The 66,481-nt window shown below is 36.3% G+C and overlaps 12 protein-coding genes across 16 annotated transcripts; 9 read left to right on the top strand and 3 right to left on the bottom strand.

Moving 5' to 3' along the window:
* Positions 1–338: 338 nt before the first annotated feature.
* On the top strand, positions 339–3,611 carry LOC18022852 (probable lysophospholipase BODYGUARD 2). The gene is made up of 4 exons (XM_006405233.2): positions 339–948; positions 1,393–1,727; positions 2,257–2,456; positions 3,073–3,611. Exons 1-4 carry the CDS (start codon positions 390–392, stop codon positions 3,407–3,409), a joined length of 1,431 nt encoding a protein of 476 aa, XP_006405296.1. The 5' UTR covers positions 339–389; the 3' UTR covers positions 3,410–3,611.
* Positions 3,612–15,032: 11,421 nt separating this feature from the next.
* On the bottom strand, positions 15,033–16,571 carry LOC18022850 (scarecrow-like protein 23). Its single transcript, XM_006405231.2, has one exon. The coding sequence runs from the start codon at positions 16,408–16,410 to the stop codon at positions 15,169–15,171; it is 1,242 nt and encodes a 413-aa protein (XP_006405294.1). The 5' UTR covers positions 16,411–16,571; the 3' UTR covers positions 15,033–15,168.
* Positions 16,572–16,871: 300 nt separating this feature from the next.
* Positions 16,872–20,693, top strand: LOC18022849 (small G protein signaling modulator 2). The gene is made up of 5 exons (XM_006405230.2): positions 16,872–17,260; positions 18,280–18,415; positions 18,546–18,595; positions 19,032–19,085; positions 19,309–20,693. Exons 1-5 carry the CDS (start codon positions 16,977–16,979, stop codon positions 20,495–20,497), a joined length of 1,713 nt encoding a protein of 570 aa, XP_006405293.1. The 5' UTR covers positions 16,872–16,976; the 3' UTR covers positions 20,498–20,693.
* Positions 20,694–25,510: 4,817 nt separating this feature from the next.
* Positions 25,511–29,238, top strand: LOC18022848 (protein HLB1). The gene is made up of 14 exons (XM_006405229.2): positions 25,511–26,028; positions 26,193–26,312; positions 26,574–26,643; positions 26,946–27,059; positions 27,195–27,278; positions 27,398–27,448; positions 27,615–27,644; positions 27,755–27,817; positions 27,909–27,974; positions 28,063–28,191; positions 28,314–28,349; positions 28,443–28,562; positions 28,723–28,914; positions 29,010–29,238. The coding sequence occupies exons 1-14, from the start codon at positions 25,544–25,546 to the stop codon at positions 29,118–29,120; spliced, it is 1,671 nt and encodes a 556-aa protein (XP_006405292.1). The 5' UTR covers positions 25,511–25,543; the 3' UTR covers positions 29,121–29,238.
* A 206-nt stretch (positions 29,239–29,444) lies between these two features.
* Positions 29,445–30,888, top strand: LOC18022800. 2 transcript variants are annotated; one of them, XM_006405228.2, is made up of 6 exons: positions 29,445–29,614; positions 29,716–29,937; positions 30,040–30,119; positions 30,309–30,384; positions 30,465–30,572; positions 30,718–30,888. In XM_006405228.2, the coding sequence occupies exons 1-6, from the start codon at positions 29,501–29,503 to the stop codon at positions 30,736–30,738; spliced, it is 621 nt and encodes a 206-aa protein (XP_006405291.1). In that variant the 5' UTR covers positions 29,445–29,500; the 3' UTR covers positions 30,739–30,888. The 2 variants fall into 2 exon arrangements, with proteins under 2 accessions (XP_006405291.1, XP_024014678.1); XM_024158910.1 differs by having other exon boundaries at positions 30,658–30,799.
* A 25-nt stretch (positions 30,889–30,913) lies between these two features.
* On the top strand, positions 30,914–33,373 carry LOC18022799 (UPF0160 protein MYG1, mitochondrial). Of its 2 annotated transcripts, XM_024158909.1 has the most exons (8): positions 30,914–31,047; positions 31,170–31,405; positions 31,648–31,794; positions 31,896–31,994; positions 32,149–32,340; positions 32,457–32,576; positions 32,675–32,746; positions 32,950–33,373. In XM_024158909.1, the coding sequence occupies exons 2-8, from the start codon at positions 31,226–31,228 to the stop codon at positions 33,172–33,174; spliced, it is 1,035 nt and encodes a 344-aa protein (XP_024014677.1). In that variant the 5' UTR covers positions 30,914–31,047; positions 31,170–31,225; the 3' UTR covers positions 33,175–33,373. The 2 variants fall into 2 exon arrangements, with proteins under 2 accessions (XP_024014677.1, XP_006405290.1); XM_006405227.2 differs by lacking the exon at positions 30,914–31,047 and having other exon boundaries at positions 31,095–31,405.
* A 305-nt stretch (positions 33,374–33,678) lies between these two features.
* On the top strand, positions 33,679–35,043 carry LOC112088530. Its single transcript, XM_024158902.1, has 2 exons — positions 33,679–34,422; positions 34,514–35,043. The coding sequence occupies exons 1-2, from the start codon at positions 33,762–33,764 to the stop codon at positions 34,987–34,989; spliced, it is 1,137 nt and encodes a 378-aa protein (XP_024014670.1). The 5' UTR covers positions 33,679–33,761; the 3' UTR covers positions 34,990–35,043.
* A 456-nt stretch (positions 35,044–35,499) lies between these two features.
* On the top strand, positions 35,500–38,779 carry LOC18022797 (serine/threonine-protein kinase WNK8). 2 transcript variants are annotated; one of them, XM_006405225.2, is made up of 7 exons: positions 35,500–36,061; positions 36,546–36,583; positions 36,670–36,897; positions 36,990–37,210; positions 37,282–37,439; positions 37,520–37,913; positions 37,998–38,572. In XM_006405225.2, exons 1-7 carry the CDS (start codon positions 35,972–35,974, stop codon positions 38,570–38,572), a joined length of 1,704 nt encoding a protein of 567 aa, XP_006405288.1. In that variant the 5' UTR covers positions 35,500–35,971. The 2 variants fall into 2 exon arrangements, with proteins under 2 accessions (XP_006405288.1, XP_024014569.1); XM_024158801.1 differs by having other exon boundaries at positions 35,964–36,061; positions 36,546–36,588; positions 37,998–38,779.
* Positions 38,780–39,317: 538 nt separating this feature from the next.
* Positions 39,318–40,818, top strand: LOC18022796 (ORM1-like protein 3). Its single transcript, XM_006405224.2, has 3 exons — positions 39,318–39,590; positions 39,710–39,858; positions 40,299–40,818. The coding sequence occupies exons 1-3, from the start codon at positions 39,414–39,416 to the stop codon at positions 40,435–40,437; spliced, it is 465 nt and encodes a 154-aa protein (XP_006405287.1). The 5' UTR covers positions 39,318–39,413; the 3' UTR covers positions 40,438–40,818.
* Positions 40,819–43,007: 2,189 nt separating this feature from the next.
* Positions 43,008–46,098, top strand: LOC112088597 (WD repeat-containing protein 44). Its single transcript, XM_024159041.1, has 6 exons — positions 43,008–43,275; positions 43,431–44,538; positions 44,637–44,733; positions 44,835–45,044; positions 45,145–45,324; positions 45,427–46,098. Exons 2-6 carry the CDS (start codon positions 43,447–43,449, stop codon positions 45,951–45,953), a joined length of 2,106 nt encoding a protein of 701 aa, XP_024014809.1. The 5' UTR covers positions 43,008–43,275; positions 43,431–43,446; the 3' UTR covers positions 45,954–46,098.
* Positions 46,099–46,938: 840 nt separating this feature from the next.
* LOC18022795 (mediator of RNA polymerase II transcription subunit 37f) lies at positions 46,939–50,098 on the bottom strand. Its single transcript, XM_006405223.2, has 6 exons — positions 49,941–50,098; positions 49,275–49,542; positions 48,982–49,196; positions 48,645–48,887; positions 47,820–48,537; positions 46,939–47,714 (listed from the first exon to the last, which is right to left on the bottom strand). The coding sequence occupies exons 1-6, from the start codon at positions 49,993–49,995 to the stop codon at positions 47,204–47,206; spliced, it is 2,010 nt and encodes a 669-aa protein (XP_006405286.1). The 5' UTR covers positions 49,996–50,098; the 3' UTR covers positions 46,939–47,203.
* Positions 50,099–53,801: 3,703 nt separating this feature from the next.
* On the bottom strand, positions 53,802–54,560 carry LOC18022794 (protein ABIL4). Of its 2 annotated transcripts, XM_024158991.1 has the most exons (4): positions 54,364–54,560; positions 54,156–54,229; positions 53,978–54,069; positions 53,802–53,856 (listed from the first exon to the last, which is right to left on the bottom strand). In XM_024158991.1, the coding sequence occupies exons 1-4, from the start codon at positions 54,474–54,476 to the stop codon at positions 53,818–53,820; spliced, it is 318 nt and encodes a 105-aa protein (XP_024014759.1). In that variant the 5' UTR covers positions 54,477–54,560; the 3' UTR covers positions 53,802–53,817. The 2 variants fall into 2 exon arrangements, 1 of the variants encoding a protein (XP_024014759.1); XR_002900534.1 differs by lacking the exon at positions 53,802–53,856 and having other exon boundaries at positions 53,983–54,069; positions 54,346–54,560.
* Positions 54,561–66,481: the final 11,921 nt, after the last annotated feature.

The following is a 66,481-nucleotide window of genomic DNA, read 5'->3' as shown; positions in this document are numbered from 1 at the left end:
CTATTAGAAAACTAAAAATATATATAACTGGTTAGTTAGTAGCATTTCTTTCCGCATTTCTTTTTTTACCCTCAGTACTTTAGCCCTCAAAAGTCTCACAAACTATATATTAATATAGCACAATCCAAAAATAGTTAATTTTAAACATATTGTGAATATTAAATAGTTAATTTTAGGGTTTGCCCACCCAAAAAATGATTCAACCACCACCCAATTTCATCACTTAGGACAGCAAATTATGTTAACTGAAACAATAAATTCATATATCTGTCATCTGCTATATATTACCCCCTTTATCTCTCTCTCATACATCATCACTTTATATACACTCTCTCACATCCACAAAATTCAAATAAAAACCACTTCATTCTTCATCACCACCGCACATCATGCCCATTGCACGGTGGCTAAACCGCACCGTGGGCTTCTTCGTCTTCTTTTTCCTCGACATTGTCGATTTCCTGCTTTGTTTTACTTACAAGACTTTAGATTTCTTCTTCGAATCCAAGTGGAAACCTTGTTATTGCTCTTCTCCACTAGAGGCTCAAGCCAAGACCAAGAAGATCATAGTGTCCGAGCGAGGAGAGTACTCAAAGGTTGTGTCCATGACAAGAACAAAGATACATTTCGATGAGATTTCAGACACACTTTACTCACGTGGTCCATCGCTTCTAGCGAGGCTCTCCAAGCTCGTGAGGTCCGTGAAATGCTTCAATTACAAGGGTTTGATCATGACACGCAATGTGGTGGAATCTTGTGATCATAATGATCGGTGTAAGAAGAAGATTTGTGGTGGTAATAAAAAGAGGTTAATGACTTTGAATTCTACCGTCGTTGAGAAATCTCCTACAACACCAAGATGGTCGGATTGTCATTGCAGTTTCTGTGCTTCTTGGCTTTCTACTTCCAACAAAGATTCTCTCTTTGTCAAAGTTCAACAACCCAAAGGTAAATTAAATCTATCTTTCTTTATTTGTATTCTAAATATACACGTACACATTAAAAAAAAAAATTGAATTCCAGGGTACATTAAATTCTTGTGAGATGAAAGTTAGTTCAGAAAAGTGTAAAAGATATAATTACACATTACGAATCAAAATAACAATAAATAGCTAGTTATTTATTGTAAAGACAGGTAGAAAAAATAAATAATTTTTTTAAACTAGAAAAAGAAAAACTTTGTTTAAAATGAAACAAACATATATGAAAACATCGTCGTTTACGAAAACAAAATCAATTACAAGAATGATAACATCGTCGTTTAGAATATTAATTATATGAATAAAAGGGTTTTGCATTGTTATATATATTCACTAGAAGCTTTCTAATTATGTAGGGGGGGAAATACTAGGTTACCAAATAAAATAAATGGGATAATATTTATATGTGCAGATAACAAGAAGGCACGAGACAACGTTGTGTTCATACATGGTTTCTTGTCATCATCCTCCTTTTGGACAGAGACTCTCTTCCCAAACTTTTCTGATTCAGCCAAATCAAATTATAGGCTCATCGCAGTCGACCTTTTGGGTTATGGAAGAAGTCCAAAGCCAAACGACTCGTTGTATACATTAAGAGAACATTTAGAGATGATTGAGAAATCAGTGATCTCTCAATATAAACTCAAAAGGTTCCACATAGTGGCTCACTCTTTAGGCTGCGTTTTGGCTCTTGCACTCGCCGTTAAACACCCTGGAGCTATCAAGTCCCTCACTCTCTTGGCTCCTGTAAGTCAATTTTATAATTGGCTTTTTATCTATTCAATACTTTTAGGTACCATGAAAGTCCAATTCAATACAATTGATAATGAGTAATGAAAGTGAAAAGGTAACACTAAATTATACTAATTATAGTAGAACAAAAATCACAAGACTGCTAATACGGGTGTTTTCAATTCGGTGTTTAGATTTCTGGGATCCCGGTTAGAGAATTATAGTAACTAAACTGAAATTGAATCTATTTTAAATTAGAGATATATGGTTTATTTTTACTTCTTTTTTTTTAGATACAGTTTCTATCAAAAATATGTCTTTAATTTACAACTTGTTTATAGGAGTATATGATATATATATACGCGTTTTTGTTCGTTTTTGAGGCTTCCTCTATAAGAAAATATGTCAACGAAACCAAAAATGAATAAGTTTGGTATAATTTCGTTTTCCGTGCAAATTCTCTTTTAACCAATTTAGTTTTGGCACTAGCTAGGTATGGATGTTTTGGTTATTAAAACTAAATAAAGTTATAATATGGCTGCAGCCATATTACAAGGTGCCAAAGGGAGTACAAGCGGCTCAATACGTGATGAAGAAAGTGGCTCCTAAGAATGTTTGGCCACCGATGCAATTTGGTGCATCGCTGATTAGCTGGTACGAGCACATTGGCCGCACCGTTTGCCTTGTACTCTGCAAAAACCATCACTTGCTTGAATCTCTCACTCGCCTCTTAACCCTAAACAGGTATTTTCATATTCTAGTATATTTTTTTTTCGACCACTTCATATTGTAGTAAATATATCCTAAATCATTATAACAAAAAAAAAAAAAGCAAACATATAAACTAAAATATAAAAAAAGGATTCGTGACCTTCATCACATTTCTGTTCAAGGCGACGATCGATCGATTGTACGTTTACGTCCATAAATTCTTTTGTTGGAAATTAAATAAGCAAAATTGACCCGAAGCTCATGGTGCATGGGATGAGATTAGGGGAACACCGAAATGTTTAAAAAGTCTAAAAGTTTTAATGAACCAACCACTCGACTCCTACTCTTCTTCAATATCTTGGAATTGACGTTTTGGAATTGTTATACAAAGTTTCTATTAGTAAGATGTTGATTGGTTAATTCACTTTAGTAATTTTTACGTTAAAACTATACTCCATGTGATACCATATTAGGGAATGCGAGAATGCAGTTAATAGCTTTATGTAATAGAAAAATGTCTTGAAACATAGAAAGCGATTTATATCGACCGTGTCTCCTCCATTATTTGACCCCATTAAATTCCATTTTGGCTTTTTCTTCTTTGTATTATAATATTTTAAATAAGCTAAATTGAATATTAATTGTGCAGGATGCGAACCTATTTGATAGAAGGATTTTTTTGTCACACGCATAATGGGTCGTGGCACACATTACACAACATCATCTTCGGGTCAGGAGGCAAGCTCGAGTCATACCTTGACCATGTCCGTGACCACGTGGACTGTGACGTCAACATATTCCACGGTGGCAGAGACGAGGTCATTCCTGTTGAATGTAGCTATAGTGTGAAGACCAAGGTGCCACGTGCCACTATCCACGTCATCCCTGACAAAGACCACATCACCATTGTCGTTGGCCGACAAAAAGACTTTGCTCGAGAGCTTGAGCTCATTTGGCAAAAATCCACTACTCAACTCACTAAGTGAATATTTTTAATATACATATGACGAAACTGAAACTGAAACTGAAACCCTTGTTTTTCTTATTAAGTATATAATACTATTTAAACGAAATATAGATGTATTTTCGCTTAATATTTAGTTAGGATTTTGTTTTATTTTCCTTTGTTGGAAGAAAAAATGTCAAGAATCTAATTTTATTTTTCTTTTTATGAAAAATAAAATTAATCTGTATGTATTCTCTTGCATAGCCACTTAAATTGCCCTTGATACAAAAAGAAAAATGAATAATAAGTGGTTGTGTGTGATCAAATAGTCTACTTGTCGATGCATGTTAGAACAAATTCGGTGACTTATAGAACCATGGAAATTCGAATTATGAATTATGTATATTTTAAATGTGAATGATGACATGACAATAACAATAATAGAATGAATTACTAAATTATCTATATTCTAGACTTCTAGTCAAGTATATATCGAACGCCTGTGATAAGATATTGATAATTAAGATATAGAGAGTTAAAAAAATAACAAATTAAATGAAAAAACATAATAAAACTCAAGATGAGACGGATGCTGGAAATTAAATGACTTTAAGATTATAAACAAAAAACCTTAATTAAGTAGTGGAGACCATTAGAAGTTCATATCTTTTTCTATATTTTTACTAGAGAAGTTAACCAAACTTATTATGTGTTCTTCTTTGTTTTGTTTTCACCCGGACCACATAGAATTAATTAATTACAGTTTTTACCAAACTTAAATTAAGTCATTATTATCCCTTTAACGATTTCAAAGAAAGTATCAAATACATGGTGACATATTTTCTGGAACTGCAGTACTGTACGTCTGTAAGTTTTTTAAAAGACCTGTGGACTAAATATTTTGAACTAAAGTTTTTCTCTATATAGAAAAGAAAACGAAAAAGAACAAAAAAAAAACAAAAAAACAAAAAAAGCAACAACAGAAAAATCATTGAGAACGCTGGGTAAATGTTTCTGGAACCTATTACAAGTAGATGCTTCTATAATTAGTATAATTTTCAATGACTGCCTATGATAATGAATGTGTCGGCGTACATATGGAAAATAATGTTATAAGATTTATGTTTTTAATACGCAAATGTTCTGGAAGAACCGGTGAATGTAGGATAGTGATTCGACCGCTGGAAAGCCTCAAATAGTAGCACTCGATAGATCAGTATGCATATTTCTTTTTAAAATCGAATATGATTCCACCAATTTTTTTTTTTGTTAAAGGGCCTGATTCCACCATATCACTACGCATTATAAATGCATGATTGCATGACAATCGTCGCATCTTTTTATGTTTGTTAAAGGACTCGTTGGACTCGCGCATCTTAAGGCATATAAACACAGAAAAGAAGTGATGTGCAAGAAAATAGAGATAGAAATATCAACCATGAATGGTATAAATTACGTTGTAGCTAGTAAGTGTGTGAAATGAAAACATAAACAGTCGTATTTGTTATTTGTAATCGGTAGTAAATGCATAATCAATATATATATATATATGTGTGTCATATGCTAAAGATAATTACCATATATATATATATATAATGTAATCAAAAGTTACATAAATGCATAATCAAAATAACTTTTTCCACATATATATATATGATCAAATTTTACATAAAGATATATATATATACATATATATGCATCATATGCTGAAGATAATTACCCTTAAAACAATGAATTGACGATGCATTTTGTTAGAATTTTACTCGCAAACAGATGATTAAATCTGTTATATTTCTTGTTGGTAATCGATATTGTCGTCATGTTATGTGAATGTTTTGCTTGATCTTCTTTTCTTCATGGAGACTCTTAATTGCACATTGTATGGTAAAACTCATTTTTTTCAACAACAATTCTAAATTTTGGACAATCCAATATCAATATTACGCAGCAGAGCCATTTAAAAAAACTAGATTTATGATCTGTGCATTGCGCGAAATTTATTTTTTTCTAACAGCTAATTCATCATATTTGTCTTCTTATTTTCTTGATTTTATTTTATTAGACTTCTTTTCCATCTTCATATTATCATAATTTATTATTTTAATTTTTAATCTTCTTTTCATCTTCAACATTTTATCTTCGTATTTTTTTAAATTCATCTTCATCAGCTTTGTATTTTTCTTTCTCTTCTTCTTCCTCTATCTTTTTCTTCATCTTTCTCTGATTTTTTTCGACTTCTATTTCTTCATTGTGTTTTTGGGTTTTTCTTCGTGTTCTTTTTCTGATTTTGTTTTATCCCTTATTTCTTTATATTTTGTTTTTTCTTCTACTTCCTATTTTTTTATTCTTTTTATCGTCTTAAATTTTTATTTTCATCATCGTTGTTTTTTTTTAACTACTTCTTCTTATTCTTTTTTTCCGTTTTTACTTGTGTTTTTCTTGATAAAAAATAATGACTATTAATAATGTGTAATTAATGAAATCATTAACGTTAGTATTAATGTTTTTTTTTATTTTTAAATAAAAATTAATATTATTTTAAAATATGTAATTTAATTGAATCATTAATTTTAATTTTTTCATATGCTGATGTACTGGACAGCTTATATGGAGAGAAAATACTGCTATTATATAATAGATTTGATTCTAATATCTAGAATAATTATATTTATATTAATTTTTTCCAGAAAACAACTAAAACAATATATTATTGGTGTGGACCTGGTGGTGCCACACTTGATGCTGCGGTGACCAACCTAAATGAAAATGTGACATTATAACCAAAAATTGTAAGCCATGTTTTTAAGTTCCATGCATGCATGTCATCGCGATATCATATAGTATGATGTTTGAATGTGAATTTTAGTAATATAGTTGTGCTTATTAATTTATTAATTACAACCGGTTCTTTCGATTTTTCTTTTTGTAATTTTTTTGTTGGGTGAACACACCAAACAATCGAAACTTTATAGAGTGAGTGAAATAGGATTTACCCTTTGTGAATGATACGCTTCCATAGATATAAAGGCAAAGTAAAATGCAACAAGAAGAGAATTAATTCTGTGTCCAGTCACTCATTTTGTATTAAAAGTCATTTTTTGTAAGCATCACCTAAAGCAAAGCTCCTATCCGCCCCACTTGTCCTTCTTCTTCCTCTTCTTCTTCTTTTTTATTTCTAATTCTTTCCACAGTTATAAATTTTTATGAACTCATAAATATAAGTAAATAATGAAACTAAAAATAAACGAAAACTTGAACAACACAAATAACATATAACTAACTATATTCTTACAAAAGAATTCTCCAGAGCAAACGAATTATATATAAGCCTTAATAATGGATTTTAAATTTGTTTGAATCAGTTGATTTCTTTTATTAGGACAGTTAAAAATTCAGGTCGCTAAGATTCAGGAACGAGAATTTTTGTGCCATTCACGTACATGAATAAACAAAGTATGAATCTGTTATCTCTTGCTTTCTTCTAGATACTTAACTCGAATTCAAACAACCTTAGCTTGTAATTAACCTACTTTTCTAAATTATCCGTCGAGGTTAGGCAACTCCAAAAATTCCCATAAAAAACAGCCAAATATTTTGAGCACAAACAATTGATTGAATTAAATCCAGTGTACAAAAAAAAATTCGAAACAAAGATACCTGAGAGAAGATAAATGAAACTAACCTGGAAATCACTTGAAGGTGGATCGAAGCAATGTAATTGAGGGGAATGAAGCCTGGTCCGACGTCATTAACCATATAAATCGATCATTCATGTATATAAATGGTTATTGAGCAGCGATATATATATATATAATCAATTGTAGATCTGAGTTAAGGGCCTCGTGCCAGACAACATTCCCCTCAAAAGGAAAAAGCTTCAGTGATGAACATGGAGTCCATAACCATAAGAAAACCCTAGCTTTTACAAGAGAGATGATAAGCTTATAATTTATAAAACAAGATAGAAGTGAAAGAGAGGGAGACAAGAAAGCAATGATGAAAAGAAGAGGGTGATATTATTAGGAAAAGATTGTGGAAATGTAGGGAGTAAAAAATAGTAAGAAAAAGCGAAAAACAGAAAAAGGCAATTCGAAAAAGATAGAAAGTCGAAAAGAACAAACATATTAAAGTCATAACTCATCAATTTTGATGACTTATTTCACTTTTTCTATTTTTTTTATTCACTCAAATCTTTCAGTCGAATAATGCTTTCACATGTACATAGACAATATTGTATATTATTGAAAAAAAAAGTCAAGTATTTTATCGGTGGATCGTCAACATTTTAGCTGTTGGATGTCATGTACGTAATACAATATCTCGATTTTGTTTTTCGGTCGAGAACTGATTTTCATTAATAGAGAAAGAAGAGAAGTACAAGAGGTTAAGTTTGGGTAAAACATGATCTACCAATTATCGGATTCTAAACTCATTTCAGGGTAAAACACAATACTATCAAGAGAAGAGAAATAACCCAACATTGAGATTGAGTTAGGTGAAAGGAGCTCTCGAACCGTAGAGCTTGATTTACTTCTTACAAGTGACTCACGTAAAACAGTCTCGATTTAAAAAGGTCAAATGTATTTTTCTTAAACATTTGTTTGATTATAAAATAATTATAACTAGAACCTTGAAGGCTTAAACTGTAACGTGTAAGGGTAAATTATCGGATCATTTTATCATTATGACAACGATTAAGTCAAAGTATGTATTGAGAAAGTCAAAGCATGTATTGAGAAAGTCAAAAGATTAGTTGAGAATGAAAAGTCAAAAATAAAAGTAAGAAGAGAGGTAAATTATTAGGACATGATTAGATTGAATTTTATGAGGATGGCATTAGAGAGAGAGAGAATGTCTTTACTATTCTCATTTTCTTTGTGTGACATTCACATGCCTCTCATGTCTCTCTTTCTCTCTCTCTCACCCACACATTTTTATACACATATATAAAGATAATTTCAACACTTACATGGTAAAATTTTAGTGGGTGACAAATATTCCCAAAAGTTACAGATAAAAAGTGATATGCAACCAGTACCGTGCGAAGATCTTTAGAGACCTAAACCAAATTTTAAAAATACATATATATATATATTACAATGTTTTAACAATAATGATATAAAGTATATTAAAAATTATACATAAATTCTAAGTTTTTGAAAAATCTCTTACATAAATGTTATATATCTTTTTCTTCTACAAACAATAAATTCTTAAAAACTTAAGAAAGAATTAAATTTATAGCATAGAAAACCAAAAATAGAAAACAGCTCTTAAAAACAATTATTAAAATCATTCAAATTTTAGTTAGAATATAAAATTAATTAAAAAAGTAGTTATTGTAAGCATAAGTGAGGCTTGAATAGTTGAACTCACATGCAAATCAAACTAGGAGAAGACATTAACACTACAACATAAAAAATATTTTGTATTAAGGGGCCCTAAAATTAATTATATTATCTGGAAGCTTGAGGCAAATGTCTTTTTCAATACACTATAAGCACGACTATGTATGCAACATTCGGAAGTGTTCTTAAACGAGTGGAGTCGACAAAAAACAAATTAAACGGGCGGAACAAACGAACAAATACGACAAAACAATCAAAGCTCATAGAATTTTACTTGTATATAAATTTGGCTTGTATATTTGTTCTAAACTTTTCTGAAATACAATCAAAGTTCACTTTTACACAAATAAAACAAAATACTGCAGTGATAGATAAGGAAACTTATTACATCAGGAATATACAGTAGTATATCTTGTATATAACGTGTAAGGGTATATTAAACAAAGAAAGAAACCACTAGCATAATAAATAAAGCAATTACCAAAAGAGAGTCTAAGAGGAAGGGACGTTTTCTCTCTCGCTTAAGAACCTGCATGGGGACTTGAATGTTGCATTTCTCCGACAGCTTAGCCATGCTATCCATCTCCATCACTAGACAATTTCTGCAAATGAACACATTGTCCTTACAAACTTATGTTTTATCCTTTCAAACTGTTAATCTGCATTGGCTTATCCTTACAAACTTATGTTTGTGATTAAACAGTGTCCTCAATTGTTTCTCATAATATGCTTAAACTGACTTTAGCAAGAGAACGCCAAGCCCATATCAATATCTCTGATGGTAAGCAAAGTTCTGTAACAAAGCTGCAAGGATGGAGCAAGTCAATCGAGAAACGGGTTAGTATAAACTATTAAGCAAGCAAATAGTTCAACAACATGAACGTATCATATCTAATAAGATGTCTAGCCATTCGTCAAACTGGTTCTTCACAACATTTTTTTTTTTATTATCACTCACACACAACAATTTTTTTTATTGTTCTCTAGGTTAAGCATAAGCAATATTAGCTAGAGCACAAGCAACTGCCAGGGGACAACAAGCAAGTCTTCTTAATATGTTCTGTTAAAGTTTATAACATCTTGCAAAGTGATGACCCCTTTTACACCTTTCTTCACTGAAACTTTAATTTATACCTGAATCTTCGGAAAGCATGTGAAGGTTCTGAGGAAAATATTTATATACTGCAGTTTCCCACAAGAGGAAGGAGCGGTAATACTGATCAAGTCCATATCTTTTATATCCAAGGACACAAAATAAATTGTCAGTTGTCTCTTACATCTACTGACTTTCATGTTATATGTATTTTAATCTTTCGCTGATAATGGATCTTGAACAGTTGGTGGTGCAATGGCTACAAATGTGGCTGCTGGCGTTCTTCTTGAAGAAGTTCTAGAAGAGGTCTTAACATTTTACCAAAAAAAAAAAAGTTCTAGAAGAGGCACCAAAATGGAAATTCTTACTTGTAAGTGACTGAGTGAGTTTCAGTTTCAGTGCCATTTCTCATTTTACAGTTATTTTGGTGATGGACATTGGTTCAGCTAGTGACCATATTTGTCCTTTGCATGACCACTTTGATTCTAGGATTGACAAACACGTCTTCACTACTTAGCCGTAGGAAATCGCTTATAACCTAATGGCGTGCCTATGATTTATACAGGAGATTTTAGAAAGAGACACAAGAAGAAAGAAAAAAGCAGACTCTTTCTGAACAATGTAATAGTTCTTATGGCTTGCAAAGATGAACGTTCCTACATGCAGCTTGAAGATTGCATCACAAGCAACCCACAGAGAAGGTATAGTCAAGATAACTGTAGTATTTTATATTTTATTACGCATTGACGACAACCGATACCAATACTATCCCTAGTTACTCAACAAAAATCTTCACAATCCGTTACATTTGTTTGGCCTACACAAACATTTCCATTTTGCGGGAAGAATGGGAAATGTACCTGCTGAGCAAAACTGAGCTCTGCAGTGTAAAGACACCGCAAAAGAAAAAACAGAAGACAGTCTTACGCCCGGTTTATAATCCCCTGCTCTTAACCACGAGACAGTCTTACCCTCGGTTCAAACACTGCCCGAAGATGTGAGGCAGTCTTACGCCGGGTTTATAATCCCTCGCTCTTCGATGTGAACTTCCATTGTAGGTGCTAATTTAAGTTTATATTTGGTAAAAAAAAAACATCTAAATTTATTATATTGAAAATTAAAAAAATTTATGAAAATTACCAAAGTAAGAACACGTTTGTATAACCAAAAAGTACACTAATTCGAGTAATCCAAAATTCATTAAAATTTTATAATGTTGAATATTTTTATGTATCAAAAATTGGTATAACATTTGTTATCGTCGATTTGGAGAATTGTGCAATCCCAACTGGTTCCCTCCCATCACACGTCTAACCACACTTGGCACAACCATTAAGAAGTTCCACCGGCGTTTGGGCATGACTGGCCCTATTTGAGTTATGGCCGTCGCTGGTGGAAGTGGCCGCCTTTCTGAACGTGTTAGGGAACTTCTCCGATTGAATAATAATATCTTGTTTATCAAGATTGATTCCACCGTCAAGCAAGTAGGTGATTTTTGTATTAATTGTTGGTATACATTATTTTTTAATCATACCAGTTTACATTTGAATTGATTGTTGGTTTAAAATGATTAATATTTTTTCTTAATTTGTGCAGGTAGCAGATAAGCAGATTATTAAGGAGATAAAATCTTGGAAACAAACCGACCCAATGCCAATATATATGTGATTTCTGGTGATGGGATTTTTGCGAAATTTCTCATGGCTTGGAAAGGTGACGTCTATCGTGTAGCTGCGAGTTTCATTTGGAATTCAGGTTCAATATTTGTGCAAGTAGCAGTTAAGCGGATTATTAAGGAGATAAAATCTTGGAAACAAACCCACCCATCGCCAGCCAATATACATGTGATTTTTGGTGATGACGGCTACCGTGTAGCTGCGAGTCTCATTTGGAACTCATGTTCAATAGATGTGAAAGTTCTTCCAATCACTAAATTTCGTTGGAGGCGGAGGGTCCTCAGAAACTAAAGAAATTGATGCTCTTTGCTTTATCTGATTATTCAAAGTTTTGTATGTTAGTCTTTCTTGTTTTTGGTAAGTATTATATTGGCACAAGTGTTGTGATTCTCAAGAAGATCAAGTATTGTCATCTTTGCATTAGTATTTATTTTGTTTTAGTTAACTAAAGAATACATTTTCCCAAAATTTCATCTTTCTCTGTTTATACATTTTTGATATACGAAAAATGGAACACATTTTCCTGCGCAAAATTCAAGTAGCAACATTCTTTATACATTATTATTACACTAAGAAGTAAGAGTTTGCTTCATCAGATTTATAGTTTGAGACAAGGTAAGGAGCAAAGCATGCGTACAAAAACTAACATAAAAAGTTGACATTATTTTGTTATTGCACCCTAAGTTGATCAACAGATCAGAATTTATCAACACCAACACCAGGCCGTATCACCTCATAAGCAGCTCTGCTCCAGCCTTTCTTCATCCCGGCCGAGATAGAGGTCACTTTCACCCAAATCATCACCTTTGTTTTTGTTGGGAATGTCCTGAAATCATTTGTACTTTACTCTAGTTAAAGTTGTAATGTCGAGATTTGATAATCGTATAATATTAGGTGGTTATAATGTTTTGCTAGAAGCCTTCCACTTCCGCTAGCTTCTAGGCGGTTTTGATTTTTGGCAGCTGTTCATTGGGATGAGAGTTGTTGCTATTGTTGTTCTGATATTGTGCAGCCATGTATCTAGGCGTTCCTCGAGAAAGATTTCTCCAGGTATCCGTTACCGTAGTTGAAAACCGTATGACCGATGAATCCCTGTAACCAACCTCGCAGGTCTCAGGGATGAAGACAATTAACTTACCTGTCTCTTCGTTGAACTCATAGTTTGTAGCATCCTGTGGAAATATCCCAACCGGTAGACCGAACTCCTTTAGTAATTCAGGCAATGGCTTTTGCATTTTTCCTATTCAGAACAAGAATGACGCTGCATTCAATTATCGATAACCCATTTATAAACCATAATAAACGAAAAACATGACTACTCAATATATACTACAAGAACTTAAGGAAATTTACAAAATCCTAAAACAAAATTGAAGAAACGCCTACTCTCCTAAGTGGGATATTTACATTCAATATCTTTCAGAAAGCAAAATATCAGACTGGACAACAGTCTCAGACTAGGCTTCACGGTTCACAACAGGTTCAAACGTCTCAGGCTCAGCCGCCAAAAGCCCCTCTTGTATTCACGAGGCCTTCTAGATCCACAGCTCCATGGGGAACTTAAGAGGCCAAGGTCAGTGGCGGAGCCACATTGTCCAAGACGGGGTCATTCGCCCCACTGATTTTTAAAAATTGGTGTAATTTATTAAAGCATAATACCAATGCCCCCACTCCTAACATCATATATACACCTATTTGCCCACAATGAAATAAATTTCTGGTTCCGCCAGGTTGGTGCTTAGGACACAACACTAACACAGTTTAGCGAATTTTTGTAACCTATCATTTTGCCCGCGGCATGAACCTGATTTAGGATTCCGGTATGCAAGGTTTTTAGTTTGGGGTTGTGACTTTTCTTTCTATTTAGTTTTCTGCAACTTGTAATGATGATCACAATAATTAAATGTTGTCATGACTGAAAACAAACTAAAGATATCCATATATTTTCAAATAATAAACTGAAGAAAAACTTTCGACCGAAAAAAAAAACTGAAAAAAACTACAAATTATAAAAAGATCATTAAAAATCACATAGGGATACTCAGCTAAAAAACTAGTTCCACGTAGGCCTAAAATTATTATCCGGTATCCGCTCCGATCCAATCCGTAATAACGAATATCTGTGTAGTTCGGATACGGATATGAATAGTGAAATTAAGTATTCAGTTATTTCAGATACGGATCGGGATAATAGAAAATTTGAAAACGGATATCCGATATCCGTTTGTTAAGTATTTATTTATTTTTAAAATAACTTTTTAAAAAATTAACTTTTTTAAAAATTAACTTTGTTATATCAAAGTTTCAAGCCCATCATCATTAATACTAATGATATTATTTTAAGATCCATATTGAATTCCAGCCATGATCATATTAAGTGTGAAGTTTAGATGAGATAAGAATCAGTTTAGAAATCTCTGGACATGTATTCATTTTTTCGTTTCAATTATGTTTGAAAATTAGTTTTGGTTTAATTTCATATTACATGATAACTTTTTTATTTTAGATTGTGAGAGAAAAATATGAAAATGAATAGCACATGAATATGAAGATAAATTAATTTCTCTATTACTATTTTTTCTTTTACTATGTAAACTTTAAAAACTTTGTGTTATTTGAATGCTACTTGAATGTTTTTAAATTTTTGCTATTTATAACTTTTGTTATGATGATACATTTTAATTATCTATGTTATACATTTTAATTATCTATGATACAATTTTTGGGATATATTACTGCTAATTCTCAAAGTCAGAAATAGTACTTGATTTACAGCTAAGAAACCGGATCAAAGTTATATACGAACACAAAATTTTGATTTTCCACCAAAAACGAAAAATCTAAGTTTCTCGCCAAAAACGCAAAATCTCGATTTCTCGCCAAAAACGAAAACTCTCGGTTTCTCACCAAAAAACGTAAAATCTCGATTTCTCGCCAAGAACAAAAAAATCTCGATTTCTCGCCGAAAACAAAAACTTTCGGTTTCTCGCCGAAAACGTAAAATCTCGATTTTACGCCAAAAACACAATATCTTGATTTTCCATCAAAAATCAAAATTTCAGTAAAAATTGTTCCCGTCAAATATACAAAATTATGTTTTCCCACAAAAAATGCAAAAAAAAAAAATTTATGTATTATCTAAAACTTAATTTGATAAATATATCATTTATTAAAAATAATATTCAAAAATATGTCTTTTTTAGTCATTTGATATATTTTGCATCCAACTATTTTTCTAAATTTAGAAACGAACAATTTAGTATCTAAAAATGCAAAACCTAGTTTTCTAAACAAACAATATCCAGATTTTGTATCTAGATGCTGATCTAAATGCAAAATCTAGATGCACCATCTAAGCGAAACAGGGCCTAAATCTTACAACTACATTCAGCCAAGCTTACTAAGAACCTAATGTCGTCTATACAATACATCCAACTCTAAATTCACACTCCAACTAATAGGCTCGCCCCTGTGTTAACAGTTAACACATTCCTAAAACTTTAGTAATTACAGAATTATAGTAATTCCGTGTTTTTCTTAAAAAATCATAACATTCATGATTATTTAAAATTAACTTTCTCCAACCTTTTCGTTATTCTTTAAAACAACAATAAAGTGTAGAAGAAAGGGAAAAAAAAAAATGTTTACAGAAAGAAAAAAATAAACATGGGAGATCGTAAAATCAATCAGACGGGTGAGATTGCCAAGCGGAAGCAGTCAAAAGAGAGAGATCCTTCCAGCCAAGACGGAGGGTTCCATTTTCTTCGACCAGCGTATACCCATTCCACGGCAACATACCCAACAACAAACCCGCTTGCGTCGCCGGGTTGCCCCGAAGCGAAACGGGTCTAAACCCGACCCGACTCAGCTCCTCTTTCCACCTCATCCTCCTCCTCCTCTTTCCTCCTCCGACTATTACGTTCCTTATCTCCGTCGCGAGCACGATCTGCTCCACCGTGAATCTCTCTCCACTCTCCTCGCCTAATCCGTCTCCAAGCGCGTCGAACAAGGCACTGTAATAATGCAACGCCTCCACGAATCTCCCTAGAAAGCAGCTTCCTCCTCCTCCATCGTCGCAGCTCAATTCCTGCTCCACCATCGTTATCAGGTTCGGCTTCAGCCTCCGTATCATCTCTAATGTATCCAGATCGCTCCCGGTGACGTCGTATAACCGGTGCTGCATCCAATGAACTACCACAGCCTCGCCGGGTCTCGTCCCGAGTTGGCTCGGATCGATTAGGTTTCCGATTTTGCCTTCGATTGGATGAAATTCGAACGGGAGGGACAAGGAGGCCGCGAAATCGGCGAGTCTCCGGCCAGTGGAGGCGAGGAGATCGGAGGAAGAGCCGAATCCGGTGATTCGGATGGATCGGAGTTTTCGAGGACGGGAAGCGAGGATGTGGAAGAGCCCAGGCCATTGAAGGCCTTGCATCACGTCGAGATCGAAGATGTGGACGGAATCCTCGCCGTCAAGCGCCTGGAAGATTGCTTGATTCGCCGTGAAATGGGAGAATTTGATCAGAGGGCTCACGGAGTTGAACGTCTGCAAGGCGGCGAAGATCTTCTGGGACTGGAAAACGGTGAGGAGGGGACTCTCCGGGAGTGGAGCACACGCTCCGGCGAGGTAGGAGCTGATCACGCGCGCTTGCAGTGCCTGGGCGAAGTAGGCGACGACTCGCTCCGGAGAGGAGCCGAACGGAGAACATATCTCGGAGATTTCGGAGAGGAGGGTCGAGGCTTCACGGAGATGATCCGTCGCGACGTATTCGGCGCATCGGAGCAGTAGGCTAAGGAGGTTGATTGCGCCGCCGTCGTCGTCTTCGAGTGTGGTATCATCTTCGGAAAAGTGGAGGTCTTTAAGGCGTTTTACGGCGGAGGGATCGCCGGAAGAGGGGAAATCTCTGTCGATGCGTTTTGCGGTCATGGGAAATGGAGGGAAATTCTGAGAGAGGAATCATTGAAGAGAGAAGAAGATGAAGAAGAAGAGAGCCAAAAAGAGCAAAAAGGGAGATTCGAAAGGCGAAAGGGTTTAAGAGAGTAATGACAGGATTTTTTGCAGAGAGAAGACAAGATAGTCTTTTGGATTGGATGAGTTTTCTGATTTCTCTAAAAGGACTTTATCTTTTTGCAACATTCACTGCTATAATCATTCAATTTGTGAACAGCTCCATTTACTACTTTTTTTTTTTTTTTCTTTTTGTCTTTTCCTAAAAACCAATTGTCATAACCGAAAATCAAACCGGACCAACCTCAAAATGTTTCAACCAAGAAAATAGTATGACCCAACTGTATGAAGGCCTATTAACTCAAATGGGCCCAATTCATAAAAATCCACCGTCGACTTACTTCTTAAAATCAAAAATCAATTTCATTTCGGTTGTGGAGGAGAAGAATCTCTTCTTGTTCAGCAAAATTGATATGATTACTCTGAGAATCACAAGAAATCTTGGAGCAAGAAAGTGAGCCAATCCCTCCCTTCGTTTTGGGGATATGATGTTCGGCCGACTACGATTGACGAAGACCGATGAACTGGCGGCTACTCGGTCCGTCGCATCGCCGGCATCTTTTCTCCTCGCCGTGATCTTCTTCTTCTCGCCGATCCTCGGCGGGAGATGGATCGTCTTTGCTGACGGTAGCAGCGGTGGCGCCTCGAGGAATGGATACTCCGGCGGATTATGGTCGTCGGCTATTGCTCCTTCCAATGTTGGTTTAGCTGTCGCGGTCACCGTCATGGCCGGTCTCGCCTTGGGTTTCACCGTCGTCTACTCCCGTAGGTATCGGAAATGAAAAACCAAATATCTGATTCTGTTCTAATTGAGAGAAGCAAAGCTTCTTCACTATTTTTTCATGCTAAGTTTAAGTAGTGGTTTGCTTACCCCATAGATTTGATAGGGAAGATAAATCGTTATTGTTACTCTCACCAGATTATTTCTACTGTTATAACACTGAGACTTATAAGTTCCACAATGCTTCTCTTTAGCCTCAGCAAAATAAATAACGTAAGCTGTTAGTTAGATTATAGTGATTGAGCTCTTGGCCCAATGTTCACTAACTCGGAATACCATCACTAATCACAGACTGTTGTAAGACTCTTAGGCTGATCATTGTCCTTGCCATAGGATCTCTGAATTCTATACTCATAGGCTCTGATACGTATAATGGTTGAGTCTCCAATCACCAAAGCCCTTTGTAATATAATCAGAGAATAATACCAATCTCTAATGTTTACTTTTAGGTTGTTTGTTGGGTTTTCTTTTGAATGGTGTGTGGGTTACTATGCTCTTTGGTCCATAGGGAACTGCCGGAGTTTTTTTCTAAGAAAGGAAGCTTGGTTTCTGTTTTCCTATGGGCAAGTCTCATGCATAAAGACCTCAGGGAACTCTCTATAGTGAACTCCCCAAGCTTTGTATATGTGTTTCTTGCTTTGCAGTATTACCACGAACAGTTGAAATCGTTTTAAGTGCAGCCTGACTTAGGCTATATGGTCTTGTGCCTTCTGGTTCTTTTAATTTTCTTCCAATTCCTGGTATCTCTTGGGCTGTTTCTGTTTAATTACTAATGAAGTGGTTTAGACTTAAGAGTCTTAGGTCTTCTCATTTGCGTCGAACTCCATTGACACTTGATTATCTTTTTTTTTTTATTTAACATATATGAACATAGGACATAACATGTACTATTTAGCCTGTCTTATTTGTTCGAAGAAAGCTTTTTATCACCAAATTTGGTTTATGTAATTTTTTCCTTTCTACATTTAAAGTGAAATTGCTCATTTCCTGCTCATCTACTTCTTCAGAGGAAGCATTGGATCACCTTGGTCACTGAGGAGAAGAAAGCATGCTCTTCAACCCAAACAGTGGAATGATTTTTTTACAGAGGAAGGGCGACTCAGTGATGGAGGTGTCAAATTTTTGAAGAAAGTTCGCAGTGCGGTATGTTTCTAAATAAGAAAATTATATGCTTCAATGAGTGTTGCTACGTTTTGATAACTTTTGACACACTGATTTTAACCAAATTTTCCCCTTATGCTGTTAAATATTAATTCCTATTTTTGTTTTTCAGGGTGTGAATCCAAGCATCAGACCAGAAGTTTGGCCGTTCCTCCTTGGAGTGTAAGAATCAGCATCTTTGTCATTGTTTTTTCTTCTACGTATCTAGTGCTGAAGTAGGATTCGACCCAATGATATAGTTCTCGACTACCATGGGAATTTTTCTGTTCGGCCCTAGGTTTGTTACTCATGCATGTTTTAAATGTTGAAGTGTAAATTTTTCTATGGGGTTGGTTATGGATGTCATATAGGTTTAAGGTAGAAGAGATTGCACAGCAGTAAACTGTTTATTAAATAGGAGTGAGGAGATTCAAATGGGAGAGTCTCAGAGTCGCCTTTATGTTTTTCTTCCCAGAGATTTATAAGACTAGCCCCTAGCTTCTCCGTACCCAAATTTCAACGGCCATCTCTATACATCCAGTGTACTTTGATTAATGACCCCTGTGTAAGGTATTTATCATCTAGCACATTGTAACCTTTTTTTTTTTAACTCTCACAGGTATGACTTAAACAGCACCAAAGAAGAAAGAGATTCTATCCGACAGCAGAAACAGTACGTTCGCTTATACTTATGGAGAGTTTCATGGGTTCTCCCTTTCTACCAGTATTTAAATTTCCCATTTTTCTCTGTTCCCGTTAGATGGCAGCTGGTTAGTGACTTGTTCAATGTGTCCACAAGACTAGGAATAAGAGTAGTAGTTTGGGAACTCCTATCACTTAGATTTTGTGTCAGTTCTTAAGTGGCTCCTTTATAAATGTATATGTAAATCCTGCAGGAAGGAATATGAAAACTTGAGGAGACAGTGTCGCGAGATTCATGATCGCAATGAAAATGGCTGTGACTCAAAGCATACAGCTCAGAGCAGCAACACCGAAGATAGTCAGGTTCTTGATTCCCATCATATTGAAGAAGTCGATAGTTCCACAAGATCCATCCCAGTAGAAGAATCAGAGAAGTTGAATCACGAATCGGTTCTGCAGGATGAGGATTGTGAAAAGAGTGATGTCACCACTGAAGATAATGCTGCTAATGACTCAGACTCAATCAACTCTGAAGAAACGGAGACTTCACCGCTTTTAGAGAAGGAAGAAGCAGAAAGCCACCACAATTCAGTTAACTCAGAAAAAGACAATCCGTCTCCATCGAAGCCAAAAACTCAGGCAGATGAGGATTTCGTCACAACATGGCAGAGAATTATCCGCCTGGATGCAGTGAGAGCAAATGACGAGTGGGTGCCCTACTCACCGTCTCAAGCTGCTGTCTCTGAGACAAAAGCCCGGGGAATAGCCACACAGGTTGGTCTCAATGACTACGACCACTTGGAGCCCTGTCGGATCTTCCACGCAGCCCGCCTGGTCGGTATCCTTGAAGCCTATGCAGTCTATGACCCAGAAACCGGCTACTGTCAAGGAATGAGCGACTTACTATCTCCGTTAATCGCAGTAATTGAAGACGACGTCTTAGCATTCTGGTGCTTTGTTGGGTTCATGAGCAAAGCACGGCATAATTTCCGGCTAGACGAGGTTGGAATCAGGCGACAGCTCTCAATGGTGTCGAAAATCATACAATTCAAGGACATTCGCTTGTACCGACACTTGGAGAACCTGGAAGCAGGAGACTGCTTCTTTGTATACCGTATGGTGGTGGTTCTGTTCAGACGAGAACTAACCTTTGAGCAGACGCTTTGTCTATGGGAGGTAATGTGGGCGGATCAAGCAGCCATACGAACCGGGATTGCAAAGGCGACTTGGGGGAGAATCCGGTTACGGGCACCGCCCACGGAAGATTTGTTGCTCTATGCGATCGCGGCAAGCGTGTTGCAGAGGAGAAAGACGATCATAGAGAAATACAGTGGGATGGATGAGATCATGAAGGAATGTAATAGCATGGCTGGTCGTCTTGATGTTTGGAAACTTCTTGACGATGCTCATGACTTGGTCGTCAATCTTCACGACAAGATCTGATCCGAGTGTGACTTTAATCTCACTCTTAAGTGCCTCTTATCACTTTACTTGTTGCACTTTTTGTTAGTGTTCAATTGTTATTGTCACTTAAAATGTGAAACAAAATGGTCCTAAAACGCTTGTAAACGTCTTCATCGATGTCGTTTGACACTTTGACTCATCTACAGTAAACCTTCTTCCGCGATTTGGATTTTGACTTGATCTTTTTTTTTTTGTTCGAACAATGATTATATAGCATTTTACTCTCGAACAAAGGAGGAATTATTTAATGTTACAAGTGCTTCCTTAGCTAAGAAGTCAGCAACAACGTTTCTCCTTCGAGAAGTTGCCGGTTCTTAGATAGTTAATTAGAACCTGAGAATCAGAGAGAGCACCACCAATGCTCGAGAATAATAACTTGCTGCATAGGAGACAGCTTTCATAACCGCTAGGGCTTCCGCCATTAACGCTGAGGAAATATGGGTCAAACCTTGGGAGATTTTTCCCAATTCTTCACTTGAGTTTCAAAAGAAGAACAACCAGGAGAGACAGGAGAAGTACATGGGTTGCGGAACACTTTTGATATTCCTAATTTGATTCCTAGGATATGACATACCTAGACAAACCAAGAGTACGTAATTGCTTGGATATTACGCACAAGTAATCGAAAATGTTCAAAAAAAACAATAGAGAATCACTCTCAAGTATTTCAATAAAAAGATGGTTGTTTATTTGGTTTATAAAGACTTTAAATGAGTTTATAAAGACTAGAAATGTTCTAAAAACAAAGCAAATGCACGAATATTAAAGGCATTAAAGAACCAAAACTAAACATAATGACTAAGGTTGAATATCACTTGAATGACTCTTGAAGTGCTTGGTCGAAATCTTCATGGGCTGGATTAATTGTGATTCAATTTGTTTTATTCAGAAACGATTTGGAAAACCTATTGGAACAAAACTAAAAATAAAGAAAAAGAGTGCAAATGGATCACAAGTCCATTTTACTTATTTTTTTAGACTTGTATCAAAATCAGAGTGGTTGTAAACACTTCTTCTCCCTTCAGGCCCAAGTAACTTGGTCAAATTAATAGGCCATACTTTGTCTCTTTGAGCTTCTTTAAGTTTCTTTGATCTAGCTCAAGCCTTCGTTCAACTAGTACAACAAGGTTCTTCTCCGCTTCTGTTTCATCTTCAACTGGTTCAAGCTCTGCTACAAGATTCATTGCCTTAGTACTGCTCAGAATTATATCAAATCTTAAAGTTATTTTGTTTAAAAATAAAAACGGTATTTAACATTTTTCAAACATATTTTTTAAACAATAAAATAAACCATCCTTTGTTAATGTTTTTAAACTTGACCCAGATCCACGTTTGGACTGGTATATCCGGTGACTCACCAAAAAATCTAGTTCATGTTTAATGTAAATATCCACCGCATAAAAACCCGGTTAATTTTTGACCTGAGTAGATGTGACCAAAGTTAAAAGTTTGGTTTTCAGAAGACCATTAAATGAAATAAAATAATTGATTGTGGTTTGTAAGATTAAAATGTAGTTTAACTTTTTATGATGAATTAGAAAAAGCTTTTGCTGAAAAATATTCCAAAGATGATGAAGAAACAAACCCACAAAAATCTGATAGTGATTTTTGACATGTTGATTAAACATTCTGGTTTTTCTTTACTGTACTTATATACTGATAGATATTTTTGATTAAACTATGTAATTTGTGATTCTTTAAATTTTGATGAAGATTTCACTGTGTTATGTGAAGAAAATAAAGAGAATGGTGATAAAAAGAACTAAGATTGATTGATTGATATGTTATTAGTTTAGTTTTGCCATTAGTGATTCATTACAATTTTAATATAATTCTTTAGTTTAAAATATTAACTTTATAATTATTGTTATTCATGTTAGACATCTATATATATATATATATATATATTAATCTTCATACTTGTTTTGATTTATTTTTTGGTGCTAATTTCTCACCAAACATTTCATTAAGTTATGCTAATAAATATTATGTTGGTCAACTGAAACCCTAGTCAAATGAAAAATTTAATGTTTGTAGGTTATTGATTAGAAAGAAAATTCAAAGAAAAAAAATGATACTGACAATACTTTAACGAGTATTATTTAATATTATTAGGTTTAAGCTATACAAATTATTAAAACTAGTTTGAGTGTTGGACTATGGTGTGTGAAATTTTTGCAAATTATGAAAATTATTACAATAGTGGTTTAAAAACACATTCATCTTTTGTATGTAGATTTCTTTCCCAAAAAAGCATACCAAAAGCAAAATCTAAAAGATTTGAGAGAACTTTATAACTGCAATTTACTACATTCAGCTCCGGCAAATGAAAAAGGCATACAATTACAGATATCTTCAAATATGAGATTTTGCAGCAATAATGGTATTCAAAATTGTAATAGGGGATACATAACATATGTGATGTTGATTTACGTAGCAGGCACATGAAAGAAGAAGTCTAGTTATTTATACCTAGCAAGGCCTCAATACCTATTTTTCAAAATTTTTCTCTATTGACATGGATATGACACCCAATTAATTGGTTCTTTTGCCTGATTCAAACAAATATAAACACTTAATATTTTCTGTTAACTTTCTTGAAGAATCATAATACATATTAGCTAATTTTGGTTTCAGGCACCTCATCCACTTTATCAGCCTAGCAACGATCTAATTCCTTGCAACGATCCACTTTGTAATGCGTTGCATTTGAATGGTAACCACAGATGTGAGACTCCAGAGCAATGTAACTATGAGGTTGAGTATGCTGATAGAGGATCTTCTCTTGGTGGTCTTGTTAGAGATTTCTTCTCTTTGAACTATACAAAAGGTCTCTGGCTCACCCCTCGTCTTGCTCTCGGGTATATATCTTTGGAATGTAAGATCTTCACTTTGGTTCAAGGAATCATTTTCCTAGCTAGTAGTCCCCATTGGAGTTAACAGATGCAGATACGATCAAATCCCAGGGGCTTCGGGTCATCATATGAATCTACAGCGATGATGATCAACAAGAGTTGGTGGTGCTTTGGACACTAATCACAACAAAATGGATCCATCAAAAATAAAGCAGCAGTTGGGCTTTGATCCAACACACAACGAAACTTAGATAAAAAAAAGCACAATACAATGAATAATAAAATAGCTTTTGAATTCTTTTAAGTTTTTTTTTTTTGTTATGTATATAAGAAAACGATAAGTTTTCTTGACACTTTCTATTTATACACAATGAATAGTATACCAAATCGTAAGCCCTAGAAGTTCACTTTGGAAAAAATCACCAATTGTGTAGAAACATCGAGTCTAGGCCAATTGAATGTTGAGATCGAATTCGAAGTTCTTCAGCATCTCATCTTTCGCCTTCTGCTCTGAAAGAACAAGCAAATCATAATATAAAAATACATTAATACAATCCAGAGTATAGACGCTCACAAAGTTGATAAGTACAAATACAAAGAAACCATAAGAGACAAAATTTAAACCCTCAAGGCATAATTATTATCTACCAACAATGACACTGACAATGCTTTAACGAGTATTATTTAATGTTATTAGGTTAAAGCCATACAAATTGCTAAAACTAGTTTGAGTGTTGGACCATGGTGTGTGAAATTTGTGCAAATTATAAATATTATTACAATAGTGGTTTAAAAACACATTCATCTTTTGTATGTGGATTTATTTCCCAAAAAGGCATATCAGAAGCTACATCCAAAAGATTTGAGAGAAATTTATAATTGCAATATACTACATTCAGCTCCAACAAATAAGAAAAGACATACAATTACAGATGTCTTCAAATATGCTACTTTGCAGCAATAATGATATTCAAAGTTGCAATAGTGGATATATAACAGATGTGATTTTGATAGACATAGCATGCACATGAAAGAAGGAGTTTAGTTATTCATATCTAGCAAGGCCTCAATACCTATTTTCAGAATTTTTCTCCATTGACATGGATATATGACACCCAATGCACAATTTCAAGAGAAACCCCAACTAAGAAAGAAGAACATCGAGTTTAAGGTTAGTGGTTTCTCAATTTTATTTGTTTTTTTTTAAAATGGTTTTTTGTATGTATATAACTAGATGGTTTATGAAGATAAGTAGTCTCATATATCGTGAAGTGTGGGATGGCGACGCAAGCTAAAGCTTAATGTAGAAAGAGAGCCTAGATTTTCTATGCTACAAGATTAATTAATTTATGACCTAAGTAGCGGTTTAACCGGTGAGTTGCAATTTAGAATAATTTTGAACAAATTCAAAAAGTTATATCTTCAAAAGATTAATAAATGAAATATAAGATTTGTTTGTAGTTTTGTAAGATTAAAATGTAGGGTTTTTGTTTTAACTTTTTATGATGAATTAGAAAAGGCTTTTGCTGAAAAATATTCCAAAGATGATGAAGAAACAAACCCACAAAAATCTGATAGTAATTTTTAGTAGATTAAATATTTTGGTTTTTGTTTTAGTTACTGATATATATTTTTGATTAAACTATATAATTTGGGATTCTTTAAAATTTGATGAAGATTTACTGTATTATGTGAAAAAAATAAAGAGAATAGTGATAAAAATAACTAAGATTAATTGATATGATATGTTATTAATTTATTTTGTCATTAGAGATTTATAACCATTTTAATATATAAAATATTAATTTTATAATTATAATTATTCATGTTATACATATACATATATATATATATTAATCTATACATTTGGCTTACTTTTTGGTGCTAATTTCTGACCAAACATTTCATTAAGTTATGCTAATAAATATTATGTTGGTTAAATGGAAACCTCAGTCCAATGCAAAATTTAATGTTTTTGACCTATATTCTCAAATATATAAAAATGTTTTAGTTTATTCATCTCCGGTCGAACCGCGGTCGACTCGATGGTGTTTCGGTTCATTGTCCGGGTCCGGTTTAAAACATTTCGGTTCCCATTACAACAAGAACAGATCTCTTCTTCCTTGGATTTGGATTTCTTATTTTGATCAGTCTGTAAGATATTGCAACCATGGCGGATACCGTTGAAGATCCTCAATTGCATAATGGAGAGGCACCAGTTGAACCCGAAACCGAGCAGCATCCGATTGCGGAACCACAATCCGACCACCATCACCAACTCCAAACTGAGGCCAAACTTACCGACGAGACTCCGGAATTAGAAACTGATGCGAAGCCGGAGGAAGTACAATCCGATGCGAAGCCGGAGGAAGTACAATCCGATGCGAAGCCGGAGGAAGTACAATCCGATGCGAAGCCGGAGGAAGTACAATCCGATGCGAAGCCGGAGATAAACGATGTGGATCTGTCGCCGGGAGGATCGGAGGAGATCCCGATCCGGTCGACGGAGGTCGATCAGGAATCTTCTACAACCCACTCCTCTGTTATCAAGAAAGAAGATGAAGGCAACAAGACATTTACCATGAGAGAGCTTCTCAGCGAATTGAAAAGCGAGGAAGGAGACGGGACTCCTCATAGTTCTGTTTCTCCCTTTAGGTTTTCTCTCTTTCTCTTCCATTTCAGCTAAATTGAGCTCAAAAATGCGTATTGTTACTACTTTTCGGAAATTTGGTCAATTTTTGTTTGTCCTTTGTGTTATGATGAGTTTTTTTCATTTATTAACTCTATTTTTCCTCTTTGAAAACAAAAATTATGCTCAGTCGAGAGAGTGCTTCTCAACCAGCGGAGAACAATCCTGCAATGGATCTGATTAATAGGATACAAGTTAACGACGAAGAGGGCCGATCTCGCCAGCGTGTTCTTGCATTCGCTGCCCGCAAGTACGTAACACTTATTATTATCACGTGATTAATCTTCTAGACTAGCTATGGAATCATGCTTTAGTGGTTCATGGAAAGTTTTTACTTTCTTTCAAAGTTAGATGATTGACCAATGAATTAGATTGTGATATGTTTGGAACTTGACACATACAGAGATTTAGTGAAAATAGGTTCATTGAGCTTATTGCTTATTCAAGGCTTTATCTTTTTATGTCCTGCTATTTGGGCGCTGATTTTATAAGTCATTCTGCAACATTGTAGGTATGCTAGTGCGATAGAGAGAAATCCAGAAGATCATGATGCATTATACAACTGGGCACTTATTCTCCAGGTCTGTTTTCTTTACTTTCTAGTGTTTAGAAGTTCTCTCTCTTTCTCTCCCTCTCTCTCATTTGTGATTGGCTTTGGTTGACATATTCATATGGAAGTGATTAAGGAGGTGAATTGATCCAGCCTAGAACTTTCTTGCAAGTGTCGAAAGCTGAAACATACATTCATAAACACTAGGCATTAGATTATAAGTATTTCTGTAAGAACTCAGACCTGTCTGTCTTTGGGGCCTATCAGAACTCTTTTTGTGCATATCCTTTGGAAATATTTTTAAAATTCATCACTGCCATATTTTCACCACAGGAAAGTGCTGACAATGTCAGCCCAGATTCTGTTTCACCTTCTAAAGATGATTTGCTCGAGGAAGCTTGTAAGAAGTATGATGAGGCAACCCGTCTCTGCCCGACGCTTTATGATGTATGTATAAATAGGATTATAGATCTGTTAGTTTTGTTTCTGATTTATGCAAAATGCAAATTGCAAGATAATTGTTACTTTCAATTCATAAATGGCTTTCAACTTTTATGTATGACTTGTGTGATTCTTTGATAGGCTTACTACAACTGGGCTATCGCAATCTCTGATAGGGCAAAGATGCGGGGCCGTACAAAGGAAGCTGAAGAACTATGGGAACAAGTAAGTAATATTGCATACTATCAGGACCTTATCCTACTAATTGTGAAAAACTGAAATTATTGTGGTTTGATCTCAACTTCTAATTCTAAAGAAGAGTGTGTTCGGCATTTTCATTTCAGGCGACTAATAACTATGAAAAAGCTGTCCAGCTCAACTGGAACAGTTCCCAGGTATGGTCTTTCATATGATGTACAAACTTCACAATATCGTTTGTTTGAACCCAAACCTTTGTCAACTATATGATGTCTTTTTTAAAAGCGTGTCGTTTATCGGTTAGCTCTATATTGTAGTCTTTTGATTAACTGACTTATGATTTAAGCTATCAATTATCTGCAGGCCTTAAACAACTGGGGACTGGCGTTGCAGGTAACTGAGTTACATGTGTTTATCTCTATGATATGTTCTGACATAGGATGTACCTATCTAGAAAAATTACAATGCAAAGAGCTTAGAATATTCTCTGGGTTTTTCATTAGGAACTCAGTCAAATTGTTCCTGCTAGAGAGAAGGAAAAAGTTGTCAGAACTGCCATTAGCAAGGTGCTTACTCGTCTCTTTGACTAATGTAAAAATTGCATTGATATGCATGATTGTTTTCTTATTATTCCTTTGTACATGTTTTTCCATACAGTTTCGGGCCGCAATCAGGTTGCAATTTGATTTCCATCGAGCCATATACAACCTTGGAACTGTTCTGGTCAGTTATGTTTGACAGTTCTTTTACATGCAGGATTATAGTTTCAATCCAGTTAATTGACCTCTGTGGATTCTTCTCTCTATTACAGTATGGATTAGCAGAAGACACGCTTAGAACTGGGGGTTCAGGCAACGGCAAAGACATGCCTCCCGGTGAGTTATACAGCCAATCTGCCATCTACATTGCTGCGGCTCATTCGTTGAAGCCAAGTTATTCAGTAAGCTTATTGTCCCCAACTTTGTGCTGGAATCAGAGATGTTTGAGTCATATTGCTATTAAATAAGAATTAGTGGTAGAATTACATTCATTGCTTCAAGGCTGACCTTTTCCCTGGTCCAGGTTTACAGCAGCGCTTTGAGGCTCGTTCGTTCCATGGTACCTTTTGATGACCCATCACTTCACACAATCAAGTTGATATATATTTGTGGAAATGACCAGCAAAAGTAAAATTTTAATAAATATTGGCAGCTACCTCTACCGCATCTTAAAGTTGGATATCTAACGGCACCACCCGTGGGAAACTCACTCGCTCCGCACAGTGATTGGAAACGCTCGGAGTTTGAACTCAATCACGAGAGGCTTTTACAGGTACTCTCTCTCAATTTGAGTTTCCTCCATCATTCGAAAGAGTTTTACTTTTTAACCGCTTGTGGTTGATTAATCATGAGAGATTACGCAAAAAGATGGATATTGTTTTCTAGAGAGATTCTAAAACCAAAGTAGTAATATCCGCATGGGGTCGGTGTAGGTACTGAAACCTGAAGCAAGAGAAATGGGGAGAAACCTGTCAGGAAAATCAGAGGCAATGAACACAAACGTGGAGAAGAAGACGGTAAAAGTGAACATTACAGAGATTGTGTCAGTGACGCCTTGTGCTGATCTCACTCTACCTCCTGGTGCTGGTCTTTGCATTGATACCATTCATGGCCCAGTTTTCTTGGTAAGCCTCCTAAACCAACATACATATTACCATTTATTACAATAAGCTTAAAGAGTCGTATCCTTTGAATTGGAAACTTGAATTTGCATAAACAGGTTGCGGATTCATGGGAGTCTTTAGATGGATGGCTCGATGCGATACGTTTGGTTTACACAATTTATGCAAGAGGGAAGAGTGATGTTTTAGCCGGTATTATCACCGGTTAACCATCTTTACACTTTCTATTATTTTGCCATAGTGTTCTGTCTTTGTATTACCATAGCTAGATGTTTTACTGAAGCATCTCTATGATTTTCTCTGGAAATTACAATTTTTCTTCTTCTATTTTGTCTCCCAAATGTAATCTGAATTATGCTTTCCTTTGACAACAAAAATTGGCAACTATTGGACCAACAAATAAATTGGCAACATCCGCTTTAAGATGTTGGGCTAATGGGCCAACAAGTATATAGGGTTTAACGGCCCATGATGATGTATCTGGGCCGGATCACTCACTCACTGGTAATCAATCATCTGCTGTCACTTTCCCCAATACTAGGAGGGAAGGATCGTGTAATCCACCGAACCGAGCTCGAGCCAAAAATCCATGGCGTCTCCGTCGATCTGCTGGCTTTCAATCCCCGGTTCTTTCTATACCAAGCCCCGCCTTGTTTCTTCGTCTTCTTCTTTTTCGTCGCTTCCCCTACAGAACCGTGATAAGGTAAGGTGAGATCGATCAAAGGCAGCAATCTCGTTGACTTGAATGTATGTTTTTCTCTTCGATATATGTGCCAACATTTTGTCTCTTCTTCTTCGTCTTAGCTGTGTAAAAAGGGGAAAGTCGAGCGAGTGATTTGCAGAGCGGAGTTTTCACAGGACGCGCCTCTCGCGTCGGCCATTGGCGCGTGCATCCTGAGCTCGTTTGTGTTCCCGGTGGCGAAGCGAGTCGACGAAGATGAAGAAGAGAACTCTGCGATTGTTTCAACAGATATGAGATTAGCCGCCATGGGAATCATCAGCTTCATCCCTTACTTCAATTGGCTGGTTCGTTACATTTCAATGATCCTCCTCTAATTTTTCTTTTTTTTTTTTTGGGAAAAAGAATCCTAAACCCTAAAACAAATTCATCTCCTTCTTCTCGATCAGAGTTGGGTCTTCGCTTGGCTTGACACCGGAAAAACACGTTACGCTGTGTATGCTCTCGTTTATATTCTCCCCTATTTGAGGTATATTATATCATTCATTCAGCTCATTTTTTATTTGGATCTTCTTAATTTTGCCTTATGATGAACTTGAGAAAAGGTCTTGTTACATTGGTATTATCTCTGATGATTCAAATCTGCAACAAGATGTTTGTTTAAGGAATTTTGTCAATTTGGGTGGTGTTCACAGTTCGTATTCACAAAATTTTGCAGCTCAAATCTATCCATTTCCCCGGAAGATAGCTGGTTGCCTATTACAAGCATCGTTTTGGGCATCATTCATGTTCAGGTCCCTGATTCTGATTCTTTCTTTCTTCAACGACTTAAACACTCTGTGTAACATCATCTTTCCTCCTTTTTTTTTTGTAGCTCGAAGCAAGCATTGCAAATGGTGATGTTCAGACGCTTCGATTCTTTAGAGACACATCTGAAGACTTTTCATCAAAGAAACGTAAACATTTTGACAAACGTTCCAAGGTATAAAATATAAATTGCTTCTTTATAATATTATACTCTTCAACCTTCCAGTCCAATATTATAATTGGATTTTTTTTTACCGCAGCCCTTTTTTCGATCTGAAATTTACAAGGACGTTATTTTTTAATTTATTTTTGCATTGAAGGAGAAAGACAGTGACAATTAAAATCTAAAAAGAAAGCCCCAAAGACACGAAGAGAGAAACGAGGATAGATGATGATGATGATGATGGTGGTTAGTTTTGTAAGAGACCCCAAATACTTGAATAAAAAGAAATCTTTGAAACTGAAATGCAATATAGCTAAGACAATTTCACTATTCCGAGTCATATAGTGCAATGCTTCAGTTTCAAGTCTTTGAATTGTTCTTGTCTTCTTAATACTTCAAATTTGATAACCTTTACTTACTACCACCTACTGGCTACTACTATTGTTCAACGACTCGGTGAGTTAACAAGTAATCAAGTTGAAATCAAGTAAGTAATCTACAAGGAGTTAAAGTTCAGGCCCATGGGCCCAGACTTTTTATGTCTTATAAAAGGTAGTAGACGGCCCATTTGACATCTATCAATTCTCGTCATGTTTCCGGTAACGAAAGGTTTAATCAGAAGCTTGTCGTTCCATCTTCGTCTTCCTCTCCCTCTCGTAGCATCAATGGCTCCTCCTGCCGTCGTTAGGGTTTACTCTACTACTCCTTCGCCTTCTGAGGTTTCCGTCAAGAGAGTTGGTACTCATAATGGAAGCTTTCACTGCGACGAGGCTCTCGGTTGCTTCATGATCCGCCTCGCCGATAAGTTCTCCGGCGCCGATATCGTCCGTACTCGTGACCCTAAGGTAACACCTTCAAATCTGAGCTGCTATTTTTGGAGCTCACATATATTGCTAAAGTGGAAATGGGTAATGAGAAGATTGTTTAGTTGCTAGAAATCGACTGCTTGTTTTTCTTTTGTTTGTTGAAAATTAAGGGTTTCAAATAATTGTAAACTTGGCTCTTTCCATCATTCTAAAGGCGAATATCGATTCCCTCTGCAATCTGTATTATACATGTAGAGATTGTTGATGGAGTTTATATGCAGATATTGGCAGAACTTGATGCAGTGCTTGATGTTGGAGGTGTTTATGATGCGGAACATGACCGTTATGATCATCACCAGAAAGGGTTTGAAGAGGTCTTTGGACATGGCTTTAACACCAAGCTCAGTAGTGCTGGTCTCGTTTACAAGGTAAACAAACAAACCTATAACACGCTAGTGTTTGCTCTAATTCTCACTGAGATTTCTCGGAAAGATGTCAATATTAAATACTGAATGTTTTATTTTTTTAGCATTTTGGAAAGGAGATCATAGCTAAGGAACTAAATGTTGATCAAGATCACCCTGATGTTCTTCGGTTGTTTTTAGCTGTCTACAAGAGCTTCATGGAGGTATATTGCACCTTGTTCCTTTTCCAACTCAAATTTTGGTTTCTTTCTATCATTGTTGGCTTGCAGTCTAGGCATTTTCTGCATACTGATTACTCGTCATCTCTCTTTTCATTATTGTTTGTTTCGCTGACTTTATGTTTCTTAACTTTGACAGGCAATTGATGCGGTGGACAATGGAATAAATCGATATGATACTGATAAGCCTCCACGATACGTGAACAACACACATCTGTCTTCAAGGATTGGAAGATTAAATCTGGATTGGATCGACCCTGACCAGTCGCAGGAGAAGGAGAATGAGGCTTTCCAACGTGCAATGGCTCTGGCTGGGAAAGAGTTCCTCGAAGTAAGATTTCTAGCTGTTTGATGTCTACCGTATATATATATATGTTCCAAGAGACACAAAAGGTTTCTCAAACGAGCATAAGCTTATGGTGAGCTTGTTTTTATATTGCGTTGTAGAGTGTAAGGTTTCATGCAAGATCGTGGTTACCTGCTAGATCAATTGTGATGCAATGTCTTGAAGAAAGATTCAAGACAGACCCTAGTGGTGAGATCATGGAGTTGAAGAAATTTTGCCCTGTAAGTACATGGAAGCTCCATTCCTCTTAATAGATACTAGTATGTAGTACTAGTCTGAGTCTTAAGATTATGACCAACTCTGGTTGTCTGGTGAGCAGTGGAAGCTTCACTTGTTCGAGCTTGAGCAAGAGATGAAGATCGAACCCCTCATCAAATACGTCATCTACCAGGTTACCCTTTATGTACCATATTAAGATATGCTTGTAGGATGTCAATGCAGTTGCTACATTTGGGATTAAATAGGCACTTGTTCAAACCAATGGTTTTCAGGAAGAAATGTGAATGTAAACTAGGATTAGTGGAGTGTAAAAGATCATTTGTGTTGGTTTGTTGATGCATGTCTAAATATAATGTGTATGAAATGTAAAAACAGGACGAGCGAGGAAACCAGTGGAGAGTTCAAGCAGTGGCGGTTGCACCGGACAGGTTTGAGAACCGAAAGGCTCTTCCTGAACAATGGAGAGGCCTTAGAGATGAGGAACTCTCTAAAACTGCTGAGATCCCTGGTTGCGTCTTTGTACACATGAGCGGGTTCATCGGAGGAAACCAATCCTATGAGGGAGCATTATCAATGGCCCGAACCGCCCTCACTCTCTGACTTAGCATTGGCCCGGTACCAAAAGAATCATTTTCCCATTACCAATAGAGACTAGAGAGAGAGAGAGAGAGAATTTAACATTGCTTATTTATGTTGTACAATTTCTTGTTTTCAAGTGAGTGAGCATTTCGTCATTGTCTTTTCTTTTGATGGAATCATATCGTTACTATCTTCAAGAATTCTTATTCTTAGTTCATAATATTTGTAGAAACATGAGTTCTCTTGATATGCAACACACAAATATCTTTTCCTTTCTTTATGAAAGAATACGTACTTCTATAAAATACATATAACTCTGTCAAAAATAGATAAAATACAGTTTTAGTTATAAGGAAATTGAAAGCATTTTTTAAATATTCAGTATGATATATGTAATTGTTTTGCCCTAAACAGACATTCCGTCGAACACATGGAGGGCAAAACACACGATGTATATAATCATTACCTCCAGTTTTCCTTTGATTTCGAAATTATCTTTCATTGTTGATTTGCAGATCGAGATTGTGTAAACTGCGTCGAAACCCAATTGTCTCTTCATCTCTCTCTCTCTTCTTTTTCTCTGCGGTTTAGTCGTCGTCTCCTCTATTATGCAGATCTCCGGCGAAGAGGACAAAGAAGAAGAAGAAGCTGCTCTTACGAGCTGTATGCCCAAAGAAGTAAGCAACGTCCCAATTTCAGATTCCGAGAAGTTCGTATACCGAATTCTCAACGGTCCAAACGAACAATGTCTGGAGAATTTCCGAATGGATAAGCCTGTCTTCTACAAGCTATGCGACATCCTTCAAACCAGAGGCCTATTACGCCACACGAACCGAATCAAGGTCGAGGAGCAACTAGCCATCTTCCTGTTCATCATCGGTCACAACCTTCGAACTCGAGCTGTTCAAGAACTGTTCAGATACTCTGGGGAGACGATCAGCCGCCATTTCAACAACGTGTTGAACGCGGTCATGGCGATCTCCATGGATTTCTTCCAGTCAGCTCCGATTTCTCCTCTAGAGGACGATCCTTGCTTCAAAGACTGTGTTGGAGTCGTTGATTGCATACACATACCTGTCATGGTTGGAGTCGACGAGCAAGGTCCATTCCGCAACAACAGCAATGGGTTCCTTACGCAGAACGTTCTCGTGGCTTCTTCCTTTGATCTCAGGTTCCACTACGTGTTAGCTGGTTGGGAAGGCTCAGCTTCTGATCAACAAGTTCTCATTGCAGCTTTGACTCGCCGTCACAAGTTACATGTCCCTCAAGGTATCTATGTATATCCTCCTCTTGCTTATATGCTTGTCTTTGAGAAGAAGAAGAAGAAGAAGAAGAAGATGATGTGATTGATCGATTGCAGGAAAGTACTACATTGTGGACAGCAAGTACCAGAGTCTTCCAGGCTTCATGGCGCCGTATCATGGTGTTTCAAGAGAAGAAGAATCAAAGGAGACTATGTTCAACGAGCGGCACAAGCTGTTGCATCGAGCGATTGACAGAAGTTTTGGAGCCTTGAAAGAAAGATTCCCGATCTTACTATCAGCTCCTCCGTATCCTCTACAGACGCAAGTGAAGCTGGTGATTGCGGCGTGTGCGTTGCACAACTACGTGCGCTTGGAGAAACCAGATGATTTCGTGTTTAGGATGTTCCAAGAAGAAGAAGAAGATACAATGGCGGAAGAGGCATCAGAGGAAGAGGAGGTTCAAGGAGAGATGGAGGGACATGATGGACATGGCTCGTTTACAGCTCCAGAACAAGTGGCAGATTGTTTAAGGTTAAGAGATGAGATCGCATCTCATCTCTGGAACCATCATCATGTCCAAAATCTACCTTGACAGTTTCTTCATTTTTGTTGTTGTTTTGCTACTAATAAATTCTTCAACCCAAAATGCAAACCAAAAGTCAAATACTATTAAAAGGGATCAGGATTAGTAATCCCAAAGGTGGGATTAGAATCAGAATTCAAGGTGTCTCTCTCTGTGACTAATACTTGGTCAAATTTGAACATTCGGTTGCTTTGGTTCAAATCTGATGAATTTTTGGTTTGATTCGGTTCTTTGCCTATCGTCTAAATATATTGTTTTTTTTAAATTATAACATTTTTTTTTTTGAAAAGGACCTAAATTCAGCCAATCGAACATGATTCATCTGCTTAAAAATAAAAATTAAAACCAATTAAAAAAAAAAATAGTAAATTAGGTTTGAAGAGGAGGATTAGATTCTCAGTTACTGTGTATATATATTTTATTTTGGTAAAAAGAGTTGTATATGAATCGGATGATGATGATGATGATGTCGTTTGTTGTTTGATAAAGACAGATCATTTGACTTTCCGATTTGGCCGCGAACCCATTTTATTCCCCCAAATCCCCTCTCCTTCTTCATTGATCAAATTCTCTCTCAATCATCCGATTTCTCTCTCTCTCATATTTTTCTGGGTTTCTTCAAAAAAATCATGGTGGATCAATGGAAGGTGTTGGCATAAAAGAGACGGGACGGAATCACGGGGGAGATCGGGAAATCGGATCATCGGAGATGGGGATTCCCTTCGCCGCCAAACTCCGTTTCCGATCTCGGTTTCGATCGTCTATCGACTCTTACTGCTTCGCTCGTGAAGCCTTCTCCGATCCTCGTCTTTTCAAATCTCCCGTCGATTTCTTCTCCTTATAACAGCCCTCCTCCTCCTCCTTTTTTTTTTATATAATCATCTCGCCTTTCTTTTAATTTTCTCCCTCGATTAATTTCAGTATAAAAAAACTCTTGTTTCCGTTTCCTGCGTTTTCTTCTTCTCGTTTCTCTCTTTGGTTTGTTGTGCATATGGCTTCTGGTTCTGCGTATTTAGGTCAGATTTCGGGGATGGAAGAAGCTGACTTCGCCGAGAAAGATCCTACTGGCCGGTACATCAGGGTACGCCACCGTGTTTTTCCTTTTTCTGATTCTCCATCTCCAAATTATGCATGCAAATCCACTTCCTTCGGATATATGATTTTACTCATGTGTAAATTGGTGGGTATAGACATTAGATTCTCGTTTGGTTTAGGGTTTATATCGTTGATTTGTGAAGCAAATGATTATAATTTTTTTAGCATTTTGATTGAATTAGCTCTTGTTCCACCAAGCGAGCTGTTATTTTGATCCTATGATACAAGACATTAGAGTCTCGTTTGGTTTAGGTTTTCTATCGTTGAATTGTGAAGCAAATGGTTAGAACTTTTGAGCATTTTGATCTTGGTTTGAATTAGCTCTGGCTATCTGGCTTATGTTTCTCAATTTTCTGGAACAATCCAGCTTAAGATCACAATCTGCATTGCCAGTTTTACTAGTATAGTGTGTTTTCATTATAATGGTGGGAAACAACATAGTGACCGATCTGTTTGTTTTCATCCTTCAGTATGATGATGTCCTGGGGAGAGGAGCTTTCAAGACTGTGTATGGTTTCTACACACCCTTATGCTTTTCCTGCTTTTGTTGTTTCAAAAGGCAAATTGTTCCTGATTGTTTTCCTATTAAATCAGATATAAGGCGTTTGACGAAGTAGATGGGATTGAAGTTGCTTGGAACCTAGTCTGCATTGAAGATGTAATGCAGATGCCTGGTCAGCTCGAAAGGCTGTATTCTGAAGTTCATCTCCTCAAAGCGCTTAAACATGAAAACATCATCAAACTCTTTAACTCTTGGGTCGACGAAAAGAACAAGACTATCAACATGATCACCGAGCTTTTCACCTCTGGTAGTCTGAGGCTGTAAGTATCAATTCTCCTCCGGGTTTTTCTTCTGTTTCGTTATATTTCTGTTTTTCATCTCACTGGCTGACTCTTTTTCTTTGGATGCCAAGGTATCGTAAGAAGCATAGGAAGGTTGATCCCAAGGCCATCAAGAACTGGGCAAGGCAGATTCTTAAAGGCTTGAACTATTTGCATTCTCATAACCCTCCTGTAATTCACCGGGATCTTAAGTGTGACAATATATTTGTCAATGGAAATACTGGGGAGGTCAAAATCGGAGATCTCGGGCTCGCAACTGTACTGCAACAACCCACTGCTCGAAGTGTGATAGGTAACACCTTCACTCCTGGGCCATGGCATATCTACTGTAAACTGAACATAATATGTGTATTCGCTATTCAGGTACTCCTGAATTCATGGCCCCTGAGCTGTATGAAGAGGAATACAACGAGCTTGTGGACATTTATTCTTTTGGCATGTGTATGTTGGAGATGGTAACCTGTGAATATCCATACAACGAGTGCAGAAACCAGGCTCAAATTTATAAGAAGGTCACCTCGGTAAGTCTTCCACCATCTTGATTTGCAACGAAATTGTTTTTGAAGCACTGGGCTCCTCTTTGAAACTATTGCGTTTGCAGGGTATAAGGCCCCAATCTCTCAGCAGAGTTGATGATCCTCAAGTTAGGCAGTTCATAGAGAAATGTCTTCTTCCTGCCTCTTCGAGACCAAATGCTCTCGAGCTCTCGATGGACCCGTTCCTTGCAAGAGATGGAAACAAGGACTCTGCTCTTCTTGCTTCATCAAGCACCACATCTAAGCCTCCACAGCTTGAACATCTTCCCATGGATGTGGATCATCATAACGAGATTAAAAGTGTCTCCATCTGCTCCTCCCGGAAAAGCAACGAAGAATACCCGTGGTCCCAAGCCATAGAACTTCAGCGGTTTGCAGAGGATAAAGAGTTCAGGCTGAGAGGAGAGAGGAACGATGACATCACAGCGTCAATGCTTCTGCGCATCGCTGATTCATCTGGTTCGTTTTTTTTCAAGAACAAATTTATTTCAATCCAATTCATTCCTCTCACTGTCTGAGTCGATTAAAATGTCCTAAGTACAGGTAGAGGAAGAATCGTACACTTTGCATTCTACCTGAGTTCAGACACAGCGACAGCAATCGCTGAGGAAATGGTTGAAGAACTGCATCTAACAAGCCAAGAGGTTATTGTGATAGCTGATATGATCGATGACTTGATAATGCAGCTTAACACTGACCGCAACTCATCGCATCCAAATCAAAACTCTCCACGTCTAGCCTCCCAAGAGGATGATGAAGCAGCAAATCAGGAAACGGTGAACTCGAAAGATGAGGAAGCTGCAGGAGAATCAATGAAGTCAGGCATATCAGCAGACTATTACTTACCTTTCTCCTCAAACGGAAGTGCTGCCATAGAAGCTGGTCAGGAGGCAGATTCAATGAGCTCGTTTCTGGATTCTTGCTCAATGATGACAACCCTTTACTCTCTTTCCATTTCAGACAACGATTATCCAGAAGATCTCAAGACAGAGCTGAACCTGATCGAGTCACAGTTTAACCAGTCCTTCCAAGATCTTCTGAAACTGAAAGAAGATGCTGTAGAGAACGCAAAGAGAAAATGGGTTTTGAAAAAGCAAAAAGGTATAATCACCTCCTGATTCAAAGACGCCCTGCTTTTGGTTCTTAATTTCTTTGATTGGTGTGATGATGATGAAACTTTTTTTGTTTGGATATTACATTTGATGATGTAAAAGCTTTGTTTTTTTTTTTTTTTGGTTGGTTGGTATTTGACAAACATAAAAGTAGTGTCATTCGACTTATATTATTGGAATCTAACAAATAAATCACAAAACTGTTGAAAAGAAGCTACTAAGTATAGAAGGTAGACAGAAGATGGATATTATGGACTTATGGATTGTTGTGCATATGGCTTTGTAGTTCTCGATATATATATATTTTTTTAAAACAATAGATAAATCTTGTAAGCTTGTCTCCATTAATCTATAAATTATTAATTAATAATAAATCGTACTTTTCAAGACTCAAAACTCAAATCTCATGTAGAAGTATTAATGAACTTATTAACCAGTAGGCTAAGGGATTTCTAGATATTTTAAGATGAGATAAAAATTTAACTCGGCTGTTTTGCCTCTCTAATTCTAATCCTACTAAACCTGGATACTTGAAAGGGCCTTACATATCTAGACCGCAAAGAAGCCCCATAAAACATGAGCTGTGGTTGATTGACCGAATCGGTGACAAGTCAACTGTAAATGATTATTATTAGCCATTAAGGCTCGGATCGGTGAGCCACCCACCCACCCACCGACCCTACTATTTAATTAAAACAAAAAAAAAGAAATTAAACCTAAATTGAGGATAAAGAGTGTTTATCTTAAGAAAAAAAGCCCAGAAAGAGCCCAAAGGTTGTTAAAACGAACGAGAGAGAAAAGAAAGGGATCCATCCTTTTGTTCAGACGATCTCCGGCGAGAAAAAGGATGTACGTACGAGCGGTTCCGACGACGGATGTGAATCGGAACACGGAGTGGTTCACGTATCCAGGAGTGTGGACGACTTACATCCTCATCCTCTTCTTCTCATGGCTCCTCGTCCTCTCCGTCTTCCACTGCTCCCCTGGCATCGCCTGGACCGTCGTCCACCTCGCCCATTTCACCGTACGTTTTTTCTTTTCAATCTCTCTGGACCCGATCTGTCTCTCTCTCTCTCTCTTGTTAATTCCGATTTTGAATCCGAATCCGCGAATCCGAATCCGATCGTCTTCTTCATCTTCTAGGTCACGTATCATTCCTTCCACTGGAAGAAGGGAACGCCGTTTGGGGATGATCAGGGAATCTACAACCGGCTGACTTGGTGGGAGCAGATTGACAACGGCAAGCAGCTCACTCGCAATCGCAAGTTTCTCACCCTTGTTCCCGTTGTCTTGTAAGTGAACGAATCTGCATTAGCTTCATTAGAGAGGTTTTGTTGTTGTTGGAAATCAATGGCAATTTCCTTAATTTGTTTACTTCTGATTATTTTAGAAATGCTTTCATATGATTTGTAACTATCATTCTCCTCGTTTCGGTTTTTTCTGACTCTTAACTTGTGCTTCATATAATGTTCTGTTCACTGATTAGGGTTGGATCTAAGTTCACCTATTATGATTGTATCCACTTTGTTATTAGGTAGGTAGTGGGCAAGAACCATAGATTTTATTATTCTTAGATCATTGGGGTTTCTGTATTATTAATTAATACACGACATAATTAAGGTCTTGGCTTTTGATATTGCTGCATCTCTCTCTCTCTCTCTCTCTCTCTCTCTCTCTCTCTCTCTGTGTGTGCAAGAAAGAAATCTGATCAGACTTTTGTTTGGGAATGCAGGTACTTGATAGCATCTCACACAACAGACTATCAGCACCCGATGCTCTTCCTCAACACACTGGCCGTTTTTGTAATGGTTGTCGCCAAATTCCCTCACATGCACAAGGTCCGCATCTTTGGAATCAATGCAGACCAATGAAACCCTTTAGCAAAGACAAAAAAAAAAAACAATACCAGGCTAGGCTAGGTATGTGTATAAAAAATGCATTCGATTTTTTTAGTATTTTGGAATCTGGAATCCAATCACCAATGCCAACCGCTGAGGAAATGCGTTATATGGGTCCTCCCAGTCCCATCCCTTTCTCTTTTGTGGTATCTTAACTTTCTTTTTATTTGTATTATATATCCCAAAAAGCTGCTGGGTAAAAAGAGCTAGCAATCTAGGATTTGAATGAATAGTTTGGGCATGCTGGTTCTATGTATACAACACTTCTTTTGGTTTTTTAGATCATTCATTATATTAAGAATTATATGATTATTCATTGTTAAGATGTGAAATCCAGAGAATTAATTCTTGAGATATGAGCCCCCAGAGAAATTTATGACTGGTTTTGTAGCTAGTGCATATCGTTTTTGTATCCATTCGTCCAATGTAACCGCCAAAAACTAAAATAATGCTTTGAGCTTAATCTTATATTGTATGTACATTCTTATGTTGGTTACAAAGTGATGATATCCTCCACTTCTCTCACTGATGAAACAACACTGAGATGAAGTTGCATCTTGGACAGTACTTGTTCAACGCTTCCTCTGAACCCTTTCTTCTCCTCTCCATCTCCTTTGTTGGCTTCCCAAAGTCCCAAACCATATGCAATTCATCACAATCAAGATTCACGTTAACTAATAATACATATACTCCTTAATTATGTTGTAATTTTGATCTATGTTTTTTCCTTTCCAATATTCAAAAACCCAAAACTTGTGTGAAAACGTGAACCAAGCTAATAAACCGAAGCCAGACCAGAAAAGCAAAGTGAATCTACTGACAACTCGTATAAGTGGGAGGGTGAATGTGCTTCTTCATTCTTGCCAAAAAGGTTTAGCAGGGTTGCATCGATAATGGAGAAAACTTTCATCATGATCAAGCCCGACGGTGTCCAGAGGCGACTAGTACGTTTCCCTTACTTTCTTCCTCTTCTTTTTCTATTTTATAAAGGTTGAGTGTGATGCAAGGATGAATACATATTGTTGGTGTTTCAGATCCCTGAAATCATCCGCAGGTTTGAAGACAAGGGTTTCAGTTTGAAGGGTAATTGATTCCAAACTTGCTTGAAGATTAAATGAAGGTGTATAAGTCTTTGAGTCGGTTCACATCCTCCAGCATGCAGATTGTTTGGTTTAGGGGGGTGGATCTTTCTTTTACAATACATATAAGGTTTGCTGGTTGTTAACTAAAATTTCGTTGACTAATTCAACATATTTGCGGTATTATTTGACTCGTTCCAGTTTCACCAAACAATTAATATAGTAATGACTTTATTTTTTTTTTTGTGGATCAAACAATATATAGAGTAATGACTAATGACACAATTTGTGAAATCTTGGTTTTAGAAGTGGTAGGTTGATATTTGATGATAGGTATATGTATTGAAATTCGACATTCTTGTTTTTATAAGTTAACCTATCAACAAAAGACTAAAAAATCACCATGTTGGGAAAAACCTAATACATATATATCCTATGACCATTAATTTGTGGGTCTTACAAGTGAAGCCAATCAATCAAATCCTGCCAGTTTTGGAATCTGAGAATGGGAAACCCAAGTCGCACCAAGACCAGTTGGCACATGTGAGTAGAGAACTCACACATCACAAACAGATGATTCCTTGAAGTAGTTTGCCAATCGTTCATCATAAAAGCTTGACAACCCGTAGATTGAAGGAATCCCCACGACTCTAGGAGCATTTGAGCCGACGAAATCAATTAGAAGACCAAGATCACTCCATTTATCATACCAACTTCACATCTCCCACCTTACAAGATAGAAGATAAAAAAATTATGGTCTTTGTATACATAATAATGTTAGAAGAAAACAAATACTTTCAATCATACATATCATCTTTAGAGTTAGTTATTCATATCCAATGAATTCGTTATTGTTGATTATTCGTTACCAAGGACATTTTAGCACACGTGAGGTGTGACTTGAGCACAAAAGGGCAATTTGACAAAATCGTGATCCCACGACCTGAATATTGTAATTTGTGTTATATATTGTTAGTGTGTCACTCAATGAATTAATTAAATAGGATTTATATGACGCATCAAACCAAAGCAAAATGATAGAGGATTTATTTAAGTAGGTGGGTCACATTAATATCGCTCACGTCACGACTCGTCACGATAACTATAATTTGTTCATTTACCAATAGGCAAATGGAAAATGATAAAACAAACGATGACAAAATCAAAATGAGACCAAGCAACAACAAAAGGAACAAGAAGAAACATTTTCACAAAAAAAGTTCAAGATGTATAATTTGTATTTATCTCAGTTGAAAAGTCTAGAGAAGAAGAGTAATAGTATATAAAAAATCATCATATGGTTATTATTATTGAAATGAAAGTAATAAGAATTAGAAAAGACAAGTTGAGTAGGTGCAGACAATGTAAGTGCGTGTGATTTATATAAGTTGACAATTTCCATAAATAATTTTTTTAAAAAATAAAAAAAATGAGAGAAGAAAAAAACAAAGGGAAAGGATCATTGTTCGTTAATATTCGTACCCTTTCTTTCTGTCTTTCTTTCGAACAAAAATTACCGAAATTCTCGCGAGAGGAAGATCATTTGGTTTGCTTCACTTAAAAAATTTCTTTTTTTCCTTCCCTCGCGAGGAGATGTAAAGACGAAGAAGAAAGGGCGTGACTTGAATCGATGCAACATTTTGGGCACACCAGTTTTTAAACTCATTTCCTTTTCATATTTTTAGAAAGAACAAATTTTGATTCAACGGGTTTGGATATTGTGCAGCAGATGTAAGTACATTCCTTCAAATTCTTCTCTTTTTAGTGGGTCGGAGATTTCTGTTGAACTACTGACATATTTCTATAGGGCAAAGTCTCTGTTTTTGATACAGATTTTCACAATTTTTTTTTTTTTTTTGGATTTTGACTCTCTTTTATATGTATAGAAGTGTGGTGGTGGTGATGGGTAGCGGAGGGAACGAGGAAGATGAGGATCGGTTCTCCGATGCTCGCGAAGAGGTTTCATCTGTTTCCGATTGCAACTCGGAAGTCGCCGATGAATTTGTTCAAGCAACTGGCGATTTAGACCTTTGGACCATGAATCCAGAGAGTGTTACTAACCGCCGACACAAGTTCTTCCAATCTATGGGTTTTAGTTTTAAAAAGAGAGACGTTGATGTCGTCGACCTTCTTCTTGGAGATTCTTGTCCCGACCATATTATTCCCGTTTTAAACTCTGACGAGGAGGAGAAGAAGCTTTTGTTGAGGAATGAATCTACATCCTCTGATCGATCCTCTGTTTCAACTTCTTCTTCTCTGGCTGAGGCATTCAGTTTCAGAGGAGCCTTTCTGGAGCGCGCCAAGAGAATTGATGATCAGATTCTGTTAACGAGAGATTGTTCCAGTAATAGCAGCAGCATCGCCGAGGGATTGAGCGAGTCTGGTTCGAGCAGGTCCGGTGGCTCTCCGTTGAGTCGTTATGAGGATTCGCCTAAGAAGGGAGGAGCTGCTAAAGGGTGGTTGAAGAAGCTAGGTGTTCTAACACACGTTCTTGACAAGAATGAAGAGTCCATCGATGGTGGTGAGTCTTTGGGATCATCCACACGGAGGCAACTAACTCGAGTTCAGTCTTTTAAAAAGCAGTTCAAGGAGCTCTCGTCTCTGTGCATCGGACAAGAGTTCTCGGCGCACGATGGATCCATTGTAGTGATGAAGTTTTCTCATGACGGCAAGTACTTAGCCAGCGCTGGTGAAGACTGTGTCGTGCGAGTGTGGAACATAACGGAAGAAGAGAGGAGAGACAATAAGTTCGAAGTGGCTGAGTTTGATTCAAGCTCTAACTGTGTTTACTTTGGAATGAATGACAAGTCACAGATTGAGCCGTTAAACATTGAGGATGAGAAAATCGAAAAGAGTAGAAGATTGTTGAGGAAGAAGTCAGAATCGACTTGCGCTGTGTTGCCTTCAAAGGTCTTTACTGTATCTGAAACCCCTCACCATGAGTTCCGTGGACATTTAGGTGAAATCTTGGATCTTTCTTGGTCGGAGAAAGGGGTAAGTTCAATTTTTCAGAGCCTTCTTGTGGTTTATTTTAGAGGCAATCTATGGTACTATAATTAACAATTTTGTGGTGTTGCATGTGCTGCCTGTAGTTTCTACTGTCATCTTCTGTGGATGAGACTGTTCGATTATGGAGAGTTGGTTCCTCTGATGATGAATGTATCAGAGTTTTCTCTCATAAGAGCTTTGGTGAGTTTCTTTCTTTATCTGCCAGTGCTGCTTTGCTTTCGATCGGTATGTCTTCTTATATAGGCACCTTAGCTTGTCTCTTTCTCCTCCTCCTTTTGCAGTGACCTGTGTGGCATTCAATCCTGTGGATGACAATTACTTTATAAGCGGGTCCGTCGATGGCATAGTCCGTATATGGGATGTTTCCCGTTTCAGGGTTGTTGACTATACAGATATAAGAGAGATTGTCACCGCTTTGTGCTATCGCCCTGATGCCAAGGGTGCAGTCGTAGGTTCTATGACTGGAGAATGTCGCTTTTACCATACTATTGGTATATATGTTTTTACTTGAAAAAATGTGTAAAACGCTTGGAACCCATCTTTGTATGTTTTTGACATCTTTTGAACCTCTCTCTCTCTCTCTCTCCTCAGATAACCTGCTGCAACTGGATAGAGAGATCAGTTTCCATGGGGGTAAGAAGAAGGTCCCTAGCAAAAGGATCACTGGTTTTCAGTTTTTTCCTGGTGACTCCGACAAAGTAATGGTCACTTGTGCTGATTCTCAAATCCGAATCATCTGCGGAGTCGATACAATCTGCAAGCTTAAGAAAGGTTTCTACAATCAAGTTGCTTCTCTTCCTTTGAATGCTTTTGTGAGTTTGTTCTGATATATATTTTTTTTCTTTGGTTATTTTTTTGGTGGATGTTTTGCAGCTTCAAGTCTTAGGACAACACTGAGCCCAACCTCTGCTTTGTTCACATCGGATGGGAAACACATTGTGTCAACAATAGAGGACTCAGGGATTCATGTTTGGGACTACTCTCAACCCAACAAAAAGGCTGCTTCTTCTCCGAAACCAAAAACGATCAGGTCTTACGAGGGATTTCTCTCAGACAATGTGTCTGTTGCCATACCTTGGCTAGGCCAGGGGAAAGAAGAGGACAGTTTCATTGCTGATTTAGAGAAAAAGTTTGCTCATTTCCCGTTGCCGATGGACTGTTTCTCTCCAATGAAAGGAGCAACAACGTGGCCGGAAGAGAAACTTGGAGTAGTACCAGGTGCAGGTGCAGCAGCGATTTCAGCTATAGCCAGCAGCAGATCCAAGCTGAGGCTCTTGAGGAGTGTGTGCCAGAACGTCAACGTTTCTACGCCGCACCTGTGGGGGCTTGTGATTGTGACAGCTACTTGGGACGGTAGAATCAGGGTGTTCCATAACTATGGGTTACCAGTTCGGGTCTAAGTAAAGACATAGTGAAACAGTGTGTACACTTGCAGTGTTAAGAGTAGTAGCATTCTTTGATTTCCTTTTAGCTTACTTTAGCTTTAAGATCATGAGCTAAAGTTGGTCACTTTGTATTTTGCGTATATGTTATATGTGAGATCTACAGTAAAAACTCTATAAATTAATACTCGATAAATTAATAAACGCTATAAATTAATAATTTTTCATGGTCTCGAGTTGGGCCAGTTCAAAATATAACTCGATTCGATAAGATAATAAGATAATAATTTTAGCAAAGCTTCTATGTAAATATATGGTCCCATTAATATCATAAATTAATAATTACCATAAATAAATTTTGATATAAACATATAAATCAAATAATTTATTAAAATATAAGTTCAGTGATGTTTTTATTTATTTTAACTTAAAATTTTCTTAGAAATCATCTTTAATATTAGAAATAATTATTTAAAGATTATAATTTTTTAAAAAAATCTCTTTCAAAATTGATAAAAAATAGAAAATATTTCTTTCTTTGAAATCTATAAATTAATAACTCTATAAATTAATAAAATATCAAAGTCCTAACATTATTAATTTATAGAGTTTTTACTGTATTATATTATGTTCTGTGTGGATAAACACCGACGGTAATTTAAAATTTGTTAACGTAGAAGAATGTGATTGACTACTTAACATAAACAGATTTACCCTAAACTCCTTAAGGCGTTCTCGTTATGCTCATCTGATTCAATTACTCAAATTAGTGCTATATGTGAGATCTGTGCTATATGGGAGATCTGTGCTATATATGAGGTATGTGCTATATGCGGTGATATATGTGAGACCTGTGCTATATGCTCGCCTGGTGCTATATGTGAGACCTGTGCTATATGCTCGTCTGGTGCTATATGTGAGAACTATTATATTATGTGCTGCGTGTAAATAAACACCTACTGTGATTTATAATTTGTCAACTTTGAAAAATGTGATTGACCACTTAACATAAACAGATTTACCACTAAATTGAGTAATTGGATCAGATGAGCATAACGAGAACGTCTTAAGGGGCACTACTTCTTAATCTCTCCCCCTTTCCTATCCATTAAGAGTAAGAAAATAAAAACATACAAAACAAAGAGAAAAAAAACAGACTTGGTCTCCCTTTATCCTCAAAACTTGACCAAAACGTCTCTCTCTAATGGGGGTGGGTTTTAACAAGTCAATAATAATAATAAGAAAAAAAAAAAAAAGCATTAGACATTTTAGAGCTCGTCGTGAGACTCATCCTCCTCGTCGGTCGCTGAATCTCCTCCTGCAGCACCTGGTGCACCACCAGATCTCTGATAAACGGCCGTGATGATTGGGTTACACACTGCCTCTACTTCCTTGAGCTTCTCCTCATAATCTTCTTTCTCCGAGTTTTGGTTCTCGTCAAGCCACTCCAAGGCTTCTTTGGTGGCAGCTTCAATCTTGTCCTTCTCGTCCGCCTCCAATTTGTCAGCGAGCTTGTCCTTGTCGCTCACTTGGTTCTTCATGTTGTACACGTATGTCTCCAGGCTGTTCCTGGCGTCGATCCTCTCCTTCACCTTCTTGTCTTCCTCTGCAAACTCCTCTGCCTCCTTCACCATCCGCTCAATCTCTTCCTGGCTCAGTCGACCCTTCTCGTTTGTGATTGTGATCTTCTCTGATTTACCACTCGCCTTGTCCTCTGCTTTCACGTTCAGGATACCATTCGCGTCCACTTCAAACGTGACCTCGATTTGAGGTGTTCCTCTGCCAAAACCAAAACCAATATATGAGTCCCTTATATTGATTCACAATTCTTACCTCCTAAGGAAAGAGACGCAAATGGAAGGAATATTTTAAAGACAGACAAACCTTGGTGCCGGTGGGATTCCGGTGAGGTCGAATTTCCCGAGCAGCCTGCAGTCCTTGGTGAGACTTCGCTCACCTTCAAAGACCTGGATGGAGACCGTTGTCTGCTGGTCTTGGTATGTCGTGAAAACCTGAGATTTCTTGGTCGGAATAACCGTGTTTCTCGGGATCAGCTTTGTCATCACTCCTCCCACTGTCTCGATACCCAAAGTGAGTGGCGCAACGTCAAGAAGAAGGATATCTTTCGTCTCGTCACCGCCTTCTCCGCTCAAGATACCACCCTGGACGGCAGCACCATAAGCGACAGCCTCGTCCGGGTTCACACCCTTGTTGGGCTCTTTCCCTTCAAAGAAGTCCTTCAACAGCTGCTGAACCTTTGGGATCCTAGTGCTTCCACCAACAAGCACGATCTCATCGATCTGGCTCTTCTGTAGACCAGCATCATCCATGGCCTTCTTCACCGGTCCCATCGTCTTCCTGAACAAGTCGTTGTTCAGCTCCTCGAAACGAGCTCTCGTCAGTGGCTCGGAGAAATCAACACCATCGAAGAGGGACTCGATCTCTACACGGACTTGGTGCTGGCTACTAAGAGCTCTCTTGGCCCTCTCACATTCCCTGCGGAGCTTACCTAGAGCCTTGTTGTCCTTGCTGATGTCCTTTTGGTGCTTCTTCTTGATCAACTTGATAAAGTAGTCCATGATCCTGTGGTCAAAGTCCTCACCTGCACATGATCACAAAGACACAAGGTGGTTAGCACCAACATCCATCCATACGAATTTCACACCCCAAAAAAAAAACTTGTATTTCTGTGGTTTTAGGGTAAGTTACCTCCCAAGTGAGTGTCACCATTTGTGGAGAGAACCTCGAACACTCCGTTATCAATGGTCAAGACACTGACATCAAAGGTACCACCACCAAGGTCAAAGACGAGGATGTTCTTCTCACCACCCTTCTTATCAAGACCGTAGGCAATAGCAGCAGCAGTGGGTTCGTTGATGATTCTAGCAACATTGAGGCCAGCAATTACACCAGCATCCTTGGTCGCCTGCCTCTGGGCATCGTTGAAGTAAGCTGCACATAATCAACGCCAGATAAAGAGTCAATAAACTGTGTATATATATATACAGATATATATATATACAAGGGGTATTGACAACAAGCTAACCTGGAACAGTGACAACAGCGTCCTTGATTTTCTTTCCAAGGTAAGCTTCAGCTGTCTCCTTCATCTTAGTCAGAATCATGGCACTGATCTCCTCAGGAGAGAAAACCTTGGTCTCACCATCCTTGATCTTGACTTGAATGTATGGCTTGCCGTCCTTGTTCACGATCTGGTAAGGTACAAGCTTCTTGTCCTTTTGGACTTCTTTGTCCTCGAATCTGCCATAACCCAAAACAAGAATTAAAGCAACAGTCCATTTGCATTGTGAAAAAAAAAAACAGAAACAATGGAATTACTTTCGCCCGATCAGCCTCTTGACGTCGAAGATGGTTCTCTCTGGGTTAACAGCCGCCTGGTTCTTAGCAGCCTCACCAATGAGCCTCTCGGAGTCGGTGAAACCAACCCAGGAAGGTGTAATACGGTTTCCTTGGTCATTGGCAATGATTTCAACATGGCCATTCTTGTAAACACCAACACAAGAGTATGTTGTACCAAGATCTATCCCTATAACTGTTCCCAACTTGGTGGCCTCTTCTTTAGCAGTGGAAAACGCAAATAGACATCCTGAACCATATATGAATCCCAGTCGTCAACATAATGGAAACACAAATCTCTCAACTCAGTACAGCAAATATTTGACTACTGATAAACCAACTACCTAATTTTCTCACTACATTATCCAGGAATGAATCTCTACCGAACAATTATCTTTAAGATCATGGTTACCCGTGAGAAACGAGATCTAATCTTAAAAGATGGTAAAGTTGTAAGCAAACAAAACCATTAAAATCTCAAGGAACAACGAAATGATAGTTTAAAATCAAACATGAATGCAGAGACTGATTATGCCGATTTGATCAGACTAAAGAGATACACAAACCTCAGAGAAGAACATGCTCATACAAAGACAATTAGATCGAGACGTATTAGAGTAAAGCAGAGAAAGGAGAGAAATCACTGACCGAAGAAGATAATCGCCAGCACAACGGTGCCGTTTGCTCCAAACGAGCGAGCCATATCGAGTGTATTCGATCTCCCTTTTCTCTTTAGATCTTCGAACAAGAGCTCTTCTCCTTCTTCTTCTTTTTTTTTTTTTTAGTTTCAGTTCCTCAGTTGAATGGCTTTTATATATAGTCCCCGAATGTGATGGTGAAGTAGTCGCTTTTTATGGAAGAAATAATAAAAAAACTTTATGTCATCGAGGATGACTTGGACCAATTATATCGCGATGATCTATAGCACCAGCCAATCAGAGTAGGTCTTGTGTTGGAGTAATCGTGGCCGTTGGTTACCTACTTCGTTTCTTTCTTCTTCGTTCTAGAGAATGGGCTTTCTTCTTTTTTTTACGTTAGGCCCAGACTTTTCTTGAGTCCTCCCACATCTTCGTTAACTATTTTGCTAATTAATTCAGAAAATATATTTATTGCTCGTGTACTTCAGACTTTTTTTTTTTTTTGATTGACTCGTGTACTTAAGACTTAGGAGGGCGAGTTGTGACGATAAGCTAGGACATATAATACGAGGATTAAAGTATGAAGCACTTCAAGAAAAGAAAATAAAAAGAGGAAAAAAAAGAGAGAGAAATTTGGCATTGAATTAGTACCAAATCTTTTTGTTAATCGGTTTTTGTGGAATTAGGGGTTAAAAAAAATTGGATAAAAGAAATTGTTTCATTGAAGATGACAAGTTAATTGTACATACAAGAAATTTTTGATCGACTCTAAAGTCTAAAGGTCAAAAGCTATAAAGAGTGTACAAGGAAGTGAAGAAACTAACAGTTGGACATAGTTGTGTGTGTTTCTTCTAATTGCAAATTCACACAGCACTTTCAAGCAAACCTTGAGCATCTATAAGATAGTAAGACTCAGGAGGAGGATGAGCATTAAATTAGTTTATGGACTTGCTCATACTCATCAATGCCTTGTACATCAGACTCTTGTTCCCCTTTCTCGAACAAGATTGCTTTATCTCCACTATCTCTCTATTTCTCGACACTGATATCGCTCTTTGTGGCTCCAGTAAGGCCTTTCATCCACAAAAAAAAAAAAAAAACACAGAGCATAAGAAGATTCACTAACTATGTTGATAACAACTGAAGCTGAATATATATACAGACTGGACAATATTGGGAGCTTGTGAAACTGAGTATCCGATCTTCCGTATTGAATTTGAGGACAATACCCAGACCACACGAAAAAGACTCAGTTTGCCAAGCTGCATCGATATTGCAGCTGACTTTGACTGGCTGTGTGGTTGGAGTTGAGATCGGAGAGGATTAACTCATTGGGTGGACAATTGTCTGTGCCTCATGTCAAACTCTGGCTTTCGATATTGTCTTTGTAAGAATTTTATTCTCCGAAAAGGTTCTGTTTGAAAAAAAAACTTATGATTTTACATGATGTTTATAATTTTTTTAATGATTTTTGTTTTAATAAAAAAATCTTATGAATTTTTTTTTAATTAACAAAAAATGATCTACATGTATATTATAATTAGATGATTGATTATAATTCATAAGTGATGCCATCTAAATAAAAATTCGGAGGAAAAAAAGTAGACAATGATAAATGGCTGATAGAACTTTTGGTTACTATTATCTAATTATTACTAAAAGGAAAAAATTATAAAAAATGCAAAGTCAAACATTTTCTATTTTTTCTCATTTTTTAAAGTGTTTCATATGTATTTTTTTACGGATAATCTTGTAATTTTTTTTTTTAAAACGAAAAACATTTCTTTCTATATATTAGTAGGATAATTATATAATGAATCATTCCATTAAGACAAAAAAGAGCTAAAATATTAAAAAAAAAAAAAACACAAAAAAAATGTCCAAGAGTGTAAATGGTGTTGTGGTTGCTCTTATCCTGATTTATTTTTTCATTTCAATAGGTAAATTATATTATATTATTTTTCAATTTAAATTTTTATGTTTACATTTTATAAGATCATTAAATTTTAAAATTTTTAATATATAAACAAAAAATTGCTTATGATGCAAAATGATTCACCTTGAACCTTGAAATCTATGTTTCTCGTGAAGGGAATCATGAGATTATAGATGATGCGTTTAGAGAAGAAAAGAAGACCAGGAAGCATGGACTGCTGAATTGGATGAAACATAAGGTACACATTTGAATGTAGAAGTTATATGACTTTGATACACTTTTACCGTTGGTTGTTCTTATTAAATTTAGAGCATTTCCCCCAACATCATAACCTCATACTATAGTTAGTACTGTTGCGAACAGTGTCTTGTCCCTCATATATCTGACCCTCTATGTGCTTCAAAAGAATTATGCTCCTGGTGTGCATGAGATATCACACAGCCTCATTCCCCTTAGTGGATTGTCTTCTTTTTTTTTTTTTTCCTGGAGGTGCGTCTCTTGCCATTTTTTCTCTCATTACTGTTTTACTATCAGAAAAAGGACAACAATTTGGGGGATCAAGCATCAGCGACAAGTCCAGTGCGGTCAAGTCCAACAGTACACCGTCAACTCCTCAAGGGGAAGGCAGTACTTTTCATACAGAATCAAGACTTTCAGAAAGCTCACCATTGGCTGATCAACTCTTTGAGCCTAAGGAAGATAAAGAAGCTCATGAAGACAGATCTCATGAGATAGAGACACCTGAGGTGCATGGAGATTTTCTCACAGCTGATAGCCCATTCTGTTTCCATCAATTTGCTTTTTTTAGCTTCCTTTAGAACAACTGATCCACGATTTTAGGCATTGTTTGCATGTTCCCAGACTAGAAGAAAAATGATCGACCAGATGGTAGTACTGAAGGAACACCAAAAGATTTTATCTGAGGAGATGGCGATACAATCAAGGTCTTTTAAACGGTTGTCAGAAGAGGCTGCAAAAGCTCCTCAAAATGAAGAAATTAAAGTAATCTTAACTTTCTGTTCATTAATCTTTATCAGAATTTGAATCAAATTATGCATATATATACCTTCCCGGTTCATTTCAATAGGTAATTATATTATATTATTTTTTCAATTTAAATTTTTATGATGCCCTGGTCTGAGACGTGCCAAGCAGTTTTTGTTACCAACCCAAAAGCAGAAGCAGGTGCAGCAACCAAGGAAGCAGCAATGAATGGGTTCACCTCCTGTACCAAGAGAAGAGGGGAGAAAATGATTCACCTTCCCCTTTCTTTTCTCCTATTATAAATGAAAGGAGTTAGGAAGCCGACGATCTGATTTGAGTAGTTCTGGTAGCGTCCTGTTAGCCAATGATGCTTAGCTGGTCTCGAATGAGCTCAAGTAGTTGAGTAGCTAAAGGCGTTGCCTTAAAGGAATGAATGTCCTATCTTCGGGTAGCTTCCTACAGATTTTTCTTCCCTTATTTATGGAAGTTCCTGGATTGTGCGAAATAAGAACATAGGGTATTGACTGATTAGCTGCTCAAGCTACATTTCAAAGGTGAAGAGTGAACCTTTTTTCTGTTGTTAGCTGAGCTTATACTCTCCTTCTCTTCCGTTTCGAGTTGGTTTGCAAACCAAGTAGGAGAAACATGAGATTAGGTAAGTAATAGTTCTACTGCTAACCCCTTACCTACACCCGATGAATGCCTTTGAGATCAGGATGTTCTACCGCTTTTCCTAGGGAAGGTATATACTACCGATAGTATTCCGCTTTGTGAAAGTGCCATAAAAACTCTCTTCGCGTCAACGATATCCATCTAACCATCTAACGAGATTTGCTTCGGGTAAGATTCCCTGATCTGAAATTTCGTTAGTGAGCTGGTTCGGTATATCCCTTTAATTAACCTAAAATGTACATTCGATAGGGAACTTTGATTATCAAATGGGTTTGGTTTATTAGTTTCTCAGCACTTATATCGCTCTTTGTGGCTCTGGTAAGGTCTTTACATCCTCAAAAAAAGTAAAAACACAGAGCAGAAGAAGATTCACTAACTATGTTGATAACAACTGAAGCTGAATATATTTTATATATATATATATATGTATATACAAATTGATACAAGTGCTATACCAGTATTCTTGGCTGGCTTGGGGAGCTTGAACGTTTCAGTAGAGATCCTGAACGTAAGAGAGCAAATCTCATAGGAGAGTTTGTTCTTTTACCTGCAACATCCACACACACACACTTTACTTTACTTTGTCTGAAATCATCTTAAGGAAATATCATTGTCTAGTTGTTGTTGTACTACTTTGTGTTCTGTTGCTCATGTTGTTGTGTAGAATGGGTGAGAAGGAGAAGCTTCCTGTCTTGTTAGTATCTTTCCTGCATTCGACCAACCAATTATCCGAATTACAAAGAAGCAATAAAACCCGAAACATAAGAAGAAGATTAGAATCACTCCAAGTCTTCCTCTCTTCCTCTACAACTGCTCCACCCACCAGCTTCACGGTATTTACCAGGCGGCGAGCTTCGGAGGAACAAACATCGAGAATCTCTTGCTGGCGAATCCAGTTTCTCTGCTCAGGTGTGTTTGCCACTCCAAGAAGATTCCTTCCGACCCATTCTCCATCACTACGACGGCCCCAAGTTCCGCCTCGAACTCAGCATCCCTGAGGTTTGTCTCTTTTAAGACATCCCTAATGTTAAGTCTTTTAACTATTGGTTCTGATCAATCTTGCTTGTGTTTTTGCAGGTGCTTTCTCTATTGGACATTATTGGACATTTTTGCTGAGCAAAACCCTTGATTTTATTTTGTTGGGATAACAATTGGGATAAACACACAAAATACCAGAAAGAGAAGTAGTATTTGTCTCAAGAAGATGGTGGTAGTTTATATTTTACCTCATCTGTTTTATGAGGTAAAATAATTACTTTTTTAAAAATTTGGATTTGATCTGGTATCCATGAGTTCGCATCCGCTGTTATTGTGAATACGAAGGACAATATTGGAATGAACAGTAAAAAATCACATAATAGCTAGAAGTGTCTTATGTTGTAATATGAGTTTCAAAAAGTATCTTTTAATGTAATTACCTCTCGTTTAAATAGTCTTCTTGAGTTTTTTTTTGTTTTTGTTTTAGTAGTATATGTTTCTAGAGTAATTTCCAGTTAAGAGGATATGTGAATTTACAAGAATGGTCTAGGGGATAAACAATCATCTGTCTATCACTTGTTTGTGTAAAGTAAATAAAGTTTCATGTGTATACCCAAAAATTGAGAGTCCGATTCTGTATATTGCTCTTTTTCTTCCCACCTAATTCTATATTTTTCATCTGGTATTTCCTTATATTTTTAAAACAAGGCCATGCACTTTTGCAATGGTCACCAAAACAATGCCTCACAAAAGCGGAAGCTATGGGTAAATGCTTATAATTCACTCTACCTTATCCAAAAATTAACTTTAACAAGAAAAGTGTATGTCAAAGCAAATCGACAGAGGTTTAGTGTTGTAACAAGAAGCACTTGGGTTTTTTCTTTCTTTTTTTTGTTCCAACTTTAAACTTCATTAAATCAAATCACAATGTTCAACAGAGCTCAAAAAGCTTTTTTCGCCCACCTCGGCATTGAAAAATCAGGAAACGTAAACAAAAAAAACAACTCGTAGAGAAAGATAACGCCAACATGCATATCATTAACATAGGCATAGATCTCCGTGTGTGTATCCTGATAGTTGAGGATATTCACAGGACCTAGAGACCGAGATCATTTGAATTTCTTCACACTCTCTCACATTTGCTATGATTAAGGTTTCACGCATCGCCCAAGCTTCTACTGCTACCGCCATGTGGACATGTGGCTGGGAGCTTGCGAAACTGAGTACCCAATCTTCCGCATTGAATTTGAGAATAATACCCAAACCACACGACAAAGCCTCAGCTTGCCAAGCTCCATCGATATTGCAGCTGACTCTGACTGGCTGTGTCGTTGGAGTTGAGGTTGGAGGGGATTTAGTCATTGGGTGGATAATTGTCTGCGCCTCATGTCAAGCTTTGGCTTCCAATATTGCCTTTGTAAGGATTTCTTTCTCTGAAAAGGTTTTGTTTGAAAAAAAAACTTGGGAATTTACATGATGTCTATAAAAAAAATTATGATTTTTATTTTTATAGAAACTTCTTTTTGTTACGGAATATGTTATGAATTTTTTTTTTCATAAAAAAATGATCTACATATATTATAATTAGATTATTGATTAAAATTCATAATTGATGCCATTTAAATCAAAATTCGGAGAAAAAAAAGTAAGACAAAGATAAATGGCTGATAGAACTTTTGATTACTATTATCTAATTATTACTAAAAAGAAAAAAAAATATGAAAAATTCATAGTCATATATTTCCTATTTTTTCTCTTTTTTTAAGTGTTCCATATGCATTTTTAACGGATAACCTTGTGATTTTATTTTTCAAAAAATAGAAAAAACATTTCTTTCTATATATTACTAGGATAATTATATAATGAATCATTCCATTAAGACAAAAAAAAGAGCTAAAATAAAAAAAATAAAAACAAAGAAAAATGTCTAAGAGGGTAAATCGTGTCTTGGTTGCTCTTATCATGATTTGTTTTTTCATTTCGATAGGTAAATTATATTATATTATTTTAAAATTTAAATTTATGTTTACATTTTATAAGATCATTAAATTTTAACTTTTTAATATATAAACAAAAAATTGCTTATGATGCAAAATTTTGACTTCTGAAACAAATTAAATCCATCTAGTTGGTGATTTACTATACAATAGAATAGATTGTGTTATTCTTAAGCTTTTTAAGAGATTTTTGGCTCAAACCTCACTCTTTTTCGAAGCTGATTTCAATTCTGCCATCAATTCTCTCTTTCCAGCAAGGTATGAACCTCAAACTCACCATTCTTACTAGATTTTGAACTTAAGGTTTTCTTTAAAAACCCAAAATCTTGGTCTATTGATGGTGGAAGTAGCTTAAAAATGGTAGATTATCCATTTAGGTTATCTAAAAATCGATTTCAGCACCAGTTCGCAGACGAAACTTCAGAGGATGAATGATTGATCAGCACTTCACTACCATCACGGTTCTATCATAATTTTCTTTTCTTTTATCTTATTTTATCTTATTTTGCTTTTATTCACCATCCTTTCACTAACTTTTTCACACTGGGGACAGTGTGATTCAAGTCTGGGGGAGGATGTCTATCCGTACTAATCATTTTCCTGCTTTGCTTTTAATTTTCAAGTACTTTTTAAATTTAAGTATGTAACCTATTCGACATTAAGTATTTTTCAGGAATGTTTGACGCAAAACTATGATGATTTAGACCTGCACACTTCTACACTATACATGATAGCTCATTTGTGGTTAGCACTAGACTAGGCGGTAGCTAGAGTACTTGCACTACGAACTCCCACCAGAGGACTTCTATTCATGGAGATTCTTTCTGACAGGATATACTAGCTCATTTTATTTGGACTTAATATTGATATCTAATTTTCTCATCATTGATTTTAAGCAGTCATCGACATACACATCTAGGACGTCTTTTACCATCATTTTACCACTCTTTGTCGTCCTAGATGACCAGTTTATCTTTATCTGGTACCATACCCTAAACCCAAAACCTTTGTTTTCAATCCTCATGCATTCTCTCTTTAGTTTATATCAGCAGATATGTGCAAAAACGTCGGAGAGAAGAGGAGCGACGCAGTTTTCAGTCACTCGCAAAAGAGACTGAATGGAATTGGGAAGGAAGAGTATCAGAAACATAATAAAGCTTTACAAGACAGATATTAACTGGTAAATTCGTGCTCTCTAAGACTCTATATCTAAAGGTGTTCCCTTTCCCTAAAAAAAAAAAAAAAAACGTGAAAAGAGAAAAGGGAAACAAAAAGCCTAATGAGTCTTAGATTGTCGAAATTTATGGAGCAATGAGCAACCACTATTCGTTTAAGGAGCTATTGTTTTGAAAGATTTACAAAAATCTAAGTCTGGGGGAGTTTGGAGAGAACTTGAGGAAGAAGACCACAAATCTATGTCGAGAAAAAGTGACTGAAAACTGTGGATACCAACAGCTTCACTCTCTCTTGCGGTTTTGCATAATGTCCTGCATCCTCCAGATCTTCAGGTAACCCTTAAACACTTTAAGCCATACCCCCAAATAATCCTTCTTTACACCTAGCCTAGATTGCCTTGCCTAGATTTTCTTTGATGAGAACCACCGAGATTTTTAATGAATGTTAAGAGCTAGTTGACTGGAAGTTAGATCTTAGTGCATAGATTTCTGCATGATGGATTAACGGACTAGTTATGCCTGTATTGCTAGTGAGAATTTTCTAGGCTATTCCCGATTGATGCATACTGATTGATGTTGGTCTAGAAGTTTGGTCTCTGAAATTTTGTTTAGTTCCTGCGTTTTCAAACCTCTCGCCGAGATTTAGCCTTTGTTTTGTTTGAGGACAAACAAAAGACTAAGTCTGGGGGAGATGATAACACCGGATTTTGACCATTTTTATGGATCATTTTAATATCTTTTACAGGTGTTTTTACTCCATTTTCAAAGGTTTTCAAAGGATTTCTATGTTTCCGGATTTTAAAAGACTTTTCAGGTAATTTGGGATAAAGAGGCATAAAATGGAACAAAAAGACTCTTTTGGATAAATGCAGACCGTCAGAACTCTCATGGAGAGACGAAGACCTTCTCACCGTCTGATCACCCTCAAAATTGGACAACATATAGAAGAATCAACCAGCTTTCAAATGCACTTGGTTTGGAGACATTCCAAAGGTTGGATCTCAAGATAACCCATTAGCCCCGAAGCCACGCGGAGTCGGCCAGCAACTCACGCGACCGCGGCCAACAAGCTATTTGCCGCGGTCAGAAGCTTCCCGACCGCGGCCAACAAGCCAATTGCCGCGGTCACAGCACTCCCGACCGCGACATTCAACCTCCGACTTAAAGCCCACTTATCTGAAGCCCAAAGTCATTCCCAGCCTCAATTCCGGAACCCTAGAGACCATGGAGTATTCGAGACTATAAATACATGTCATTTAGGTCGTTTTTAGAGAGAGATTTTACATACTTTACAGAAACCCTTTTCCTTTAGCCGTTTTTATGAGATTTTTGTAGAAGATTGTTCAAGTCCGAGTTCTTCAATAGAGAAGCATTCTTTATCTCTTTTCTTTACTGTTTTTCATTACTTTTATTAAAACCAATGATGATGTCGAACTCAGCCATGTCTGAGTAGATCCCGAATTGGGCTTAGGGTTCCCGAAAGGGGCTCTCATAATCGATTAAGACATCTAGGTTTATAGATCTGGGATTTCGACCTGTTCTCTGTTTATTCTTGTTCTTATTGCATGTATGCTTGATTGATCACCTAGTATCTGATCTAGATAGTTAGTGTTGCAAAAGTTTTCATTAAGTATCAGCCCTAGAATGAAACAAGCGATTTTTCTGTAGGAGTGGAAACCTACCTGCGGCGAGATCGTGAGTATTGACGAGTCTTATGCAGCTCTTGCGTTCTCTCCCTTCCAGGGCCAGAGTGGAAACCTACTGGTCACGGTTGCGAGAAACAGTTGGTTATGATCACGACAGTGACGTAGTCATACCGCCGTACTCTAGCTCTAGAACCCATATATTGCTATCCGTCAATCCCAATCTATCTACCTTAATCTTAAAACCGATTATGATCCCTTAGAGTTCCCAAAAGCTCAGCGTTTTTAGCCATAGTTTACAATTTCCATCGATTTTTACTTGCTTTCTTAGACCTGCATTTTAATTTCGTTAGTTCGTTATTTACTTGCTTTATTTACCTTTCATGCGATATTTTACTTGCCTTATCTTTGTTTAGTTCGATATTTTACTTGTTCTACTGCCTTTCATTCGATTTCTTTACTTGCTTTTTAGGATAGATTTATTTACTCTCTTTTGTTTTAGTTTAATTTGCAAGAAAAACAACTAACCTTTAAAACCAATTTAGTCTAGACATAAAGTTAAAAACCGTAGAAGAATACCAGGCACACAAATCTCTGTGGATTCGATCCCTAAATACTACAACTGATTAGCTGTGCACTTGCAGCTTTCATTTGTTTTGTTAAGGGTAAAACTTGTTCCCTCACGTAGTTGACACACTCAGCACTGCATCAGTTGTGCAAAGCGGCTTGCGGTAACAAACCCAACGGAAAATGTCTAATACATAAACCACAAAGTCCAAAGAAACAGTGCTACTGTTGGTACTTTGATTCAGATGGGTCTGTGGATTGTTGGTAAATAAGTCTGATGAGAAATGCCACTCATGGAAATTCTTCTTCAATCGACTACTTAATTAATATCGATAAATGTGGTTTTTGTTTCTCTTTTAGTTTGTTGTTTTTTTTTTATCCGTGTAAAAACGAAAGAAGTAACCATCGGTTTGGTCTACTCTTCTTAACTAATAAATATGAGAAGGTGAATAAAAGAGTCCACTTTTTATTTAATGAATTTGAATTATATTTACCAAAAGGAAAATGTCTAATACAAGAGCTAAAAAGCAGGACCCTTCATTGGCCAAAAACAGAATAAAAAACCACATGAAGATAAAGGGATTAAAAATCTAAGTTAGCAATTAGCTATAGGAGAACCAGAGCGACTCGTGCATCTTTTGTTGTACCATCTTGCAAGAAGCATGTCACGAACAAAAGCGTCTTGAAAATGTTATCCGTTGAGAGGAATACATGATTATGAATTCTGCTGTTCCTCTCCTTCCAAAGAGTGTACACAAAAGCCTGAGTAACTAACCTTTTCAAGAGAGTAGCTTTTCCAGTCTCAGTCATTCGTCGGGCAGTGGACAGGCTTATGCGTGATCGCCTACTCAGTTTCCTAGCTAGCAACATCTTCTTCCATTTATTATTTCTGTAAATAAAATAAAATTATTTTACCATAATACAAAAAAATACAAAACAAAAAAGATGAGGTAAAATAATTACTTTTTAAAATATCTGGGTTTGCTCTGGTATCCATGAGTTCACATCCGCTGTTATCGTGAACACGAGGGACAATATCGGAATGAACAGTAAAAAGTCACATAATAGCTAGAAGTGTCTTATGTTGTAATATGAGTTTCAAAAAGTATCTTTTAGTGTAATTGTCTCTCGTTTAAATTGGTTTTTTTGTTTTTGTTTTAGTAATATATATATTTGTTTCTAGAGTAATTTCCAGTTAAGAGGATATGTGAATTTACAAGAATGGTCTAGGGGATAAACAATCATCTGTTTATCACTTGTTTGTGTAAAGTAAATAAAGTTTCATGTGTATACCCAAAAATTGAGAGTCCGATCCTGTATATTGCTCTTTTTCTTCCCACCTAATTCTATATTTTTCATCTGGTATTTCCTTATATTTTTAAAACAAGGCCATGCACTTTTACAATGGTCACCAAAACAATACCTCACAAAAGCGGAAGCTATGGGTAAATGGTTATAATTCACTCTACCTTATCCAAAAACTAACTATAACAAGAAAAGTGTATGTCAAAGCAAATCGAAAGAGGTGTAGTGTTGTAACAAGAAGCACTTGGGGTTTTTTCTTTCTTTTTTTTGTTCCAACTTTAAACTTCATTAAATCAAATCACAATGTTCAAGAGAGCTCGAAAAGCTTTTTTTCGCCCACCTCGGCATTGAAAAATCAGGAAACATAAACGAAAAAAACAACTCATAGAGAAAGATAACGCCAACATGCATATCATTAACATAGGCATAGATCTCCGTGTGTATCCTGATAGTTGAGGATATTCACAGGACCTAGAGACCGAGAGCACTTAAATTTCTTCACACTCTCTCTCAATTGCTATGATTATGGTTTCACGCATCGCCCAAGCTTCTGCTGCTACCGCCATGTGGACATGTGGCTGGGAGCTTGCGAAACTGAGTACCCAATCTTCCGCATTGAATTAGAGAACAATACCCAGACCACACGACAAAGACTCAGCTTGCCAAGCTGCATCGATATTGGAACTGACTCTGACTGTCTGTGTCATTGGAGTTGAGGCTGGAGGGGATTAAGTCATTGGGTGGAAAATTGTCTGCGCCTCAGGTCAAGCTCTGGCTTCCAATATTGCCTTTGTAAGGATTTGTTTATCTGAAAAGGTTTTGTTTGAAAAAAAAAACTTGGGAATTTACATGATGTCTATAAACAAAATTATGATTTTTATTTTTATAAAAACTTCTTTTTGTTACGGAATATGTTATGAATTTAATTTTTTTTTTCATAAAAAAATGATCTACATATATTATAATTAGATTATTGATTAAAATTCATAATTGATTTTATTTAAATCAAAATTCGGAGAAAAAAAAGTAAGACAAAGATAAATGGCTGATAGAACTTTTGATTACTATTATCTAATTATTACTAAAAGGAAAAAAAATATGAAAAATTCATAGTCATATATTTCCTATTTTTTCTCCTTTTTTTAAGTGTTCCATATGCATTTTTTAACGGATAACCTTGTGATTTTAGTTTTCAAAAAATAGAAAAAACATTTCTTTCTATATAGTAGTAGGATAATATATAATGAATCATTCCATTAAGACAAAAGAAAGAGCTAAAATAAAAAAATAAAACAAAGAAAAATGTCCAAGAGGGTAAATGGTGTCTTGGTTGCTCTTATCATGATTTGTTTTTTCATTTCGATAGGTAAATTATATTATATTATTTTAAAATTTAAATTTATGTTTACATTTTATAAGATCATTAAATTTTAACTTTTTAATATATAAATAAAAAATTGCTTATGATGCAAAATTTTGACTTCTGAAACAAATTAAATCCATCTAGTTGGTGATTTACTATACAATAGAATAGATTGTGTTATTATTTAAACAAAACAAACTAAAAATGATTTTGTTAAGATTGTTTATTTTGTTAAAGGATTCTTGAATTTAGAAATAGAAAATTACAGTATTGTTAATTTTTTTGTTAAGATCACTAAATTATGAATTTTTAATTTAGATAATGGGTTGAATATGTTTTACTTAGTAATCTCTGGTCCATGAGGAATTGCCAAATGGTAATGCTCAAAGATCATGTGAATTTTATTATTCAAAAAAATGTTAACTATAATTAAAAATTAATATTACATTTTTTTAATCAAAATGATTTTCATTTTTTATACTCAATATTTATTATTTTATCAGGAATGTTTAATGTTGTTCATGGAAAAACTTCTCCTGGTGGAAAAACACCTGCCTATCGAGGAAGCCCTTCCCGTAAAGACCCATATTGTTCAAAATATCCAGCCGCGAAGGATCCAGTTGGCATCTGTACCAAACCAAATGCTGATGCGTTGTGCAAAGCGGCTTGCGGTAACAAACCCAACGGAAAATGTCTAATACATAAACCACAAAGTCCAAAGAAACAGTGCTACTGTTGGTACTTTGATTCAGATGGGTCTGTGGATTGTTGGTAAATAAGTCTGATGAGAAATGCCACTCATGGAAATTCTTCTTCAATCGACTACTTAATTAATATCGATAAATGTGGTTTTTGTTTCTCTTTTAGTTTGTTGTTTTTTTTTTATCCGTGTAAAAACGAAAGAAGTAACCATCGGTTTGGTCTACTCTTCTTAACTAATAAATATGAGAAGGTGAATAAAAGAGTCCACTTTTTATTTAATGAATTTGAATTATATTTACCAAAAGGAAAATGTCTAATACAAGAGCTAAAAATCAGGACCCTTCATTGGCCAAAAACAGAATAAAAAACCACATGAAGATAAAGGGATTAAAAATCTAAGTTAGCAATTAGCTATAGGAGAACCAGAGCGACTCGTGCATCTTTTGTTGTACCATCTTGCAAGAAGCATGTCACGAACAAAAGCGTCTTGAAAATGTTATCCGTTGAGAGGAATACATGATTATGAATTCTGCTGTTCCTCTCCTTCCAAAGAGTGTACACAAAAGCCTGAGCAACTAACCTTTTCAAGAGAGTAGCTTTTCCAATCTCAGTCATTCGTCGGGCAGTGGACAGGCTTATGCGTGATCGCCTACTCAGTTTCCTAGCTAGCAACATCTTCTTCCATTTATTATTTCTGTAAATAAAATAAAATTATTTTACCATAATACAAAAAAATACAAAACAAAAAAGATGAGGTAAAATAATTACTTTTTAAAATATCTGGGTTTGCTCTGGTATCCATGAGTTCACATCCGCTGTTATCGTGAACACGAGGGACAATATCGGAATGAACAGTAAAAAGTCACATAATAGCTAGAAGTGTCTTATGTTGTAATATGAGTTTCAAAAAGTATCTTTTAGTGTAATTGTCTCTCGTTTAAATTGGTTTTTTTGTTTTTGTTTTAGTAATATATATATTTGTTTCTAGAGTAATTTCCAGTTAAGAGGATATGTGAATTTACAAGAATGGTCTAGGGGATACACAATCATCTGTCTATCACTTGTTTGTGTAAAGTAAATAAAGTTTCATGTGTATACCCAAAAATTGAGAGTCCGATCCTGTATATTGCTCTTTTTCTTCCCACTTAATTCTATATTTTTCATCTGGTATTTCCTTATATTTTTAAAACAAGGCCATGCACTTTTACAATGGTCACCAAAACAATACCTCACAAAAGCGGAAGCTATGGGTAAATGGTTATAATTCACTCTACCTTATCCAAAAACTAACTATAACAAGAAAAGTGTATGTCAAAGCAAATCGAAAGAGGTTTAGTGTTGTAACAAGAAGCACTTGGGGTTTTTTCTTTCTTTTTTTTGTTCCAACTTTAAACTTCATTAAATCAAATCACAATGTTCAAGAGAGCTCGAAAAGCTTTTTTTTGCCCACCTCGGCATTGAAAAATCAGGAAACATAAACGAAAAAAACAACTCATAGAGAAAGATAACGCCAACATGCATATCATTAACATAGGCATAGATCTCCGTGTGTGTATCCTGATAGTTGAGGATATTCACAGGACCTAGAGACCGAGAGCACTTAAATTTCTTCACACTCTCTCTCAATTGCTATGATTATGGTTTCACGCATCGCCCAAGCTTCTGCTGCTACCGCCATGTGGACATGTGGCTGGGAGCTTGCGAAACTGAGTACTCAATCTTCCGCATTGAATTAGAGAACAATACCGAGACCACACGACAAAGACTCAGCTTGCCAAGCTGCATCGATATTGGAACTGACTCTGACTGTCTGTGTCATTGGAGTTGAGGCTGGAGGGGATTAAGTCATTGGGTGGAAAATTGTCTGCGCCCCAGGTCAAGCTCTGGCTTCCAATATTGCCTTTGTAAGGATTTGTTTATCTGAAAAGGTTTTGTTTGAAAAAAAAACTTGGGAATTTACATGATGTCTATAAAAAAAATTATGATTTTTATTTTTATAAAAACTTCTTTTGTTACGGAATATGTTATGAATTTTTTTTTTTTCATAAAAAATGATCTACATATATTATAATTACATTATTGATTAAAATTTATAATTGATTCCATTTAAATCAAAATTCGGAGAAAAAAAAGTAAGACAAAGATAAATGGCTGATAGAACTTTTGATTACTATTATCTAATTATTACTAAAAGGAAAAAAAATATGAAAAATTCATAGTCATATATTTCCTATTTTTTCTCCTTTTTTTAAGTGTTCCATATGCATTTTTTAACGGATAACCTTGTGATTTTAGTTTTCAAAAAATAGAAAAAACATTTCTTTCTATATATTAGTAGGATAATTATATAATGAATCATTCCATTAAGACAAAAGAATGAGCTAAAATAAAAAAAAATAAAAACAAAGAAAAATGTCCAAAAGGGTAAAAGGTGTCTTGGTTGCTCTTATCATGATTTGTTTTTTCATTTCGATAGGTAAATTATATTATATTATTTTAAAATTTAAATTTATGTTACATTTTATAAGATCATTAAATTTTAACTTTTTAATATATAAACAAAAAATTGCTTATGATGCAAAATTTTGACTTCTGAAACAAATTAAATCCATCTAGTTGGTGATTTACTATACAATAGAATATATTGTGTTATTATTTAAACAAAACAAACTAAAAATGATTTTGTTAAGATTGTTTATTTTGTTAAAGGATTCTTGAATTTAGAAATAGAAAATTACAGTATTGTTAATTTTTTGTTAAGATCACTAAATTATGAATTTTTAATTTGGATAATGGGTTGAATATGTTTTACTTAGTAATCTCTGGTCCATGAGGAATTGCCAAATGGTAATGCTCAAAGATCATGTGAATTTTATTATTCAAAAAAATGTTAACTATAATTAAAAATTAATATTACATTTTTTAATCAAAATGATTTTCATTTTTTATACTCAATATTTATTATTTTATCAGGAATGTTAAATGTTGTTCATGGAAAAACTCCTCCTGGTGGAAAAACACCTGCCTATCAAGGAAGCCCTTCCCGTAAAAACCCTTATTGTTCAAAATATCCAGCCGCGAATGATCCAGTTGGCATCTGTACCAAACCAAATGCTGATGCGTTGTGCAAAGCGGCTTGCGGTAACAAACCCAATGGAAAATGTCTAATACATAAACCACAAAGTCCAAAGAAACAGTGCTACTGTTGGTACTTTGATTCAAATGGGTC

The sequence above is a fragment of the Eutrema salsugineum genome, unplaced genomic scaffold, assembly GCF_000478725.1.
Source record: "Eutrema salsugineum unplaced genomic scaffold, Eutsalg1_0 scaffold_14, whole genome shotgun sequence".
Taxonomy (NCBI): domain Eukaryota; kingdom Viridiplantae; phylum Streptophyta; class Magnoliopsida; order Brassicales; family Brassicaceae; genus Eutrema; species Eutrema salsugineum.
Note: the sequence above shows the minus strand (reverse complement) of the source record. Positions and strands in the feature narration are given on the sequence as shown.

Coding starts and splice junctions, on each gene's coding strand:
- LOC18022852 (XM_006405233.2), top strand. CDS start 390: ATGCCCATTGCACGGTGGCTAAACCGCACCGTGGGCTTCTTCGTCTTC. Junction 949..1,392: donor CAAAGTTCAACAACCCAAAG/GTAAATTAAATC, acceptor TTATATGTGCAG/ATAACAAGAAGGCACGAGAC. Junction 2,457..3,072: donor CGCCTCTTAACCCTAAACAG/GTATTTTCATAT, acceptor TTAATTGTGCAG/GATGCGAACCTATTTGATAG.
- LOC18022850 (XM_006405231.2), bottom strand. CDS start 16,410: ATGACCGCAAAACGCATCGACAGAGATTTCCCCTCTTCCGGCGATCCC.
- LOC18022849 (XM_006405230.2), top strand. CDS start 16,977: ATGATGTTCGGCCGACTACGATTGACGAAGACCGATGAACTGGCGGCT. Junction 17,261..18,279: donor ACCGTCGTCTACTCCCGTAG/GTATCGGAAATG, acceptor CTACTTCTTCAG/AGGAAGCATTGGATCACCTT. Junction 19,086..19,308: donor TCTATCCGACAGCAGAAACA/GTACGTTCGCTT, acceptor TAAATCCTGCAG/GAAGGAATATGAAAACTTGA.
- LOC18022848 (XM_006405229.2), top strand. CDS start 25,544: ATGGCGGATACCGTTGAAGATCCTCAATTGCATAATGGAGAGGCACCA. Junction 27,060..27,194: donor TCTGCCCGACGCTTTATGAT/GTATGTATAAAT, acceptor ATTCTTTGATAG/GCTTACTACAACTGGGCTAT. Junction 27,645..27,754: donor ACTGGGGACTGGCGTTGCAG/GTAACTGAGTTA, acceptor GTTTTTCATTAG/GAACTCAGTCAAATTGTTCC.
- LOC18022800 (XM_024158910.1), top strand. CDS start 29,501: ATGGCGTCTCCGTCGATCTGCTGGCTTTCAATCCCCGGTTCTTTCTAT. Junction 29,615..29,715: donor CCCTACAGAACCGTGATAAG/GTAAGGTGAGAT, acceptor TCTTCGTCTTAG/CTGTGTAAAAAGGGGAAAGT. Junction 29,938..30,039: donor TCCCTTACTTCAATTGGCTG/GTTCGTTACATT, acceptor CTTCTCGATCAG/AGTTGGGTCTTCGCTTGGCT.
- LOC18022799 (XM_006405227.2), top strand. CDS start 31,151: ATGTTTCCGGTAACGAAAGGTTTAATCAGAAGCTTGTCGTTCCATCTT. Junction 31,795..31,895: donor GTGCTGGTCTCGTTTACAAG/GTAAACAAACAA, acceptor TTATTTTTTTAG/CATTTTGGAAAGGAGATCAT. Junction 32,577..32,674: donor AGTTGAAGAAATTTTGCCCT/GTAAGTACATGG, acceptor TCTGGTGAGCAG/TGGAAGCTTCACTTGTTCGA.
- LOC112088530 (XM_024158902.1), top strand. CDS start 33,762: ATGCAGATCTCCGGCGAAGAGGACAAAGAAGAAGAAGAAGCTGCTCTT. Junction 34,423..34,513: donor CAAGTTACATGTCCCTCAAG/GTATCTATGTAT, acceptor GATCGATTGCAG/GAAAGTACTACATTGTGGAC.
- LOC18022797 (XM_006405225.2), top strand. CDS start 35,972: ATGGCTTCTGGTTCTGCGTATTTAGGTCAGATTTCGGGGATGGAAGAA. Junction 36,584..36,669: donor AGAGGAGCTTTCAAGACTGT/GTATGGTTTCTA, acceptor CTATTAAATCAG/ATATAAGGCGTTTGACGAAG. Junction 37,914..37,997: donor GCGCATCGCTGATTCATCTG/GTTCGTTTTTTT, acceptor TCCTAAGTACAG/GTAGAGGAAGAATCGTACAC.
- LOC18022796 (XM_006405224.2), top strand. CDS start 39,414: ATGTACGTACGAGCGGTTCCGACGACGGATGTGAATCGGAACACGGAG. Junction 39,591..39,709: donor TCCACCTCGCCCATTTCACC/GTACGTTTTTTC, acceptor TTCATCTTCTAG/GTCACGTATCATTCCTTCCA. Junction 39,859..40,298: donor ACCCTTGTTCCCGTTGTCTT/GTAAGTGAACGA, acceptor TTGGGAATGCAG/GTACTTGATAGCATCTCACA.
- LOC112088597 (XM_024159041.1), top strand. CDS start 43,447: ATGGGTAGCGGAGGGAACGAGGAAGATGAGGATCGGTTCTCCGATGCT. Junction 44,539..44,636: donor TTTCTTGGTCGGAGAAAGGG/GTAAGTTCAATT, acceptor TGCTGCCTGTAG/TTTCTACTGTCATCTTCTGT. Junction 45,045..45,144: donor TCGCTTTTACCATACTATTG/GTATATATGTTT, acceptor CTCTCTCCTCAG/ATAACCTGCTGCAACTGGAT.
- LOC18022795 (XM_006405223.2), bottom strand. CDS start 49,995: ATGGCTCGCTCGTTTGGAGCAAACGGCACCGTTGTGCTGGCGATTATC. Junction 49,543..49,940: donor GCTGGCGATTATCTTCTTCG/GTCAGTGATTTC, acceptor TATATGGTTCAG/GATGTCTATTTGCGTTTTCC. Junction 49,197..49,274: donor AAGAGGCTGATCGGGCGAAA/GTAATTCCATTG, acceptor GGGTTATGGCAG/ATTCGAGGACAAAGAAGTCC.
- LOC18022794 (XM_024158991.1), bottom strand. CDS start 54,476: ATGGAGAATGGGTCGGAAGGAATCTTCTTGGAGTGGCAAACACACCTG. Junction 54,070..54,155: donor CATGAGCAACAGAACACAAA/GTAGTACAACAA, acceptor TGGATGTTGCAG/GTAAAAGAACAAACTCTCCT. Junction 53,857..53,977: donor CAAGCCAGCCAAGAATACTG/GTATAGCACTTG, acceptor ACTTTTTTTGAG/GATGTAAAGACCTTACCAGA.